We start from the raw sequence: 72,089 nt of genomic DNA on the forward strand, positions 1-72,089 counted from the left end.
AAAACTGCGCTTAGACGCAATCTGCGCTTAGACGCAAACTGCACTTAGATACAAACTGAGAATTTGCTTTTGCATCATAATAGTTCTTAAACAAACGCAGCTTTTGGTTTTAAATCGCTGTAAGATTTCCGCTGCACTAATTCACCCCCCCCCCTCTTAGTGCTCTCGATCCTAACAATTGGTATCAGAGCAAGGTTAACTCTCTAAAGGATTAAAACCCAAGAGAGATGGCATACGCCGGAAACCAAGAGGGGCATTCGATTACACGTCCACCCATGTTCAGTGGAACGGACTACACTTACTGGAAGACCCGAATGAGGATCTTTCTTATTTCTATGGATTTTGAACTGTGGAACCTTGTTGAAAATGGATTTTCAAAATCTTCTCTTCCAATGATCGATTGGAACGATTTGGAGAAGAAGGCTTTCGCTCTTAATGCAAAGGCTATGAATGCCTTATTTTGCGCTCTTGATAAAAACGAGTTTAATCGTGTTTCAACTTGCGAAACTGCTTTTGATATTTGGCACACACTTGAAGTGACCCACGAGGGCACAAGTAGAGTGAAAGAGTCAAAAATCAATCTGTTGCTGCATTCTTTTGAACTTTTCCGAATGAAACCGAGTGAAACCATTGGCGACATGTTTACCCGTTTCACGGATGTCGTCAACGGTCTAAAAGGACTCGGAAAGAGCTTTTCGGATTTTGAGCTTGTTAATAAGATACTAAGATCCCTTCCTAAGAGTTGGGATCCTAAAGTCACCGCCATTCAAGAGGCAAAAGATCTACGAAATTTCCCTCTTGAAGAACTAATCGGGTCATTAATGACCTACGAAATGACTTGCAAAGCTCATGAAGAGCAAGAAGACATCCTTCCAAAGAACAGGAAGGATATGGCACTTAAAACTTCTGAATGCCACTTGAGAGAAAACTCAAGTGATGAGGACTGTGATGATGACTTGGCACTTTTGACAAGAAAGTTTAAAAAATTCTTCAAAAGAAACAAGTTTAAAAACGATGTGAAAAATAAACTTGAACCTAAGAAGGACCAAGTGATCTGCTATGAATGTAAAAAGCCGGGACATTACAAAAGTGATTGTCCCCAAGTCAAGAAAAGAACAACAAAGAAGAAGGCGCTCCAAGCAACATGGGATGATTCGAGCGCATCCGAGGAAGAAGAATCCAACACCGAGCAAGTTGCTCATTACGCCTTTATGGCCATCGAAGAGGAGGTAACGGATTTATTAGATGCTGATTTATCTTTCGATGAATTATTAAATGCCTTCCATGATTTATTTGATGAATGCAAAGTTATAAATAGAAAATACAAGTTGCTAAAAAGGGTACATGATAATCTTACTTGTGAGTTTGATAAGTTAAAAGTCGAACATCATGATAGTTTAAACTCATGTATCAAATGTCATGATTTAGAAACTATACAAAAAGAAAACTTGCTGCTTAAGGACACCTTGAAGAAATTCGAGGTTGGTAGCAAGTCATTAAACATGATCCTTACAAACAAGGGTCATGCTCCCAAAAGAAGTGGGATTGGATTTGTGAGGAGTCCTCACCGAAATCCAACTACCTTTGTAAAAGGCCCCATCTTACACGTTCAACACCAAACCAAGTGCAACTTTTGTTGCAAATCTGGACACAAGACACATTGTTGTCCATTCAAGAAAATAAGTCCAAACAAATTAATTTGGGTTCCTAAAGGAACCATGATAAACTCTATGCAACATGATAGAAAATGTAGATCTATTTATGAGGCACCCAAAAGCAAATGGGTACCTAAACGTCATCCTTTCTTGTAGAAAACTAAACAATCGCAAGCTAGGAGCAAGAAATGGTACCTTGATAGTGGATGCTCAAGGCATATGACCGGAGATCCATCTCAATTCTCTAAGCTCTCTAGCATAGACGAAGGATATGTCACCTTCGGAGACAACAACAAGGGTAAAATCATTGGCAAAGGAACCATAGGTAACAAATCCAACCTCTCTATTAAAGATGTTTTACTAGTTGATGGTTTAAAACATAACCTCTTGAGCATTAGTCAATTATGTGATAAAGGATATATTATAAGATTTGAATCTAATGCCTGCATCATTGAAAAACCACACAAAAATATATCTATGATTGCATTAAAACAAAACAACGTATACACTATTGACATCAATGACTTATGTGATGAAATGTGCTTTGCCGTTATGAATGAGGATGCTTGGCTATGGCATAGAAGATTAGGTCATGCTAGCATGAAACTAATCAATCAAGTATCATCTAGAGAACTTGTAAGAGGAATTCCTCATATCAAGTTCATCAAAGATAATGTATGTGATGCTTGCCAATTAGGTAAGCAAATAAGAGGTAGCTTCAAAGCTAAGAATCAAATAAGCACCTCTAGGCCCTTACAATTGATCCATATGGACTTGTTCGGACCAATATCTACATCGAGTCTAGGAGGTAGCAAATACGCCTTTGTCATTATTGATGACTACAGCAGATATACATGGACCTACTTCTTAAAACAAAAAAATGAATGCTTTAGACATTTTACCAAGTTTTGTAAACTTGTTCAAAATGAGAAGGAATCTATGATTTCGTCAATTAGAAGTGATCACGGTGGAGAATTTCAAAACCATGACTTCCAAGAATTCTGTGAACTCAACGGATACAACCATAACTTCTCTACTCCAAGAAATCCTCAACAAAATGGGGTAGTAGAAAGAAAAAATCGAAATTTGCAAGAAATGGCAAGAACCATGTTGAATGAACATAGCCTACCCAAATATTTTTGGGCCGAAGCTGTAAACACTGCATGTTATATTTTAAATAGAGTCCTAGTAAGACCCTTACTCACCAAAACTCCTTATGAGTTATGGAATAACAAAAAACCCAATGTCTCATATTTTAAAGTCTTTGGGTGTAAGTGTTTTATCTTGAATGAAAAGGATAACTTAGGAAAATTCGATGCTAAATCTGATGAAGGAATCTTTCTTGGTTATTCTTCGGTTTCTAAAGCTTTTCGCATCTTCAATAAAAGAACCTTAATTATTGAAGAATCCATCCATGTTGTTTTCAATGAGATTTCAGAAATTAAGAAAAATGATCTTGATGATGATATTAATTTTGATTCCTTAAATTTAAACGAAACCCCGTCTCCAACTAGCAACTTGGTTGCATCCACTTCCAAAACATCCTTACCCAAGGATTGGAAGTATATAGATGCTCATCCTAAGGAGCTAATCCTAGGAGACACATCAAAGGGGGTTCAAACACGATCTTCTTTTAAAAACTTTTGTGCCAACGCCGCTTTTCTCTCCCAAATTGAACCCAAATGTGTTGATGAAGCCATGAAAGATGATTCATGGATTATCGCAATGCAAGATGAATTAAATCAATTTGAGAGAAATGAGGTGTGGACGCTTGTTCCTAGGCCAAATGACCATTTAGTAATTGGTACTAAATGGGTCTTTAGAAACAAGCAAGATGAAAATGGTATCGTGGTTAGAAACAAGGCTAGATTAGTGGCCAAAGGTTTCAACCAGGAAGAAGGTATCGATTACGAAGAAACCTTCGCACCTGTGGCTCGATTGGAAGCCATAAGGATGCTCCTTGCCTACGCTAGTTGCAATAATTTTAAGTTATTTCAAATGGATGTTAAAAGCGCTTTTCTAAATGGTTTCATTTCCGAAGAAGTTTATGTTGAACAACCTCCAGGATTTGAAAATAATGGCTACCCGAATCATGTGTTTAGATTAACTAAAGCTCTCTATGGTTTAAAACAAGCCCCAAGGGCTTGGTATGAGAGACTTAGCTCTTTTCTCATTAAAAATAATTTCATAAAAGGCAAGGTTGATACTACATTGTTTATCAAGAATTTTGAAAATAATTTTCTCATTGTTCAGATTTATGTTGATGACATTATCTTTGGTTCTACAAATGAATCTCTTTGTAAATCCTTTGCGAAAACTATGAGTCATGAATTCGAAATGAGTCTAATGGGAGAGTTAACATTCTTCTTAGGCCTACAAATCAAACAACTAAGCAATGGCATCTTTATCAGTCAAACCAAATATGCTGTGAGTTTGCTAAAGAAGTTCAAAATGAATAACTCAAAAGCCATTGACACCCCTATGAGCACCTCCACTAAGTTAGAAATTGATGAGAATGGAGAAAGCTTCGATCAAAAAACCTATAGGGGTATGATAGGAAGTTTACTTTACCTCACTGCCACCAGACCAGACATCATGTTCAGTGTAGGACTTTGTGCTAGATTTCAATCAGATCCTAAGATATCTCATCTCAAAGCAGTCAAAAGAATACTCAGATATCTTAATGGAACTACCAATCTAGGATTATGGTACCCAAAATCAGAAAATTTTGAATTAACAGCCTATGCTGATGCGGACTTCGCTGGCTGTAAACTAGACAGAAAAAGCACATCAGGATCATGTCAATTTTTAGGACATGCCCTTGTATCCTGGTCATCTAAGAAACAAAACTCGGTTGCCCTATCAACAACCGAAGCTGAATACATTGCAGCAAGTGCATGCTGTGCACAAGTTGTATGGATGAAAAACACTTTAGAAGATTACAAAGTGAATCTTAAAGATATTCCCATTAAATGTGATAACACGAGTGCAATATGCTTAACTAAAAATCCTATACAACACTCAAGAACAAAACACATTGATATTAGACATCACTTTATACGTGATCATGTCACTAATCATGACGTGACCATAGAGTTTATTGATACCAAACATCAACTGGCTGATATCTTCACAAAACCCCTATGTGAAGAACAATTTGATTACATAAGAAGAGAATTAGGAATGTTGATGTGTCCAAATACTTAAATTTATTTTTCAAATGTCATTACTATTACATGCCTTGACAACGCTTGATCAAATAACATGTTGCAAATTATGTGACAAATATTTTTAACCAAATGAATGTAAGAAGTTCATTTTTCGGGTTGTATGCTAAAAATGGGATGTTCCCGTACACTCTTATGAAAACTCTTTGGAAAATGACTTTCCTCCGTCAAGCAAAAAAGAGATATATGTGTCATAACTTCCTTTATATGCTTGATAATGCTATCTTGCTTTTTGTTGATGACAAAGGGGGAGAAAAATATGAATTGATAAACACTATGTCATAGCTGAACTGCCATAATCATATCTATGTCATAGTTGCAAATACTTGAGTGATGCTATAAAATAAACAATGTTATGCCATCCTTGCATCACCAAGAGATATGTGAACATGTGCTATAGAAAAATATGAATTGATAAACACTATGTCATAGCTAAACTGCCATAATCATATCTATGTCATAGTTGCAAATACTTGAGTGATGCTATAAACAATGTTATGCCATCCTTGCATCACCAAGAGATATGTGAACATGTACTATAGTTTGCATCATATCTTGATTTGATATTGTAAAGAAAATGCAAACTTACTAGAAAATCTCAAATGTGAGCATCATGTAAAAAGTCCTTCGTAGCTTTATATGATTACATGATGAATGGTTACAAACACAATCATACAAACTTGATGATGTATGTCATGCCTTGACATAATTCTTGAAGAGATACATCATGATAGGCATCATGATGGGAGCATTGATAAGTTTAACTGATCTAACTTATCAATACGTCACTTGAATTCTTAGGTCTTGAATTCAAGGTTGACTTATCTCAACTATGGCATATAGATAGGGGGAGTTAAGGATAACTCCTTTATCAATTGATTGTCATCATCAAAAAGGGGGAGATTGTTGAATCTCGGATTTTGATGATGAAGTCAATTGTCATTTGTTATCTAATCTATGTGTTGAGATAAGTGTGCAGGATTAACTACGATGAGAGTAAGACAAGCAGCAGGAGTTGCGCCGGAGTCAAGATCATGATCACGTTGGGAGTTCGAGAGTTCGACGGAAGTTCGGACGGTCGTCGGAGGTTCAGAGAGAACAGATCCGAGAAGTCCAGAAGCTTGCCAAGCGAAGCTCGTCGGAACTCGCCAAGTGGATCGTCGCAAAGTCCAGGAGTATGCCGGATGTCCGCAGAAGGATCACCGAGGGTTATCGGTTGATCGACGGAAGTTGGCAGGAAACTCGCCGGAAGAAGCGATTGACGCATCGGAGCAAGCTGCAGAAGTTGTCTTAGAGATAATCGTAGTTAGCACGATGATTAAGCATGAAAATGGGAGGTGATCCCATTAGCTTAATCTTGGGGCAATTGGGCCCCTGAAAAGATTCAAAGTGGGTCGAATGGAGTGAACCATTCGGACCCTGATTGCACCAGGAGGTGCAACCGCCCCAGCCAGGAGGTGCAACCGCCTGGGCTGTGGGGTTGAGAGGTGCAACCGCCCCAGCCAGGAGGTGCAACCGCCTGGGCTGTGGGGCTGGGAGGTGCAACCGCCCCAGCCAGGAGGTGCAACCGCCAGGGGTGCACGGCTGGGAGGTGCAACCGCCCCAGCCAAGAGGTTGCACTGCCAGAGCTCAAGTTCCGAGCTCTGCCAGGCGATGCAACCACCAAGCTCAGTCTTCGAGCTTTGGCAGAGAGGTGCATCAGCCTGAGCTCAGTCTCGAGCTCTGCCAGGTGATGCATTCACCAAGCTCAGTCTTCGAGCTCTGGCAGAGAGGTGGATCAGCCTGAGCTCAGCTTGGAGCTCTACCAGGTGATGCAACCACCGAGCTCTGTTTCGAGCTCTGCCAGGTGATGCAATCACCAAGCTCAGTCTTCGAGCTCTGCCAGGTGATGCAACCATCGAGCTCAGTCTTCGAGCTCTGGCAGAGAGGAGCAATCGGCAGAGCTCAGTCTTCGAGCTCTGCCAGGCGGTGCCACCTCTCCAGTCGAGAGGTGCAACCGCCTGATCCCAGAATTCTGGGATTTGATCGATTTGATCGTTTTGAGCTCGAATTTTGAATTGGGTTGGGGCCTATAAATACCCCACCCATTCAGCACTGAAAAGACACAGACCCATACCAAAATTGTGATCTTTTCTGTGATTCTAAAGAGCTCAAAAGTGTTGTAAAGCCTTTAAGTCTCCTCCTTCTGTTCTTCAAGTTTTCAATTGTAAAGTGAGGAGAGAAAGGTCTGTAAAGGTTGTCTCCTAAGCCTGCCAAAAGGAGAGAAATTGTAAGAGGGAAGTTTGGCCTTCGCCCATTGAAGGAAGGCACCTAGTTGACGTCGGCAACCTCATCGGTGGAGGAAGCCAAAAGTGGAGTAGGTCAAGGCTGACCGAACCACTCTAAATCTCTGGTTTGCGTTTACTTTCGAGCACTTTATCATTACTGCAAACCTCCCTCATCACTACTGCTCTCTGCGCTTTCACGAACAAGTTCTAAGTGCTGTTCTTCCAAATCTGCATTCAGACGTAAACTCGTATTTTCATACATTACAGTTTACGTTTACGTTTGATTCTGCAGAACTGTTTTCCGTGCTTTTACGAACGAGCTTCCTTGCAGTTTACGCTTACATTTTAATCCTATTGATAACTGCAATCTGTCCTCTACGATTTTACGAACGAGTTTCAACATTTAGACGTAAAACTGTATTCAGACGTAAATCGGCTTTCTTCGCTCAATTATCAGATTTCAGTTCACGTTTACGTCTTGGTTTCAACTGCATACTGCCTTCTGCGAGTATACAAACTAGTTTCAAGGTTTAGACGTAAATCTGCGTCTAACTGCGTTTAGACGTAAATCTGCGTTTAGACGTAAAACTGCGTTTAGACGTAAAACTGCGTTTAGACGTAAAACTGCGTTTAGACGTAAAACTGCGTTTAGACGTAAATCTACGTTTAGACGTAAAACTACGTTTAGACGTAAAACTGCGTTTAGACGTAAATCTGCGTTTAGACGTAAATCTGCATTTAGACGTAAATCTGAGTTTAGACGCAAAACTGCGCTTAGACGCAAAACTGCGCTTAGACGCAATCTGCGCTTAGACGCAAAACTGCGCTTAGACGCAATCTGCGCTTAGACGCAAACTGCACTTAGATACAAACTGAGAATTTGCTTTTGCATCATAATAGTTCTTAAACAAACGCAGCTTTTGGTTTTAAATCGCTGTAAGATTTCCGCTGCACTAATTCACCCCCCCCCCTCTTAGTGCTCTCGATCCTAACAGGTGGTACCTCCAATACCTAGGAAATCTAGTATGAGACCTTTTTAGGCTCCAAGTTTTAATCAACTTGAAGTCTATAAATACCTCTCTCATCCCTGGTTAACTTACACAAGTATTAAGAGTGAAAAAGGAAAGAAACGCTGCTGTAATCTTGTGTGGACTTCTCTCAAAAGATCTAAGTGTTAGTATAGTTTAAGAGAGGAGTAAGTGGGGGTTGTAAAAGTTATCTCCTAAACTTGATAAAAGGAGAGAGCTGTCAAAGGTGGTTGGTCTTCGCCTATTGATGGAAGACCAATAGTGGATGCCGGTGGCCTCGACGGAAGAGGAATAAGTCGAGTGGATATAGGTCACGACGACCGAACCACTATAAAAATCTGGTTTGCCTTTACTTTGAGCAATTTACTTTTGTAGCAAACTGCCTCTCCTCTTTACTGTGCTTTTACTATGCCTACACTCATATACGCTTTCAAGTTTTCGGGATCGATTTTCAATGTACAAAAGATTTTTCAGAACCCACATGATTTTACCACTGTACTAATTTACCCCCGCTCTTAGTGCCGACTCGTTCCTAATAGAGATACCAAGGATGTCCTATATGAGTGCTCTATTCTTTGATACCAGACTTATATGTTTGGATGTCCCAGATCTGGTATAACCAGTCATTAGGATTGACAATCAATCTTACGAAGGCTATTGAGTGTCGATAGAGGATCATCCACTCTTAGTGTCATGAGAGGAATATCCCATATGTTCTTGCTCAAACAAATCTCTGGCTAAGGTCATTCAGATTAAGAGAGAAAGAGTTCTTTGGGAGAATCCGATTAGAGCAAGACTCGAGTAGAAACCATATGGGTTTGATAGCACCATGCACAGTATACGATCTCTGGGATATTAGATGGATGAGGGACTATAGGTACATGGTAACTGAGGATAGATAGGTCCAATAGATTGGATTCTCCTGTATCATCTGGGGACTGCGGTGTAGTGGCCTAGTATGTCCACAATCGATGAGTCGAGTTAATTATTATGGAGATAATAATTCACTAAGCCAGAAGGAGTTTTGACAGGTATGACTCACGACCAGCTTGATATTAGGCCTAGAGGGTCACACACATATGGTAAGCGTTGCGATAAGTAGAGGTTCGAATATGAGATATCCGTCGGAGTCTCTATCTTATTGGAGATCCAATAAGCCATTGAATTATTGGATCCCATTGACGAGATCCATTAAAAGGCTATGAGAGATTATTGGATAGAGATCCACTAATCTAAGAGGCTTGGGTAGTTGGATGAAGATCTAATACCTAATAGGGGAGGATCCATTAGGGTTAAGATTGATAGGGGACCTCTATAAATAGGAGAGATTTAGTGGTTCATAGGCTAGAACCTTTTCTTTCCTCTCCTATTCTCCTCCCCCTCTCCACCTCAGAGTAGGCTTGGAGTTTTGAGGAGCATCATCGCAGCCCTGCTATGTGGATCACCGCTAGAGAGGAGGGTGCTTGACCTCCTTCATCCTCTCCTAGAAATCTACAACGATTCAGGGATATACGATCTCCCTAGGTAACATAATCTTTACTATATGCAGTTTTCTATTTTGTAGATTTTGCGCACCAATCTTCGTACGACGACTTTAAGAAATTTCAATTTATGAAAATACCCCTTAGAAGTTAGAAAATTCCATGCATGTCCTTGATTTTAGAAAATTTTAATTGATTATTATTTTTTTATTATCTAGTAGTCCTACTGTTAGGACCATTTTTCTGAGCTTTTGAATAACGTTTATTGAGTCTGTTTAGTCCATTTGTTTATTGAGTTAGTTTGGTTCAGTTAGAGTCAAGTAGAGGTTTATCTAATATTTATTTATTATTATAGTTCAAGTCCTGATGGACTCTGGGTGGAACTCTATAAATAGGGATGTAACTGCTTCTTTTCAGTAATCAATGAAAAATACTATTATGTCTTTTGACAAACCCTAGGAGGCCAATCCCCTCGAAGCGATCAAGGAGGGTCGATCCTCTCGAAGCGATCAAGGAGGGCTGATCCCTTCGAAGCGATCAAGGAGGGCTGATCCCTTCGAAGCGATCAAGGAGGCCAATCCCCTCGAAGTGATCATTATCATTCCCTTTTTTCCCATTTCTTCCATGATAAGACCTTAGGGTCTTATCAATTGGTATCAGAGCAATGATAAGACTTTAGGGTCTTATCATTTGGTATCAGAGCAACGATCCTTGGCGTAGCCCGCCGCAGCCTTGCTTCCCTTCTTCCCCACCACCACTACAAGGCAACTCTTTCTTCACCGTTGTCGTTGTTTCCTCAGCCAGCGACCTTCGACCACCGCTCGACCTCCTCGCTGCCCCATCTCGTTAAAAAAAAAAAAGAATGAAAAAAGAAAAGAAAAACACGAGAGGAAGAAGAAGCCGCAACCACCCCTGCGTCCCCTACTTTCGGCCAGCTCACCCGTCGCTGCTGCTCTCTGGCCAGTGCCCATCATCGCCCCACTTCCCGGCCGACGACCACCGTCGCCGTTGTTCCCCGGCCAGGAGATGACGCTGCCATCGTCCATCCCAGCCCTTGAAGTGATCATTATCATCCCCATTTCTCCCCTTTCTTCGATGATAAGGCTTTAGGGTCTTATCATTTGGTATCAGAGCGATGATAAGACTTTAGGGTCTTATCACCTACATGATGATGATTTATACATGTATGTATGATGTGTGGATGGATGATCATAGACCGTGTGATATGTACTTGTGATTATTATTATTGGAGCTTACGAGCCTCTATAATATTTCTCATTTATTGTCGGGCCTATGTGGCTATGATTAAGTTGTAATCATACTAGGAGGCACAGCGGAAGCGTGGAAGCGATAACGGGACACACGAGATAGACGATCGCGATGCATGGAGATGCTTCGAGATGTCGACAGAACTAACGAGGACGAGATGGACGATCATAGGGTATGAAGATGCACCGCTGCACACATAGATCTTGATATGAGTGATTACGCCCACTAGCTCGGGCCTGATCACATTAGGCTATGGTCCATGATTATCTGGTGTGATTGCTTATACACCTACTAGATATGTATATATATTTGCATGCGATGTAGATATATATCAAATATGTATATGTGTGACATGTCATATTAGGAGACCAAATCATAGAAACCCCACTCTTGATAATATTAAGTCAGTAAACGTGAGGCAATTAGATTGACCCACATGGCCTTCCATTATTATAGGTAGGGACCTATTCCCGGTGTAGGTTGAGTTGGTCAAGTCCTTCGAAGCTCACCTACATTGTGATTCGCTATCTTGCCTATGAAATAGAGATGTCACCGATGACCTGAGGACATGATATACTTGGTCGAGTCCCTTGAGGGTATATCATCAAATCAAACTATCTTATAATGATGGTGTTGACTTAACCAAACATCATGGTTGGTCAAGTCCCTCGAGACCATGGTGATTCGGAGATCGAACAGAATGGGAATCAGAAGCAATTGTGATCGGCAAGAGTTGCCTACCTTTTGGGCTTAGTATGATTGGTTGAGTCCCTTGAGGTTACACTAAGACGCTGATTGGATCCTGATCCCCACTAGAAGTCTGTCGGAGACTTTCGTTTCATGTGCTGAGGGTGTCGCATGACTCGCTAGTAAAATAGTGAGAGCATATTAAAATAGAAGTCCATATCTTGATTGTTTATTTTTTTATAAAATCTGTATGTTATTTATTTATGTTGCATCTTTATTTTCAGAAAATGTTACTTTCAAATCACTTATATGATATACTTGATGTCAACCGCCTCACTGGTCCAAATTATACGGATTGGCTCCGCAACTTGGAATTATTCTCATGGTGGAGAAAATCGTGTATGTCCTTGATATAGTGATGCCTACACCCAAAGAAGGGGCAAGCGAGGATGAGATCGCTCACTACGTGAAGTACATTGATGACTTCACTCTTGCTCGGTGTTACATGTTAGGCTCTACGACTCCTGAGTTACAGAGATAACATGAAAAGATGGATGCTAGATCCATTCTCCTATATGTCCGTAAACCGTTTAAGGAACAGGGAAAGACTCAGCGATATGAGATATCCAAGAGCCTCTTCCGAGCTAGGATGACTGAGGGGATACCGAGAACCATGTCCTAAAAATGATTGAGTGGATAAAGAAACTCACAGGTCTAGGAATGGTCCTAGAGGATAACTTATGTGTGGACATTATGCTTCAGTCCCTACCGGATTTTGTTTCACAGTTCATAATAAATTTTAATATAAACAAGCTTGAGGTGACTCTCCCAAAGCTCCTCAATATGTTGAGGGAGGCAAAGAGCACTATCAAGAAAGAGAAGCCAGTTCTCTACATTGGTGAGACCAAAAATAAAAAGGAAAGCAAAAAAATCCCTTAAGAAAGGTAAGGTCAAGGGCAAGGGCAGACCAGGTAAAGCAAAGTTTGCTAAGAAAGACCCGGCAAAGGACAAAGGCTAGTGCTTCCACAATGGCAAAGATGGGTATTGGAAGAGAAACTACAAAGAGTATCTTGCAGAGAGGGTGAAACAGAAGCTTGGAGAAGCCTCCGGTACATTCATGATCAGTCTCCATTGGTTAGAATCTTATGATAACACATAGGTATTATATATTGGTAGTGCTTATCATATATGCAATTTGTTGTAGGTTCTTACAAGGCCTAGGAGATTGGCGAGAGACGAGATGGACCTCAAGATGGGCAATGGAGCAAAAGTTGCTACAGTAGCTATTGGCGAGGTCGCCCTACATTTGCATGGTGGAGCTATTATTGCATTAGATGCATGTTATTTTGTTCCTTCTATTATCAAAAACATTATCTCCATTTCATGTTTGATAGTTAGTGAATATAAATTAGCTTTTGAGAACAATGGTTGTTCAATATTATTAGATAATAAGATTATCATGAAAGGAACATTGTATAATGGTTTATTTATGCTAAATACTACTCCACATATCATGAATGTAACTATGTCTAAGAAGAAACGAGATGAGGTGAACAATACATATTTATGGCATTGTAGGCTAGGTCACATCCATGTGAAAAGGATACAAAAATTGCTAAAGGATAGATATCTAGATCCATTCGACTATGAGTCATATGCAACTTGGAAGCCTTGCCTTCATGGAAAAATGACCAACTCTCTATTTAGTGGAATTGGAGAGAGAGCCATTGAGCTGCTGAAACTCATACATAGTGATGTATGTGGACCCATGTCAACTCATGTCGTGGTTACTCCTAATTCATTATCTTCATTGATGGTTTCTTAAGATATGGATATGTATACTTAATGAAGTACAAGTCCGAGGCCTTTGAGAAATTCAGAGAGCATAAGAATGAAGTGGAGAATCAAATTGGAAAGAGTATCAAGACTCTTCGATCAGATTGAGGAGGTGAGTACTTAAGTACAGAGTTTACCTAGTTCCTCAATGACTATGAGATTTTATCCCAATGGACACCTCCTTATATACCTCAGCTCAATGGTGTGTTTGAAAGGAGAAATCGTACACTGTTAGATATTGTACGATCCATAATGAGTTTCGCTGACCTACCCATCTTATTTTGGGGATATACCCTGAGACCACAACTTACCTTTTGAATAGAGTTCCAACTAAGTTGGTAGTGTCTACACTATATGAGATATGGAAAGGGAAGAAGCTCGATCTTAAGATTGTTAAAATTTGGGGCTGCCCTGCTCACGTTGAAATATACAACCCCGATAAGTTGGAATTAAGGACAGAGCGATACAAGTTCATGGGATACTCTAAGGAAACTTGTGGGTATTATTTCTATCATCTCGAGGACCAAAAGGTCTTTGTAGCCAAGAGAGCGATGTTCCTTGAGAATAAACACATTCTTTGCGGAGATAGTGGGAGCATGATAGAGTTGAGCGAGATTGGAGAACCTAGCTCAAGCACCAGTCTACAGCTCCAGTCTGTTTAGGTACCTAATACACAAGTTCCAACTTTACGTAGGTCTGGCAGAGTATCCCATCCTCCTGAGAAATATGTGGGACATATTAGAGGAGAGGATGTTGAGGACATTGATCCTCAGACCTACAAGGAGGCTATTATGAGTATAGACTCCAGGAAGTGGCAAGAAGCCATGAATTCTGAGATGGATTCTATGTACTCCAACATGGTTTGGAACCTAATTGATGCGCCCGAAGGTATTGTACCCATCAGTTGCAAGTGGATCTTTAAGAAAAAGATCGGAGTAGATGAAAATGTAGAGACTTATAAAGCAAGGCTAGTGGCTAAGGGGTATTGTCAAAGGTAAGGTGTTGACTATGATAAAACCTTCTCACATGTAACAATGCTAAAATCCATCCAAATTCTATTGGCTATTGTAGCACACTATGATTATGAAATATGGCAGATGGATGTGAAAACCATATTCCTCAATGGGAACCTCGAGGAGGAGGTGTATATGATATAACCCGAGGGATTCGTGTCCAAGGACTGCCCAGATAAGGTGTGCAGGTTGCTTAGATCCATTTATTGACTAAAGCAAGCTTCCCGAAGTTAGAACATAAGATTTGATGAGGCAATCAAATCTTCTGACTTTGTTAAAAACGAAGATGAGCCTTGTGTATATAAGAAGGTAAGTAGGAGCGCTATTACCCTTTTGGTGTTATATGTGGATGACATCTTGATCATTGGGAATGATGTAGGAATACTATCCACAGTAAATGCTTAGTTATCTTGATACTTCTCTATAAAGGACTCAGGGGAAGCATCCTATATCTTGGGGATTCAGATCTATAGAGATAGATCCAAGAGGATGCTTGGCTTATCACAATCCAGGTAAATAGAAACCATTGTCAAAAGGTTTGACATGAAAAATTTCATGAGAGGTCTCATACCGATGAGACATGGGATATCACTTTCTAGGAGTATATCCCCAAAGACTCCTGAAGAAAGGGTGAACATGGATAGGATACCCTATGTATCAGCAATAAGGTCTATCAGATATGCCATGCTATCTACCAGGCCTGATATAGCAAATGCTTTGAATGTCATGAGTAGGTATTAGCTGAATCCAGGGTTGAAACACTAGAAAGTAGTAAAGTATATCATTAAGTACTTGAGAAGAACTAAGGATCTTTTACTAGTATATGAAGGTAGTAGCCTCAGATTAAAGGCTACATGAACTCAAGTTTTTAGTCTGATGTCAATGGTAGCAAGTCGAATTCGAGGTATGTGTACACCTTGAATGGAGGAGCAGTGTGCTGAAAAAGTTCCTAGCAAGATACTACTACTGACTCGACCATAGAGGCAGAGTACATTGCTGTAGCAGAGGCAGCAAAGGAGGGAGTAGATCTGGGAGTCATGCCGGGTAGTGAGGAGCCAATTTCCTTATATTACGACAACAACGAGGCGATTACTTTGTTGAATCTCGAATTTTGATGATGAAGTCAATTGTAAATTGTTTGATCTAATCTATATGTTGAGAAAAGTATATAGGATTAACTATGATAGTAGTAAGACATAAAGCAGGTGTTGTGCTGGAGTCAAGGCCGAGATCTCGTTGGGAGTTCAAAGTTCGTCGGAAGTCCAGAAGTTCATCAGAAGTTCTACCGGAACCAACTGAGAAGTCCAGGAGCTTGCCAAAGAAGCTCATCGGAACTCACCAAGAAGATTGTTGTAAAGTCCAGGAGCTTACCGGAGTCCGTCAGAACATTGACGAGAGTTCGTTGGAAGTTCGCCGGAAGAGCAATTGACCCATCGGAATAAGAAGTGATATGATTATGTTTTAATTGTCATAGTTAGATCAAAATTAAGTTAGGATTAGGAGGTAATCCCACTAACTTAATTAGGGACCAACTGATTCCTTAATAGGGTTGAATTGGGCCGAATTGAGCACCTCATTCAGCCCCTGAATTCTTGGCCGGCGGTAGGACCGCTTGGAAAGCAGTGCCTCAGGTTATCTAGGCGATGGTACTGCCCAAACTAGGTGGTGGTACCACTAGCAGTTAATGCTGCCAGCAGTGGTACCGCTCTTGTTAGGCGGTGGTACCACTAGAGCTCGGTCTCCGAGCTCTGTCAAGCGGTGGTACCGCCTAGATTGGGCGATCATACCACCCAATGTCAGACTGTAGGCGGTAGTATTGCCCAGTAATGGTGGTGGTATTGCCAGTACCCCAAAAATCTGGGATGAGACACTTTTTGGCTCCATTTTTGAAAATCATTGGGGCCTATAAATATCTCACCCTTTTCTGCATGAAAGGGTACGAAAGCATTGGCATAATATTGAGTTCTTGAGTCTTAAAGTGTTGTAAAAGTGAGAAGAGTTCTCCTTCTTCATCTCTTAGCCTTATAACCATCTAAGAGGAGTGAGACTTGTAAGAGTTGTCTCCCAATCTTGGCATAATATCTCACCCTTTTCTGCATGAAAGGGTACGAAAGCATTGGCATAATATTGAGTTCTTGAGTCTTAAAGTGTTGTAAAAGTGAGAAGAGTTCTCCTTCTTCATCTCTTAGCCTTATAACCATCTAAGAAAGAGGAGTGAGACTTGTAAGAGTTGTCTCCCAATCTTGGCAAAAGGAGAAAGAGTTGTAAAAGGTTGTTGGCATTTGCCTATTGAAGGAAGGCCTCTAGTGGACGTCGGTGACCTCGACGGAGGAAGAATTCGAAAGTGGATGTAGGTCATTTCGATCGAACCACTGTAATTCTAGTTTGCCTTTCTATTTGTGCAATTTACATTACTACAAACTTACTTAACCTTCTCTTAGCACTTTTACGAAAGCTTTCAAGTTCAATCTATTTTCAAAACATATTGAATCGAAACGAACATTTTTCCAAAATCGAAGAAATTTTCACTGTACTAATTCACCCCCCTTCTTAGTGCTGCTCTTGATCCTAATAATTGGTATCAGAGCAAGGTTCACTCTCATTTGGTTTTAAACCCAAGAGAGACAGAGAAGGCTCTTAAAGCAACATGGGATGACTCAAGTGCATCTGAAGAAGAGGAGCCAACTAACACTGAGCAAGTTGCTCACTATGCACAATGGCCATTGGAGATGAGGTGAGCAGTTCATTTGATGAAAATTTATCCTTTGATGAACTTTTAAATGTCTTTCATGATTTATTTGATGAATGTAAATTAATTAGTAAAAAATATAAATTGTTGAAAAAAGAGCATGCTTCTCTTGTTAGTGATTTCGATAGATTAAAAGTTGAGCACAATGATAGTTTAGCTCCATGTATGAAATATGATGAACTAGAAACACTTAGAAAGGAAAACTTGCTACTCAAAGAAACCTTAGAAAAATTTGAGATTGGTAGCAAGTCCTTGAACATGATCCTTGCCAACAAGGGTCACGTTCATAAAAAAGGCGGAATCAGATTTGTGAGTAGCTCTCACCAAAATCCAACCACCTTTGTTAAAGGCCCTACTGTGCATGTTTCATCCCGAAACAAATGTAACTTTTGTTGTAAATTTGGGCATATAGCTTATTATTGTCCATTTAAGAAATGTAGTCCATATAAATTGATTTGAGTTCATAAAAGAACATCAAATGACTCAATGCAACATGATAAGCTATGTAGATCGATTTTTGAGGCACCCAAGGTTAAATGGGTACCTAAAAATCATCCTTTTTTGTTGAAAAATGTACCATCACAAGCTAGGAGCAAGAGATGATACTTTGATAGTGGATGCTTAAGGCATATGACCAGAGATCCATCTCAATTCTCTAAGCTCACTAGCATAGACGAAGGATATGTCATGAGATAACAACAAGGGTAAAATCATTGGCAAAGGAACCATATGTAACAAATCCAACTTCTTTATTGAAGATGTGTTATTGGTTGATGGCTTAAAGCATAATCTCTTAAGCATTAGTTAATTGTATAATAAAGGATACATCAGTAAATTTGAATCCAATGCTTGTATTATTGAAAAACCATATAAAAACACATCTATGATTATCTTAAAATAAAATAATATATATACTATTGACATTAATGATCTATGTAATGAAATGTACTTTTCGGTTTTGAATGATGATGCTTGGCTTTGGAATAGGAGATTAGGTCATGTAAGCATGAAACTAATCTCTCAAATTTCATCTAAAGAACTTGTAAGAGGAATTCCTCAAATATAATGTGTGTGATGCATGTCAACTAGAAAAACAAATAAAAGGTAGCTTCAAACCTAAGAACTAAATAAGTACCTCTAGACTTTTGCAATTGATCCATATGGACTTGTTCGGACTAATTTTACGTCAAGCCTAGGAGGTAGCAAATACACATTTGTCATTGTGGATGATTTTAGTAGATACACATGAACTTACTTTTTGGAACACAAAAGTGATTGCTTTAGGTATTTCTTTATGTTTTGTAAACTAGTTCAAAATGAAAAGGGTTTTGTGATTTCGTCAATATGAAGTGATCATGGTGGTGAATTTCAAAATAGTGATTTCTAAGAATTTTGTGAATATAATGGATACAACCATAACTTCTCTACTCCAAGATATCCTCAACAAAATGTAGTAGAAAGAAAGAATAGAAACTTATAAGAAATGACTAGAACCATGTTAAATAAACATAGTCTACCCAAATATTTTTGGGCCGAAGCCATAAATATGACATGCTATGTCATGAATAGGGTTCTATTAAGACTACTACTTTCTAAAACTCTTTATGAGTTGTGGAATAACAAAAAACTCAATGTTTCATATTTTAAAGTTTTCGGATGTAAATGCTTTATATTGAATGAAAAAGATACCTTAGGAATGTTTGATGCAAAATTCGATAAAGAAATTTTTCTTAGTTATTCTTTCATTTCTAAAGCTTTTCGTATATTTAAAAAAAGAACTTTGGTTATAGAAGAATCAATTCATGTGGTTTTTAATAAAGTTTCTGAAGTTAAGAAAAATGATTTCGATGATGACATTAATTTTGATATTTTGAATTTAAATGAATTCCCTTCTTCACCTAGCAACTTGGATGCATCTTTTTCCGAAACATCCTTACCTAAGGAATGAAAGTATGTAGATGCTCATCCCAAGGAGCTAATCATAGGAGACACATCTAAAGGGGTTCAAACTCGTTCTTCTCTTCAGAATTTTTGTGCCAACGTCGCTTTTCTCTCCCAAATTAAACCAAAATATATTGATGAGGCCTTGAAAGATGATTCATGGGTTATCACAATGCAAGAAGAGTTGAATCAATTTGAGAGAAATGAGGTGTGGAAGCTTATTTCTAGGCCAAATGACCATTTAGTTATTGATACTAAATGGGTCTTTAGAAATAAGCAAGATAAATTTAGTATCGTGGTTCAAAATAAGACTAGATTGGTAGCCAAGGGTTTCAACCAAGAAGAAGGTATTGATTATGAAGAAACCTTTGCTACTATGGCACGATTAAAAGCCATTAGGATGCTCCTTACCTATGCTAGTAGTAATAATTTTAAGTTATTTCAAATGGATGTTAAAAGTACTTTTCTTAATGGCTTTATTGTCAAAAAAGTTTATGTTGAACAACCTCCTGGATTTAAGAATGATAATCTCCCTAATCATGTGTTTAAATTGACTAAAGCTCTCTATGGTTTAAAATAACCCCCAAGGGCTTGGTACAAGAGACTTAGCTCTTTTCTTATTCTAAATAATTTCTCTAAAGGCAAGGTCGATATTACATTGTTTATTAAAAAATTTGAAAATAATTTTCTCATTGTTCAAATTTATGTTGATGACATTATTTTTGGCTCTACGAATGAATCTCTATGTGAATCATTTGCTAAATGTATGAGTCTTGAATTTGAAATGAGTTTGATGGGGGAATTAACTTTCTTTCTAGGCTTACAAATCAAACAACTAAGTAATGATATTTTTCTTAGTCAAACAAAATATGCTTTAGATTTAGTAAAAAGATTTAATATGGATAGCTCAAAGGCTATCAATACTCCCATGGGTACCTCCACTAAGTTAAACATTGATGAAAGTGGAGAAAGCTTTAATCAAAAAGCTTATAGGGGTATGATAGGAAGTTTACTATACCTCACCGTAACTAGGCCGGATATCATGTTTAGTATAGGACTTTGTACTAGGTTTCAATCTAATCCTAAGATATCTCATATTAAAGTAGTTAAGAGAATTCTTAGATATCTTAAAGGTACCATTAATATAGGATTATGGTATCCAAAATCTGAGAACTTTGAACTAATTACTTATCTTGATGCGGATTTTGCTGGATGTAGATTATATAGAAAAAGTACATCCGGAACATGTCAATTTTTAGGACACACACTTGTTTCTTGGTCTTCCAAGAAACAAAACTCGGTTGCACTATCTACAACCGAAGCTGAGTACATTGCAGCTAGTGCATGTTGTGCACAAGTTGTATGGATGAAATGTGATAACACAAGTGCAATATGTTTAACAAAAAATCCTATTCAACACTCTAGAACTAAACATATTGATATTAGGCATAACCTTATATGAGATCATGTCAATAATCATGATATTGTTAGGATCAAGGGTCGACACTAAGAGGGGGGAGAATTAGTGCAATGGTAAAATAACGTCGGTTTAAGAAAATCTTTCATACGATAAAAATCATTTCCGACAAAAATTGATCTCGAAAATATCTTAACTTGAAATACGTTCGTAAATGAATTAAAGGCAGTAAGCACTTAAAGAGGTTTGTAGTAAGGTAATAGCAAGAATAAAATGCAAACCAGAGAAGACGGTAGTTTTAGAGTGGTTCGGTCAACGTGACCTACATCCACTTTCGGCTTCCTCCTCCGATGAGATCACCGGCATCCACTAGAGGCCTTCCTTCAATAGGCGAAGGCCAATCACCTTTTACACCTCTCTTCTCATTTTAACGGGTTTAGGAGATAACCCTTACAAGCACTCATACTCCTCATACAGATTTCTAAACTTAGAGTGGAGGAGGAAATTTTTAAAGAGATTGCAGCGACGTTTTTCTACTTTTGAACTCTATGTGCTTGTGTGCTTTAACCAGGGATGAGAGGGGTATTTATAGGCTTTAAGTTGATTCAAACTTGGAGCCTAAAACTTTCCCATCCCGGGTTCCCCGGGCACGAGTGGTACCACCGCCTAGTGTCAGTCTAGTTGACATTGCCCTGGGTGGTACCACCACCTAGGGGGTAGTGCTGGGTGGTACCACCACCCAGACTGGAGATTTCACCGCCTGGCACCCTGCCAGGGGTGGTACAATCGCCCAGACTGGCGATACCACCTCCTGACATAGTCTCAAAGACTATGCCATGACAGTGAGACTTCTTGGGGCACTGTTTGGGCTTCTTATTAGGCCTAACACAATTCTTACATGGGCCTACTTGACCTCTAATTGGGTTGGCCCAAATCCAAACCTAATTATGTGCTAACTATGATTCCTAAGACATATTCTAAGCTAAACAAGTCCGTAAGTCTTGGTTCTTCCGGCGAGCTTTTGGCAAACTTCCGATGATCTCTCGACAATATTCCGGCAAACTCTCGCAAGCTCCTAAACTTCACGATGATCTTCTTGGTGAGTTCCTATGAGCTTCTCTGGCAAGCTCCGAGACTTCTCGGCTGGTTCCGACAGAACTTCTTACAAACGTCCAAACTTCCGATGAACTCTCGAACTCCCAACGAAGTCGCGTCCTTGACTCCGGGACTTCATTTCGCTTTATGTCTTGCTATCGTAGTTAATCCTATACATATAAAACATACTTCGATCTTGACAATTAATACTAAGCATTAATCAAGTTGTCCGGTATATCATTGGTCCCTCGACGCTTCGTCCGATTCTTCGGCGCATCGTCCTCTCTTGTGGCCTATTGCCCAATCGGCCAGTTGACTCCGCAACTCCAATATCCTTGTCATAATATCCGCTTTTCTTGGCCCGATACCTGAATCCATGGCCCAAAGCCTTCTATCGATATGTCGACCGATCCACCGGCACGACGTCCAATCTTTTGACATGTTCCTCCGGCCCAACATGATTTTTCCTACTTTAATAGTCTCATCATGATCGAAGCATCTTGCGTCACTCAAAATGCAAATTAAAACATAAACACATATAATTGGTTTCATCATCAAAATACGAGATTCAGTAGATGTAATCTTAGAGTTTATTGATACGAAACATCAATTAGCCAATATTTTTATAAAGCCTTTAAGTGAAGAACAATTTGATTTTTTTAGAAGAGAATTAGAAATGTTAATTTGTCCGAATGCATGAATTTGTTAAATTTTATTTTCGCACTTTCTTGATTCCTTGGATCACTCACTTAAATCATGATCTTATAGTATGCGCAATGAGCCATATGCATTTTCCCATACAAGTTTTATATGATGTTTGAGTATGAATCTTCTCCTCTTATGATGCGAATTTTATATAATGATGTAAGTAAGATGCTTACTTAGATGTTATACCTCTTACTTTGATGTCAAAACTAAAATTTTATGATGTGATATCTTTATCATACAAATGATGCATTATCGGATTCTTAATATTGTGGACTTTTGAATGCTACACTACAATAATAATGATATTTTATGTAAAGAGTAATAAAATGCTATGCGAAACATTTTATCATGCATAAAGTGATTGTGCATTTAAATATCTTGATGTTTGATATATGGAAGTCATTGACAAATGCATCTCTCATAGATTTCACTCTTATGAATTTTTAATAAGAAATGGATTTGATGTAATGCTCTTCTCACTATGAAGTTTTATTCATGAATTTCTCTTTCATGTGATACTCCTCATTCCTCTCCCATGAATTCTTCCTTATTCTTCTCATAAAAAATGAAGAAATTCCAATGGATATCTTAATCCTTGAAAGATGAATTTTTGTGTGTGATAATTATTTGCAAGATTGGGGATTTGATTTCATATGGATATCTCGATCCTTTTCATGAATCCCTGCCCTTTGTCAAAATGAAAGCATGTTTTAACGAAAACTTATTTATCGTTTTTGGCTTGATTCAAATCATTTCACAAATTTAGTTCCTAATGGATTCCTTACTTACCTTCTTTGAATTTTTTTTTACCACACTTGCATTGTTGAATTGTTCTCCTTTTTGTTGATGATAAAGGGAGAGAAATAATACCAAAATGTGGTAAATTGATGACAAATGTATGCAATGTATTTCATCATATATACTTGAAATATTTGCTTGATAACTTTCTTTCATTATGATAAGATATCTAGAGCTTAACTTGCTAATTTACAATTGATATCTTGCTATAGAATGATGAATTGCTATCTTTGTCATCTTTCATATTTGAAATATCATGCTTGAAAGTGGATGTCATGCCTTGACATCATTTTGATAAATACTTGGCATCGTATTTTGAAAATGTTAGATCATGATAGGAATCATGATGTACATGTTGATAAGCTTAATGAACTTAACTTATCGGTTTGATTCTTGAATTTAAAGGCCTTGAATTCAAGAATGACTTTTCTCAAGTAAGACATATAGATAGGGGGAGTTAAGGTTAACTTCGTCATCAATTGATTGTCATTATTAAAAAGGGAAAGATTATTGAATTATGGATTTTGATGATAAAGTCAATTGTAAATTGTTTGATCTAATCTATATGTTGAGAAAAGTATGTAGGATTAACTATGATAGTAGTAAGACATAAAGTAAGTGTTATGCTAGAGTTAAGATCGAGATCTCTATGGGAGTTCAAGAGTTCGTCGGAAGTTCGGACGCTCGTCGGAAGTTCTACCAGAACCAATTGAGAAGTCCAAGAGCTTGCCAAAGAAGGTCATTGGAACTCACAAAGAAGATCATAAAAAAGTCCAGGAGCTTGCTTGGAGTCCATCGGAGCATTGTCTAGAGTTCGTCGGATGTTCGCCGGAAGCTCGCTGGAAGAGCAATTGACGCACCGGAACAAGAAGTGCTATGATTATGTCTTAATTTTCATAGTTAGATCGTAAATTAAGTTAGGATTGGGATGTAATCCCACTAACTTAATTAGGGGCCAACTGGGCCCTTAATAGGGTTGAATTGGGCCGAATTGAGCAGCCCATTCAGCCCTTGAATTCTTGGCCGACGGTGGCACCGCTTGGAAAGCAGTGCCCCAGGTTATTTGGGTGGTGGTACCGCCCAGACTGGGTGGTGGTACCGCTAGAAATTAATGCTGCCAGTGGTGGTATTTGTTGGGAAATCATTGGGGACGACATCATATGCGTAGCAGAAGAACAAGAAAACAAAATCCCCGATTCCCAAAAAGATGTTCGTCGTCGTGCGAAGATTGGTGCGCAAAATCTGCGAAACTCAAACCTGCGTATATAATAGATTGTGTTACCTAGGGAGATCGTATATCCCTGTTTCCTTGCAGATCCTTAGGAGAGGGTGAAGGAGGTTAAGCGTCCTCCTCTTTAGCGGTGATCCACACAGCAGGGTTGCGACGACGCTCCTAAAAAACTCCAGGCCTGATCTGAGGTGGAGTGGAAGAGGAGAATAGGAAAGGCAAGCAAAGGCTCTAGCCTATGAGGCTCTGAATCCCTCCTATTTATAGAGGTCCCCTGTTAAACCCTAATGGGTCCTCCCCTAGTGGGTATTGGATCTGCATCCAATAAGACAAGGGCTCCGTCGGATATCTCATATCCGAACCTCTACTCATCGCAATGCCTACCATATGTGTGTGACCCTCTAGGCCCAATATCGAGCTGGCCGTGAGTCATACCTATCAGAACTTCTTCTAACTCAGTGAATTATTATCTCTGTAATAATTCACTTGACTCATCGACTACGGAAGTACTAGGCCACTATGCCGTAGTCCCCAGACGATACAGGGGAATCCAATCCATTGGACCTGTCTGTCCTCAGTTACCATGTACCTATAATCTCTCATCCATATAATATCCCAGAGACCGTATATCGAGCATGGTGTTGTCAGACCCATATGGTTACTACTCGAGTCTCGCTCTAATCGGATTCTCCCGGAGAACTCTTTCTCTCTCAACCCGAATGACCCTGGCCAGGGATTTGTCTGAGCAAGAACACATGAGATATTCCTCTCATGACGCCGAGAGTGGATGATCCTCTATCAACACTCAATAGCCCTCGTAAGGTTGACTACCACTCCCAATGACCAGCTATACTAGATCTGGGACAGCCAAACCTATAAGTCTGGTATCAAAGAGTGGAGCACTCATACAGGACATCCTTGGTTTCTCAAGTCTAAGGACCAGATACACCACTATGACTACGGAATCGCTGTCTGACAATAAGGCATCATCAACCATCCAGCATTCCGTAAGCGGATCAATCAGTGAACTCATTCTCTAATGAGCACCTGTACTGTATCCCTAGTGTCCCTACACGAGCTGCTATGAGACCAGTTGCATCCATCATATGGACGGGTATACAACACACCAGTCTATCCGGTTATCACGATGTCCCTCTCGAGTAACCTATGACCGGGATTATTTAGGATATGTGTTTAAAGGTGAATCAATCTCATTATCATGATCTCATCACGATCCGATTCCCACTGCACAAATCCCAGGACATCACAATATATGTATGCATTTATGCAATAGTTATAAAGTGATATATGCCAAAATATAATAAGCAAAAAGATTCTGTATCAAGTCACACGTGCCATCACTCACGTGATTGGCTTGTTGGGCACCTATGACTAGCAATCTCCCACTTGACCTAAAGCCAATCACCTATGTGTCTGATCCCCATCAGACTCCTGTGACGCTCAAAGCCAAAATAAGACAACGGCTTTGTCAGTGGATCTGCAATGTTATCTTCGGATGAAACTCTTGCCACTGCTACATCTCCTCGGGTTACGATCTCTCTGATAAGTTGGAACCTCCTCAGAACACTTCTGATGAGACCCGGGTTCCCTTATTTGAGTAATCGCCCTATAGTTGTCGCAATATAAGGAAGTCGACTTCTCGCTATCCGGAACGACTCCCAAATCTGTGATGAACATCTTCACCCAGACTCCCTCCTTTGCTACATCTAATGCAGCAATGTACTCCGCCTTTGTGGTCGAGTCTGCAGTAGTATCTTGCTTGGAATTCTTCCAGCACACTGCTCCTCCATTCAAGGTGTACACATACCCTAAATTCGACTTGCTATCATCGACATCAGACTGAAAACTTGAGTCTGTGTAGCCTTCAACCTTAAGGTTATTACCTCCATATACTAGTAAAAGATCCTTAGTCCTTCTCAAGTACTTAAGGATACACTTTACTGCTTTCCAGTGCTCCAAGCCTAGATCCGCCTGATACCTGCTCGTGACACTCAGAGCATGCGCTATATCAGGCCTAGTACATAGCATGACATACATGATAGACCCTATTGCTGAGGCATAAGGTATCATATCCATGTTTGCCCTTTCTTAGAATTTTCAATACCAAACATTTTGACAATGGTTTCTATGTACTTGGACTGGGACAAGCCAAGCATCCTTTTGGATCTATCTCTATAGATTCTAATCCCCAAGATATAGGATGCTTCCCCTAAGTCCTTCATGGAGAAGTGTCTAGATAACCAAGCCTTTACTGTGGATAGCATTCCTACGTCATTCCCAATGATCAGGATGTCATCCACATATAACACCAAAAAGGTGATAGCGCTCCCACTTACCTTTCTGTATATACAAGGCTCATCTTCGTTCTTAACGAAGTCATAAGATCTGATTGCCTCATCAAATCTTATGTTCCAACTTTGGGAAGCTTGCTTTAGTCCATAAATGGATTTAAGCAACCTACACACCTTATCTGGGCAGTTCTTGGACACGAATCCCTCAGGTTGCATCATATACACCTCCTCCTCGAGGTTCCCGTTGAGGAATGCGATTTTTACATCCATCTGCCAGATCTCATAATCATAGTGTGCTGCAATAGCCAATAGAATTCTGATGGATTTTAGCATTACTACGGGTGAGAAGGTTTCGTCGTAGTCAACACCTTGCCTTTGACGATACCCCTTAGCCACTAGCCTTGCTTTATAGGTCTCTACCTTTCCATCTACTCCGATCTTTTTCTTAAAGATCCACTTGCAACCGATGGGTACAATACCTTCGGGCGCATCAACTAGGTTCCAAACCTTATTGGAGTACATAGAATCCATCTCAGAATTCATGACTTCTTGCCACTTCCCGGAGTCTATACTCATAATAGCCTCCTTGTAGGTCTGAGGATCAATATCCTCAACATCCTCTCCTATAATATATCCCACATATCTCTCAGGAGGATGAGATACTCTATTAGACCTGCGTAAAGTTGAAAATTGTGTATTAGGTACCTGAACAGACTCGGGCTGTAGAGTGGTGCTTGAGCTTGGTTCTCCAACCTCGCTCAACTCTATCATTCTCCCACTGTCTCCGCCAAGAATGTGTTCCTTCTCAAAGAACACCGCTCTCTTAGCTACAAAGAACTTTTGGTCCTCGAGATGATAGAAATAATACCCACAAGTTTCCTTGGGGTGTTCCACAAATTTGCATCGCTCGATCCTTGATTCTAACTTATCGGGGTTGTGTCTTTTAATGTGGACAGGGTAGCCCCAAATCTTAACAACCTTAAGATCAGGCTTCTTCCCTTTCCATATCTCATATGGTGTAGACACTACACTACCGACTTAGTTGGAATTCTGTTCAGAAGGTAAGCTACGGTTTCTAGGGTATATCCCCAGAATGAGATGGGTAGGTCAGCGAAACTCATCATGGACCGTACCATATCTAATAACGTACGATTTCTCCTTTCAGAGACACCATTGAGCTGAGGTGTGTAAGGAGGTGTCCATTGGGATAATATCCCATGGTCCTTGAGGAACTGAGTAAACTCTATACTTAAGTACTCACCTCCTCGATCTGATCGAAGAGTTTTGATACTCTTTCCAGTCTGGTTCTCCACCTCATTCTTATACTCTTCGAATTTCTCAAAGGCCTCGGACTTGTACTTCATTAAGTACACATATCCATACCTTGAGAAATCATCAGTAAATGTAATGAAGTAGGAGTAACCTCCAATGGCATGAGTTGACATGGGTCCACATACATCACTATGTATGAGTTCCAACAACTCAGTGGCTCTCTCTCCAATTCCACTAAATGGAGAGTTGGTCAATTTTCCACGAATGCAAGGTTCACAAGTTGCATATGACACGTAGTCGAATGGATCTAGATATCCATCATTTAGTAACTTTTGAATCCTTCTTTCATGGATGTGACCTAGCCTACAATGCCACATGTATGCACTGTTCACTTCATCTCGTTTCCTCTTAGACACATTTACATTCATGATATGTGGAGTAGTGTCTAACATAAATAAACCATTATGCAATGTTCCTTTCGTGATGATCTTATCATCTAATAATATCGAACAACCATTGTTCTCAAAAACAAATTTATATCCACTAACTATTAAACATGAAATGGAGATAATATTTTTGATAATGGAAGGAACAAAATAACATGCATCTAATGCAATAAAAGCTCCACTAGGCAGATGTAGGGAGACCTCGCCAATAGCTAATACAGCAACTTTTGCTCCATTACCCATCTTGAGGTCCATCTCGCCTCTCTCTAGTCTCCTAGGCCTTGCCAAAACCTGCAACGAATTGCATATATGATAAGCACTACCGGTATCCAATACCCATGTGTTATTATAAGAGTCTGACAAATGGAGACTAGTCATGAATGTACCTGAAGCTTCATCAAGCTTTTGTTTCGCCCTTTCTGCAAGGTACTATTTGCAATTCCTCTTCCAGTGCCCATCTTTACCATAGTGGAAGCATTGGCCTTTGTCCTTTACTGGGTCTTTCTTAGCAACCTTTGCTTTACCTGGTTTGCCCTTGCTCTTTCCCTTCTTAAGGGACTTTTCTACTTTCCTTTTCTTTCTGGTCTCACCAGTGTAGAGAACTGGCTTCTCTTTCTTAATAGTACTCTCTACCTCCCTCAACATATTGAGGAGCTCTGGGAGAGTCACCTCAAGCTTGTTCATATTAAAATTTATTATGAACTGTGAAAAGGAATCTGGTAGAGACTGAAGCACAATGTTCACACACAAGTTATCCTCTAGGACCATTCCTAGACCTGTGAGTTTCTCTATCCACTCAATCATCTTTAGGACATGGTTCTGAACCGGTGTCCTCTCAGTCATCCTAGCGGGGAAAAGGCTCTTGGATATCTCATATCGTTGAGTCCTTCCCTGTTCCTCAAACAATTTACGGACATGTAGGAGAATGGATCTGGCATCCATCTTTTCATGTTGTCTCTGTAACTCAGGAGTCATAGAGCCCAACATATAGCACTGAGCAAGAGTGGAGTCATCAATGTACTTCACGTAGCGAGCGATCTCATCCTCGTTTGCCCCTTCTTCGGGCGTAGGTATCACTGTATCAAGGACGTACATGATTTTCTCCGCTGTGAGAACAATTCTCAAGTTACGGAGCCAATCCGTATAATTTGGACCAGTGAGGCGGTTGACATCAAGTATGCCACGTAAGGGATTTGAAAGCGACATTTTCTGAAAATAAAGATGCAGTAGAAATGAATAACATGCAGATTTTGCAAGAAATAAACTATCAAGATATGGACTTCTATCTTAATATGCTCCCACTATTTTACTAACGAGTCACGCGACACCCTCAGCACGTGAAACGGAAGTCTTCGGCAGACTTCCAGTGGGGATCAGGATCCAATCAACGTCTTAGTGTAACCTCAAGGGACTCGACCGATCACACTAAGCCTAAAAGGTAGGCAACTCTTACCAATGACAACTCCTTGTGATTCCCGTCCTATTCGGCCTCCGAATCACCATGGCCTCGAGGGACTCGACCAACCATGATGCTCGGTTAAGTCAACACCTTCGTTACAAGATGAGTCTGATTTGATGATATACCCTCGAGGGACTCGACCAAGTATACCATGCCCTCAGGTCACTGGTGACATCTCTATGTCGTAAGCAAGATAGCGAATCGCGATATAGGTGAGTCTCGAGGGACTCGACCAACTCAACCTACACTGGGAATCGGTTCCTACTTATAACGATGGAAGGCCATGTGGGTCAATCTAATTGCCTCACATTTACCGACTTAATATTATCGAGAGATGTTTCTAAGATTTGGTCTCCTAATATGACATGTCACACATATACATATTTAATATATATCTACATCGCTTGCAAATATATATACTTATCTAGTATGTGTATAAGCAATCACACCAGATGATCATGGACCACAACCTAATATGATTAGGCCCGAGCCAGTAGGCCTAATCACTCACATCAAGATCTATGTGTGCAACGGTGCATCTCCATGCCCTGTGATCGTCCATCTCGTCCTCGTCGGTTCCGTCAACATCTTGATGCATCTTAATGCATCACGATCGTCCGTCTCGTGGGTCCCGCTATCGCATCCACACTCCCGCTACGCCTCCTCATGTGATTACAACTTAATCATAGGCACGCAGACCCGACAATAAACGAGAAATATAATGGAGGCTCGCATACCTCAATAATAATAATCACAAGTACACACATCACACGGTCCATGATCATCCGTCCACACATCATACATCACATGTATAAATAATCATCATCATGTAGAACTACTAGATAATAATAAAAATAATAATCAACTAAACCTTTTAATTAATTAATATTTTCTAAAATCAGGGACATGTAGGGAATTTCTGAATTTATAGGGGTATTTTCATAATTTGGACAAAAGACAGAAACTAGAATTTCTCAAATTCCGAGGGACAAAATTATCTTTTGCCCAGAAAACCCTAATGCCCATTCCCCCTTTACGTTGGTGCCGCCACCGCCACCTTGCCGGCGACGGCCTGTGCAGCCAATGAGGGCACTGCCCTCGCCTGCAGGCGGCACGCCCGCTGGCGGCGCTGCCGCTGCGGGTGGGCTCCCCCTTCGGGCACCGCTGCCTCCGCAGGGGGTGCTGTCCCGCCGGGCGACCGCCCCTGTGGGGGGGGTTTCGCCCGCGGGAGCAGCGGCGGCGCCTCTGCCCGTGGGCTACCAGTCCCGCCGGCAGCAAGCTTGCTGCAAGCAGGCTGCCGGCCGGCTACTGTAGACGCAGCCCCTGTGCTGCCCGCCTTCGGCTGCGCTTCACGCATGCAGATCGAGGGCAGCAACTGTTGCTGCCCTTTCTCGCTTTTGCGTCAATGATTTTGACGTCAAAATTCTTCCTAAACACAACACATGCAATTCAAAACCAATCATTCGCACGAACAACCTGGCTCTGATACCACTGTTGGGAAATCATTGGGGGCGACATCATATGCGCAGCGGAAGAACAAGAAAATAAAATCCCGGATTCCCAAAAAAATGTTTGTCATCGTGCGAAGATTGGTGCGCAAAATCCGTGAAACTCAAAACTGCGTATAGAATAGATTGTGTTACCTAGGGAGATCGTATATCCCCGTTTCCTTGCAGATCATTAGGAGAGGGTGAAGGAGGTCAAGCGTCCACCTCTCTAGCGGTGATCCACACAACAGGGTTGCGACGACGCTCCTCAAAAACTCCAGGCCTGATCTGAGGTGGAGAGGAAGAGGAGAATAGGAAAGGCAAGCAAAGGCTCTAGCCTATGAGGCTCTGAATCCCTCCTATTTATAGAGGTCCCCTGTTAAACCCTAATGGGTCCTCCCCTAGTGGGTATTGGATCTGCATCCAATAAGACAAGGGCTCCGTCGGATATCTCATATCCGAACCTCTACTCATCGTAATGCCTACCATATGTGTGTGACCCTCTAGGCCCAATATCGAGCTGGCCGTGAGTCATACCTGTTAGAACTCCTTCTAACTCAGTGAATTATTATCTCTGTAATAATTCACTTGACTCATCGACTACGGAAGTACTAGGCCACTACGCCGTAGTCCCCAGACGATACAAGGGAATCCAATCCATTGGACCTGTCTGTCCTCAGTTACCGTGTACCTATAATCCCTCATCCATCTAATATCCCAGAGACTGTATATCGAGCATGGTGTTGTCAGACCCATACGGTTTCTACTCGAGTCTCGCTCTAATCGGATTCTCCCGGAGAACTCTTTCTCTCTCAACTCGAATGACCCTAGCTAGGGATTTGTCTGAGCAATAACACATGGGATATTCCTCTCATGATGCCGAGAGTGGATGATCCTCTATCGACACTCAATAGCCCTCGTAAGGTCGACTACCACTCCCAATGACTAGCTGTACTAGATCTGGGACAACCAAACCTATAAGTCTGGTATCAAAGAGTGGAGCAGTCATACAGGACATCCTTGGTGTCTCAAGTCTAAGGACCAGATACACCACTAGGATTACGGAATCGCTGTCTGACAATAAGGCATTATCAACCATCCAGCATTCTGTAAGCGGATCAATCAGTGAACTCATTCTCTAATGAGCACCTGTACTGTATCCCTAGTGTCCCTACACGAGCAGCTATGAGACCGGCTGCATCCATCATATGGACGGGTATACAGCACACCAGTCTATCTGGTTATCACGATGTCCCTCTCGAGTAACCTATGACCGGGATTATTTAGGATATATGTTTAAAGGTGAATCGATCTCATTATCGTGATCTCATCACGATCCGATTCCCATTGCACAAATCCAATGATATCACAATATATGTATGCATTTATGCAATAGTTATAAAGTGATATACGCCAAAATATAATAAGCAAAAAGATTCTATATCAAGTCACACGTGCCATCACTCACGTGATTGGCTTGCTGGGCACCGATGACTAGTAGTATTGCCCCTGTTAGGCAGTGGTACCGCTAGAGGTCGATCTCCGAGCTCTGTCAAGCGGTGGTACCGTCTTGATTGGGTAGTGATACCACTTAGTGTCAGACTACAAGCGATAGTACCACTAGTACCCCAGAAATTTGGGATAAGACACTTTTTGGCTATATTTTTTAAAGCCATTGGGGCCTATAAATACCCCACCATGTTCTACATGAAAGGGTACGAAAGCATTGGCATAATCTTGAGTTCTTGAGTTTTAAAGTGTTGTAAAAGTGAGAAGAGTTCTTCTCCTTCATCTCTTAGCCTTATAACCATTCAAGAAAGAGGAGTGAGACTTGTAAGGGTTGTTTCCTAATCCCGACAAAAGGAGAAAGAGCTGAAAAAGTGGTTGGCCTTTGCCTATTGAAGGAAGGCCTCTAGTGGACGCTGATGACCTCGACGGAGGAGGAATCCGAAAGTGGATGTAGATCATTTTGACCGAACCACTCTAAATTCCGGTTTGCCTTTCTATTTGTGTAATTTACATTACTACAAACTTCCTTAATATTCTCTTAGCACTTTTACGAAAGCTTTCAAGTTCAATATATTTTCGAAATGGATTGAATTGAAATGAACATTTTTTTCGAAATCGAAGAATTTTTCGCTGCATTAATTCACCCCCCCTCTTAGTGTCGCTTTTGATCCTAACATGCTCAAATGAAGGAACCCACGTCTCATTAGAAGTGTTCTGAGAAGGTTCCTCATAATTAGAGAGATTGTGACCCGAGGAGATGTAGCAGTGGAAAGAGTTCCATCCGAAAATAACATTGCAGATCCATTAACAAAGCCATTGTCTCAAATTATCTTTGAATATTACAGGGGTCTAATAGGGATCAGACACATAGGTGATTGGCTTTAGGTTAAGTGCAAGATTACTAGTCATAAGTGCCCAGCAAGCCAATCACATGAGTGATAACATGTGTGACTTGACACGTAGTCATTTTGCCTATTATATTTTGGCATCTATCACTTTATATTGACTATTGCATATATGCATGTATATATTGTGATGTCCTTGGTTCTGTGCAATAGGAATTAGATCATGATAAGATCATGATAATAAGATCGATTCACCTTTAAACATAGATCCTAAATAATCCTAGTCATAGGTTACTCGAGAGGGATATTGAGATAACCGAACAGACTAGTGTGCTATATATTTATCCATATGATGGATGCAGCTGGTCTCATAGCTGCTTATGTGGAGACACTAGGGATATAGTACTGGTGCTCATTGAAGAATAAGTTCACTAATTGATCCACTTACGGAATGCTGGATGGTTGATGATACCTTATTGTCAGACAGCAATTCTGTAGTCCTAGTGGTGTATCTGGTCCTTAGACTTGAGACACCAAGGATGTCCTATATGTGTGCTCCATTCTTTGATACCAGACTTATAGATTTGGATGTCCCAGATCTAGTACAACCGGTCATTGAGAGTGGCAGTCAATCTTACGAGGGCTATTGAGTGTCGAAAGAGGATCATCCACTCTTAGTGTCATAAGAGGAATATCCCATGTGTTCTTGCTCAAACAAATCCCTAGCCAAGGTTATTCAGATTGAGAGAGAAAGAGTTCTCTAGGAGAATCCATATAGGTTTGATAACACCATACCCAATATACCGTCTTTGGGATATCAGATGGATGCGAGACTATAGGTACATAGTAACTGAGGATAGACATGTGCAATGGATTGGATTCCCTTGTATCGTTTGGGGACTGTGGTGTAGTGGCCTAGTACGTCCACAATCGATGAGTCGAGTGAATTATTATGGAGATAATAATTTACTGAGCTAGAAGGAGTTCTGACAAGTATGACTCAAGGCCAGCTCGATATTGGGCCTAGAGGGTCACACACATATGGTAGGCATTGCGATGAGTAGAGGTTCGGATATGAGATATCCGCCGGAGCCCCTATCTTATTAGATATCCAATAAACCCCTGAATTATTGGATCCCATGGACGAGATCCAATAAAAGTCCATAAGTGATTATTGGATAGAGATCCACTAATCTAAGAGGCTTGGGTAGTTAGATGAAGATCCAATACCGAATAAGGGAGTATCCATTAGGGTTAAGATTCATAGGGGACCTCTATAAATAGAAGGGATTTAGTGGTTCATAAACTAGAGCTTTTGCTTGCCTCTCCTATTCTCCTCCCCCTCTCTACCTCAAAACAGGCCTGGAGTTTTAAGGAGCGTCGTCGCAGTCCTGCTGTGTGGATCACCGATAGAGAAGAGGGTGCTTGATCTCCTTCACCCTCTTCTAAAGATCTGTAAGGATTCAGGGTTATACAATCTCCCTAGGTAACATAATCTTTACTATACGCAATTTTTTATTTCGCGGATTTTGCACACCAATCTTCGCACGACGACGAACATCTTTTTGGGAATAGGGGATTTTGTTTTCTGTTCTTCTACTACGCATATGATGTCGCCCCCAAAGATTTCCTAACACATCACACGATCCATGATTATCCGTCCATATATCATATATCACTTGTACACATTATCATTATATAGGACTATTGGATAATAATAAAAATAATAATCAATTAAAATTTTAATTAATTAATATTTTTTGAAATCAAGGACATGTAAAAATTTTTCTAAATTATGAGGGGTATTTTCATAATTTGGATAAAGGACATAATTTATAATTTCTAAAATTCCAAGGGGCAAAACTATCTTTTACCTAAAAAATCCCCTAAACCCTCCTCCCATTGCTTGCTGCGGCCATTACCACCTTATCGGCGATGGCCCTCTGTGGCGAGGGGCGGGGGCGCCGCCCTTGTAGGAGTGCCCACGTGGTCCTAGAGGATAACTTGTGGATGGATCTTGTGCTTCAGTCTCTACTAGATTCCTTTTCATAATTCATAATAAATTTTAATATGAATAAGCTTGAGGTGACTCTCCCTAAGCTCCTCAATATGTTGAGGAAGGCAAAGGGAACTATCAAGAAAGAGAAGCCAGTTCTCTACACTAGTGAGATTAGAAGGAAAAAGAAAGCATGAAAGTCACTTAAGAAGGGCAAGGGCAAGGACAGACTGGGTAAAGCAAAGGTTGCTAAGAAAGACCTAACAAAGGAAAAAGGCTAATGCTTCTACTATGGCAAAGATGAACACTGGAAGAGGAATTGCAAAGAGTACCTTGCAGAGTGGGCGAAACAAAAGCTTAGAGAAGCTTTAGGTACATTCAAAATCAGCCTTCATTTGTCAAACTCTTATGATAACACATGGATATTGGATACCGGTAGTGTTTATCATATTTGTAATTCATTGCAGGTTCTAACAAGACCTAAGAGATTGACGAGAGACAAGATGGACCTCAAGATGGGCAATTGAGCAAAAGTTGCTATAGTAGCTATTGGCGAGGTCGCCCTATATCTGTCTCGTGGAGCTATTATTGCATTGGATGCATGCTATTTTATTCCTTCTATTATCAAAATCATTATTTCTATTTAATGTTTGATAGCTAGTGGATATAAATTAGTTTTTGAGAACAATGGTTATTCAATATTATTAGATGATGAGATCATCACGAGAGGAACATTACATAATGGTTTGTTTATGCTAGATACTGCTTCACATATCATGAATGTAAGTATGTCTAAGAGGAGACGAGATGAGGCGAACAGTACATATCTATGGCATTGTAGGCTAGGTCACATTCAGGAGAGAAGGATTTAAAAGTTGCTAAAGGATGGATATCTAGATTCATTCGACTATGAGTCATATGCAACTTGCGAGCTTTGCCTTCATCATCAACTTTTTATTTAGTGGAACTGTAGATAGAGCCATTGAGCTGTTGGAACTCATACATAGTGATGTATATGGACCCATGTTAACTCATGCCATTGATGGTTACTCCTACTTCATTACCTTTACTAATGATTTCTCAAGGTATGGACATGTGTACTTAATGAAGTACAAGTCCGAGGCATTTGAGAAATCCAGAGAGTATAAGAATGAAGTGGAGAACCAGATTAGAAAGAGTATCAAGACTCTTCATTCAGATCGAGGAGGTGAGTACTTGAGTACAGAGTTTACCTAATTCCTCAAGGACCATGAGATTCTATCTCAATAGATACCTTCTTATACACCTCAGCTCAATGGTGTATCTGAAAAGAGGAATCACACATTGTTAGACATGGTGCGGTCTATGATGAGATTCGCTGACCTCCACGTCTCATTATAGGGATATACCTTAGAGACCACAACTTACCTATGAGATATGAAAATGGAAGAAGCTCGATCTTAAGGTTGTTAAGATTTGGAGCTACCTTGCCCATGTCAAACGACACAACCCCGACAAATTAGAATATAGGACGTAACGGTGCATATTCGTGGGAAACCCTAAGGAAACTAATGAGTATTATTTCTATCATCCCAAAAACCAAAAGGTTTTGTAGCCAAGAGAGTGGTGTTCCTTAAGAAGGAACATATTCTTGGTGGAGACAGTGGGAGTATGAAAGAGTTGAACGAGGTTGGAGAACCTAGCTCAAGCACCATTCCACAGCTCGAGTCTATTTGGGTACTTAGTACACAAGTTCTGACTTTACGTAGGTCTGGCAGAGTATCCCATCCTCTTGAGAGATATGTGAGACAAATTAAAGGAGATGATATTGAGGATATTGATTCTCAGACCTATGAGGATGCTATTATGAGTATAGATTCCGGGAAGTGATAAGAAGCCATGAATTCTTAGATAGATTCCATGTACTCAAACAAGGTTTGAAACCTAGTTGATGCACCCGAGGGTATTGTACCCATCGATTGTAAGTGGATCTTCAAGAAGAAGATCAGAGTAGATAAAAAGGTAGAGACCTATAAAGCAAGGCTAATGGTTAAGGGGTAGCGTCAAAGACTAGGTGTTGATTATGATGAAACCTTCTCACCCGTATCCATACTAAAATCCATCTGAATTCTTTTGGCTATTGCAGCACACTATGATTATGAGATCTGGCAGATGGATGTGAAAACTATATTCCTTAATGACAACCTCGAGAAGGAGGTGTATATAATACAACTTGAGGGATTTGTGTCCAAGGACTACCCAGATAAGATGTGTAGGTTACTTAGGTCCATTTATAGACTAAAACAAGCTTCCTAAAGTTGGAACATAAGATTTGATGTGGCAATCAGATCTTATAACTTCGTTAAGAACGAAAATGAACCTTGTGTGTACAGGAAGGTAAGTGAGAGCGCTATCACCTTCTTGGTGTTATATGTGGATGATATTCTGATCATTAGGAATAATGTAGGAATGTTATCCAAAGTAAAAGCTTGGTTATCTAGTCACTTCTTCATGAACGACTTAGGGGAAGCATCTGTTAGGACTCTAGCTTGGAGAGTCCTAATTGAGAGGGACATTCATGTAAAACTGTAAGGACTCTAGCTAGGAGAGTCCTAATTGAGAGGGACATTCTGTTAGGACTATAGCTAGGAGAGTCCTAATTGAGAGGGGCATTCATGTAGGAGGTGTTTTCTTAGAGAAGAATTAGGAGTTGTAAGGGAATATGAGTCTTGACTAGGAGTCATATTAGGAGTTGGTTAGAAGTAAGAGTCTTAAGTAGGAGTCCTATTAGGAGTTAGGGTTTAGAAGCCCTATAAATAGCCATGTATTCCTTCTCTTTTGATAAGCAATAGATGAATCTTTTCTGCAGCCTTTGAGCAGCAACTTGGAGGGAGGAACCCCTATAGAGTTCCAAGGAGGCCGATCCCCTAAAGAGATCAACCCCAAGTTTAGAATCTGCAAGGGTTCTAACACCTGGTATTAGAGCAGCGTTCTTGGCGTCTCGCTGCCCTTCCACAGCCATCCATCAACCCTCCACAACCGTCCAAAGCAATTCCCACAATTGCTTAAAAGATCATCGCCGAATTCCGCCATCATCTCTAACACCACGGATCATCCTTTGATCTCCCCGTGAATTGCAACAGGTTCTGGTTTTCTACCTTACTGCTACTGCAATTTAGTTATCTTTATTTGAAAATCCCAAAAAAATTATTCCTATATTGCTGCATAAACTTTTCGTCATAAAGTTTTCATCTCTACGACGAAAGATACATTGCAGAATTCCAACCGTATAGTACTGTCTGTTTGATCTTGCTACTATGTTTTTTCTATCCAAATCTCCACGAAATTTGATGACATCTTTGACACTTCCTAACAGCAGATTTCCCTTTAGTTTTGTCAAAAAATTCTCAATATAAACCATTGATATTTTACATCTAATCTGCTATACTTGAAAATCTGCACCGTAAAATTTCAGCCGCATAGCACTGATTGTTTGATCCTGATACTACGTTGTTTCTATCCAAATCTCTACGAATTTTTTATGATAGCTTTGACACTTCCTAATAGTGGATTTCCCTTTGGTTTCATAAAAAAATTCTCAATATAAACTTCTAATCTTTTACGTCCAATCTACTATACTTAAAAATCTATGCTGTAGAAAATTTCAGCTGCATATTGTTGCCTTAACCCATCTATTTGCAATCTTTTTTGAATGAAATTTCTTATACACTTTATAGATCATCTTGGCTTCCATCTAAGATTCATCTATTGAGGAATTCATCTCTAAAACTGATTTTTGTGTTGCTATAAATTTTCATCGTAAACTGCTGAAATTTTTCGACGAGAATTCTGCTATCACAACTTGCACCAATTTCCTTGCTGTTATACTGCCGAAATTTTCTTGATTAAATTAGTCATCCTTGCTGTCATATAAACTGTGATTTTTCTATCAATTCCCTCCTCAATTCTCTCAAGGTTTTGGTGGAAATTACGTCGAGAAACCGCTGTTTCTTCGACGACAATTCTGCTCTTACAAGATAGCACATACTTGCTGCAACTTCCACTGATTTCTCTCAAACCTTTGCTGCCATCTACCACAGATCCAAAACTTTCATCCACAGCCCTAAAACTCCACCAAACCACACCCTCAAACTACACCCAAAACAGCCACAAAACAAGCCTAAATCGTTGCCTACATCAACCGATCCACCAACCCTTTCGACCATCACTTCTCTCAACCTATACATGCCTTTAACCTGACAACAAAAGAGAGATCTTAACAACATATATTTGGAGGCATATACTATGGCATCTAAGGAGGCAATCGATGCTAAATTCGAAGCCTTGGAGGCGCGAATGGAGGATAAGATTCGGACTCTCTTTACCGAACTCAGATTGGGCCGACTACTAAGCCCGAAAAAATCATATCACGGAGAGAGCTTTGCCCAATCGCACCAGGCCCGAAGAGATGAGTTCCAAGGGAGGGGAGGCTCTATGACTGACCCTAACTATCCATGCATGAGAGTGGACTTCCCTAGATGGGAAGAAGGAGACCCGATTGGTTGGATCTCACGCGCGGAGCGATATTTTCGGTACCACAAAATCGCAGATGCATCTATGGTGAAAATTGCAGCTATACATCTTGAAGGGGATGCTATACAATGGTTTAAACAGTTTGAACATACTTATGGAGTCCTTTCATGGCAACAATTCAAAGAAGGATTGCTGATCCGCTTTAGACCAACCGATTACGAGAATATTGACGAACAACTAGCAAAGATCCGACAAACCTCCACCATTCAGGAGTACCAAACAAGGTTTGAAAGGTTATCTAATCAAAATCATGATTGGTCTCAAAAACAGCTATTGAGGACCTTCATTGAGGGCTTGAAGCCGGAGATCCGAGGAGAAGTTAAAGCGCGACAACCGTACACGCTTATGGCAACCATCTCTTTCGCACGACATCAAGAGGAGCAATTGAACCATGAAGCTCGGAGGACTAGGGTCGCTCCTCAACTAGTAATATAGAAGTCCTCAGCCCCCCCTACTGTCGACCAAGTCCCTGCACCAAAGAGGTTAACAGGAGAAGAGCTTCGGGAGCGATATGCGAAGGGGTTATGTTGGCATTGTGACGAGCCGTGGAGCCGTGAGCATCGCTGTAGTAAAGGAGGACTTCTTATGATTGAACCGATAGAAGAAGAGGTCATTGAACATTCAGAAGAGAGCCTTGAACATGAAGAAAAAGATGCACAAGAAGAGCCACAACCGACCGAAGTTACGGTACAAACACTAGCTGGCTACTCAAACCCGCAAACGATGAAAGTTGGAGGCCTTCTCAAACAACAACCGATCACTGTTCTCATCGAGACGGGCAGCACTAATAACTTCCTAAACAGTAAGGTTGCTATCCATATGAACTTACCTATTGAGAATTGCAGTAGGTTTGTCGTTACGGTCGCCAACGGACGGATTTTGAAGTGTGATCATAGGTGCCCGCAGGTGAAACTGTTGCTGCAGGACCAAGAGATAATTGCAGATTTCTTCCTCCTCCCTCTTGATGATCATGAGGCCATACTCAGAATTAAATGGTTGATGACATTAGGTGATATTTCTTGGAATTTTATACAACTATTTATAAAATTTTACAGTAAGGAGAAATAGGTGATACTGCATGGTAAACGTGAGGGCGACGTAACGACGATTTAACACACAACAAATGGAGAAGGTTTTGCATAAAGCATGCAGCGGCTTTTTGGTATAACTTGAGCAGCAAACTAAGGGAGAGCCAACAAAATTTGAAGATCCAAATCTACTTCCTTTGCTTGCTGAATTTTCAGATATATTTGACGAACCGCGCAACCTACCTCTTACCCGTCGGCATGATCATTATATAACGATTCTTCCAAGCAAATCTCCAGCAAATGCTCAGCCATATCAGTATTCACATCTCCAGAAGGATGAAATAGAAAGGATTGTAAACGAGATGCTCGAAACAGGAGTTATTCGGCCATGTTGCAGCCCCTACTCTTCACCGGTGCTCCCCATACGAAAGAAGGACGGAACATGGCGATTATGTGTTGACTACCGAGCTCTCAATGGCATAACCATCAAGGATAAATACCCTATTCTAATAGTAGATGAATTGCTTGATGAAAGGGAGCACAAATCTTCACAAAGCTGGACCTTCGATCCGGGTATCATCAAATACAAGTATGCGAAGAAGACATACCGAAAACCACCTTTTGAACACACAACAACCACTATGAATTTTTGCTTTCTTCAAAAGAAGGTGGAATATCTTGGGCATATCATATCAGAGAAAGGTGTGGCAGAAGACCCCTTCAAAATTGAAGCAATACAAAACTGGCCTACCCCGAGAAACGTAAAATTGCTACATGGCTTTTTGGGTTTAATAGGCTACTACTGCAAGTTCGTGAAAAACTATGGCAACATTAGTGCACCACTTACTTCCTTACTGAAAAAAGATGTCTTCCAATGGTCGGATAGAGCCTCCATTGCCTTCGACAAACTTAAGGCAGCCATGACGACGACGCCGGTGCTAACACTACCAGATTTCAACCGACCCTTCATTATTGAGGCCGACACATCTGGAGTCAGAATTGGAGTCTTTCTCATGCAAGATGGTCGACCACTCGCATACACTAGCAAGGCATTATCTCCCTCCCATCAAAATAAGTCAACATATGATAAGGAGATGCTCGCCATTGTGCGTGCAGCAACGAGGTGGAGACCCTACTTGATTGGTCGACGATTTCAAAATAAAACCGACCATAAAAGCCTCTAAGTACTTTTTGGAGCGAAAGATACCATCCCTTGAGCAACAAAAATGGGTAACAAAACTTCTTGGATTTGATTTTGAAATAACTTACAAAAAAGGGAAAGAGAATGTTCTTGCAGATGCGCTTGTGCTTATGATAAATTCTACTTGCATCTTCACGAGTAGATTTTGGACCAAGTTATTCTATATGCAAGGTACTAAATTGAAAAAGAGTATGGCATATCACCCACAAATCGACGGTGAGACAGTTGTAAATAGGTGCTTGGAGATAGCCCAAGGCCACCGACCAAATATGACTACCCAAAGAGAACTCCAAACCCAGCGAAGTGCCATTATTGATCGACGGATCGTGACTCGATGACAACGACCCACTAATGAAGTTCTAATACAATGGGCGAACCTACCAATAGAAGATGCCACTTGGGAGAACTATGACGACTTGAAGATCAAATTCCCAGAATTCATGAATCATCAGCCTCGAGGACAAGGCTGATTTGAAGAGGGCGGGTCTGTTAGGACTCTAGCTTGGAGAGTCCTAATTGAGAGGGACATTCATGTAAAACTGTAAGGACTCTAGCTAGGAGAGTCCTAATTGAGAGGGACATTCTGTTAGGACTATAGCTAGGAGAGTCCTAATTGAGAGGGGCATTCATGTAGGAGGTGTTTTCTTAGAGAAGAATTAGGAGTTGTAAGGGAATATGAGTCTTGACTAGGAGTCATATTAGGAGTTGGTTAGAAGTAAGAGTCTTAAGTAGGAGTCCTATTAGGAGTTAGGGTTTAGAAGCCCTATAAATAGCCATGTATTCCTTCTCTTTTGATAAGCAATAGATGAATCTTTTCTGCAGCCTTTGAGCAGCAACTTGGAGGGAGGAACCCCTATAGAGTTCCAAGGAGGCTGATCCCCTAAAGAGATCAACCCCAAGTTTAGAATCTGCAAGGGTTCTAACAGCATCCTATATCTTAGGGATTCAGATCTATAGAGATAGATATAAGAGGATGCTTGGCTTGTCCCAGTCTAGGTACATAGACTCCATTGTCAAAATGTTTGACATGAAAATTTCTAAGAGATGTCTCATACCGATAAGACATGGGATATCGCTTTCTAGGAGTATGTCCCTAAAGACTCCTGAAGAAAGGGCAAACAGGGATAGGATACCCAATGGCTTAGTGATAGGGTCTATTATGTATGTTATGCTATATACCAAGCCTGATATAGCACATTCTCCGAGTGTCATGAGCAAGTATCATGGCTTGAAGCACATTCTCCGAGGGTCTATTATGGCTTGAAGCACTGGAAAGCAATAAAGTGTATCCTTAAGTACTTGAGGACTAAGGATCTTTTACTAGTATATGGAGGTAGTAGCCTCAGGGTTGAAGGCTACACCCTGAATGGAGGAGTAGTGTGCTGGAAGAGTTCTATACAAGATAGTACTACTGACTCGACCGTAGAGGCGGAGTGCATTGCTACAGTAGAGGTAGCAAAGGAGAGAGTTTGGATGAAAAAGTTCATCACAGATCTGGGAGTTGTGCCAAGTAGCAAGGAGCTGATTCCCTTACGTTACAACAACAACAAGGAAATTGCTTAAGCGAAGGAACCCAGGTCTCATCAGAAGTGTTCCAAGAAGGTTCCACTTGATTAGAGAGATCGTGACCCGAGGAGATGTAGGAGTGAAAAGAGTTCCGTTTGAAGATAACATTGCATATCCACTAACAAAGTCATTATCTCATATTGTCTTTGAGCGTCCTAGGGGTCTAATGGGGGATCAAATACATAGGTGATTAGTTTTAGGTCAAGTAGGAGATTGTTAGTCATAGGTGTCCTGCAAGCTAATCACGTGAGTGATGACACATGTGACTTGATACACAGTATTTTTGCTTATTATTATTATCTAACATTTTATCACTTTATATTGCCTATTGCTTGAATATATTGTGATGTCCATGAATCTGCACAACGGGAATTAGATCGTGATGAGATTACAATAATGAGACCAATTCACCTTTTAAACATAGACCCTAAATAATCTTGGTCATAGGTTACTCGAGAGGGACATCGAGATGATCGGACAGACTTGTGTACTATATATCCATCCATATGATGGATATAGCTAGTCTCATAGCTGCTCATGTGGGAATGCTAGGGATACAGTACAAGTGCTCATTGGAGAATGTGTTCATCGATTGTTCGCTTATAGAATGTTGGATGGTTGATGATGCCTTATTATCAGACAACGATTTCGTAGTCATAATATGTATCTGGTCCTTAGACTTGAGATACTAGGGATGCCTTGTATAAGTACTCCACTTTTTGATATCGGACTTATAAGTCTGGAGGGTCCAGATCTAGTATAACCGATCATCGGGAATGGTAGCCAACCTTATGAGGACTATTGAGTGTCGATAGAGGATCATCCACTTTCGATATCATAAAAGGAATATCCCATATATCCTTGCTCAAACAAATCTTTGGTCAGGGTCATTCGGATTGAGAAAGAGTTCTTTGGGATAATCCGATTAAAGCGAGACTCGATTAGAAACCATATGGATCTGACAGCACCATGCCCAATATACGATCTTTAGGATATTAGATGGATGAGAAACTATAGGTACATGGTAACTAAGGATAGACATGTCAAATGGATTGGATTCCCCTATGTCATTTGGGGACTATAGCACAGTGGCCTAATAAGTCCGTAGTCGATGAGTCGAGTGAATTATTATAGAGATAATAAATCACTAAGTTAGGAGTTCTAACATGTATGACTTACGACCAGCTCGATATTAGGCCTAGTGGGTCACATATATATAGTAGGCATTTCCATGAGTAGAGGTTCAGATATGAGATATCCACCGGAGCCCCTATCTTATTAGATATCTAATAAGCCCCTAAATTATTGGATCCTATGGATGAGATCAAATAAGAGCCAATGAAATATTATTAGATAGAGATCCACTAATCTAAGAGGCTTGGGTTATTGGATAGAGATCCAATACCCAATAGGGCAAGATCCATTAGGGTTAAGTTGATAGGGGACCTCTATAAATAGGAGGGATTCAATAGTTCGTAGGCTAGAGCTTTTTTGGTTTGCCTCTCCTATTCTCCTCCCCTTCTCCTCCTCAAAGCAGGCCTGGAGATTTAAGGAGCATCCTCACAGCCCTATTGTGTGGATCACTACTAGAGAGGACACTTGGCCTCCTTCACCCTCTTCTAGAGATCTGTAGGGATTTAGAGATATACGATCTCCCTAGGTAACACAATCTATCTTATACGCAGTTTTAAGTTTCGTGAATTTTTGTGTACCAATCTTCGCACGATGATGAACATATATTTGAGAATTTAGGGATTTTGTTTTTCTATTCTTCCGCTACCCATGTGATGTTGCCCCCTAAGATTTCCCAACAGAGGCTATTACAAGTATAGACTTTGGGAAGTAACAAGAAGCCATAAATTCCAATATAGTTTCTATGTACTCCAATAATTATTGAAACCTAATTGATATACTTGAGGGTATTGTACCCATTGGTTACAAGTAGATTTTCAAGAAAATCAGAGTAAATGAAAAGGTAGAGATCTATAAAGCAAGGTTAGTATCTAAGGGGTATTATCAAAGGTAAGGTGTTGACTATGACGTAACCTTCTCACTTGTAGCTATGATAAAATCTATCTGAATTCTATTGGCTATTGTAGCACACTATGACTATGAGATCTAGCAAATAAATGTAAAAATCGTATTCCTTAATGGCAACCTCGAGGAGGAGGTGTATTTGATATGACCTATGAGATTTATGTCCAAGGAGAGTCCATATACGGTATGCAAATTACTTAGGTCTATCTATGGACTAAAGCAATCTTATCAAAGTTGGAACATAAGATTTGATGAGACGATAAGATCTTATGACTTCATTAAGAACAAAGATGAGCCTTATATGTACAAAAATGTAAGTGAGAGCGCAATCACCTTCTCGGTGTTATATGTGCATGACATCCTGATCATTGGGAATGATATAGGAATGCTCTCCATAGTAAAGGCTTGACTATCTAGATATTTCTCCATTAAGGACTTAGGGAAAGTATCCTATATCTTGGGGATTCAGATCTATAGAGATGATTCTAAAAGGATGCTTGGTTTATCCCAATCCAGGTACATAAATACCATTGTCAAAATATTTGGCATGAAAATTTTCAAGAGAGATCTCATACCGATGAGACATGGAATATCACTTTCTAGGAGTATGCCTCCAAATACTCTTGAAGAAAGAGTAGATATTGATAGGATACCCTATGCTTTAGTGATAGAATCAATCATATATGCTATACTATGTATCATACTTGATATAACACATGCTCTAAGTGTTACGAGTAGATATTAGACAGATTGAAGTTTGAAATACTGAAAGGCCACAATATATCCTTAAATATTAGAGAAGAACTAAGTATCTTTTAGGAGGAAGTAACATCAGGTTTAAGGGCTACATGAACAAAATTTTTTAGTCCGATGTTGTGTTAGGAAAAGAGTCAGTACTAAGAGGGGGGGGTGAATTAGTGTAGTGATAAAAATTACGTATGTTCAAAACTTCGTTGTGATTAAATCTGTTTCCGACGAAAAATCATTTCATAATAGTATTAACTTTGAAAGTATATGGAAGAGCGTAGTGGATGTAAAGCAAGTAAAGTGGTTTGCAGTAAAGTAAATTACATAAGAGAAATGCAAACCAGATTTTTATAGTGGTTTGGACATTGTGACCTATATCCACTTCGTCGATTCCTCTTCCGTCGAGGCCACCGGCATCCACTATCGGTCTTCTTTCAATGGATGAAGACCAACTACCCTTTTACACCCTCTTTTCCTTTTCATAGGTTTAGGAGATAACCTTTTACAACCCTCTTTTATAAGGTATCCCTCTTACACCTCCCTTAGAACTCTAAACTTTGGGAGGAGGGAACTAAGCTTTCTAAGGTTTAAAATTTTAGAATCATAGAGTTTTGCTCAAAATTTCTTACTTATCCATGTAGGAATAGCTAGGGTATTTATAGTCCCCAAATAGATTCAAATTTGGAGCCCAAAATTCAAACTCCCGAAATTTCAGGCTACGGGCGATACCACCACCTGCATTGGGCGGTACCACCACCTGTAGCCTGACACTGGGTGGTACCACCACCCAGACTAGTGGTATCACCACCTGACACAGTCTTGGAGATTGTGCCATGACGGTTTCACCTGTTTGGTCACTTTCTCTCGGCCCAACATAGCCTAAACTTGGCCCAACTATCCCCTAATTGGGTTGGCCTAATTCTAATCCATATTATGTGCTAATTATGGATTTTAAGACATTTACTAAGCTAAACAAAGTCCGTAAGTCTAGGTTTCCTCCGATAAGCTTCTGGTGATCTTCCGGCGAACTTCCAACAATCTCTCGGCAATGTTCCAGCGGACTCCCGGCAAGCTCCTAGACTTCATGATGATCTTCTTGGTGAGCTTCGATGAGCTTTTTTGGTAAGCTCTGGGACTTCTCGGTCAATTCCGACAGAACTTTCGACGAACGTTCGGACTTCCGATGAGCTCTCGAACTCTTAACGAAATCGCATTCTTGAATCTGGGACTTCTCGATCAATTTCGACAGAACTTCCGACGAATGTCCGGACTTCCAACGAGTTCTCGAACTCCCAATGAAATCACATTCTTGACTCCGGGAATTCAGTTTTCTTTGTGCCTTACTATCGTAGTTAATCCTACACATGTAAAAACACTCTTTATTCTAGATAATTATTACTAAGCATGAATCATGTTGTCCAACATGTTATTGGTCCATCGACGCTTCATCCGATTCTTTGACGCATCATCCTCTCTTGCGGCCTATTGCCCAATCGGTCAGTTGACCTCCGCAACTCCGATATCCTTGACACAATTTTCGGCTTTCTTAGCCCGATGCCCAAATCCATGGCCTGAACCCTTTTGTCAATACGTCATCCGATCCTCCAGCTAGACGTCTAATCTTCTAACATGTTCCACCGGTCCAACATGATTCTTCCTGCTTTAATTGTCTCATCCTAATCGAAGTATCCCGTGTCACTCAAAACGCAGATCAATTCATAAACACTTATCAATTGGTTTCATCATCAAAATTCGAGATTCAACAATCTCCTCCTTTTTGACGATGACAACCAATTGATGACGGAGTTTAAACAAACTCCCACTATCAATATGCCATATTAATAGAGACTCTTGGATTAAAAAATCTAAGCCATATGTTATCATAAACTTATACATAACATCATCATACTTCTCCTCCTTTGTCATCAACAAAAAGAAGAAGTGCTACTATCAAGTGTTTAAGATATTAGTTCAAATCATTGCATAATAAATATAATCTTTAGTTTTATGCAAGCTAGCAAAAATTTGGTAAATTCTACATCATATTATAACATGCAAGCTATTATGTTTTAGATATCCAAGGTAGTAAGATAGCAAGTTTACAACAAACAAGCTAGCAAAAATTTTGAAAGCAAATGCAAGATAGCTTTCTTGTTGAAGTGTATAAGCTAGCGGTTCTTGCTTTCTATTGAAATGTGCAAGTTGCAAGTTTTGCTTCTTGAGATAGCCAAGATAGTGATGTTCAATATAGCAAGCTCTTTCTTCTCTTTTGAGAAGTGTCATTTTTTGTTCCTTTGTAAAGTGCAAGCTAGCAAAATTTTACATTATTTTACAACATGCAAGCTAGCAATTTGACAAGTGTTACTTCTCTTTGAAGTATGAAAGCTAGCAAGTTTTTTGAAAAATAATGCAAGATAATAAGCTAGCAAGATACAATGTTTTACATAAAGTAAGCTAATAAGTTTTGCACTATGGAAGCTAGTGAGTATTTTGTAAACTTTTTATACCTTTTGATATATGCAAGATAGCGTATTTTTGCATCTACTTGACTTGTGCAAGCTAGCTATCTCCCCCTTTGTCATTATAAAAAAGAATGAAAGAATACAATATTATAATTTTTTTCCCTTTACATAAATTTTCAAATCATGACAATGTTGAAGTATCAATCCTTTTTCAATATGTTTGTTCATCATAATAGTTTCAAATTAAAACATGCATAATTTTAAAAATCTTACATTTCATCCTTACTTTATGCATGATACTAACAATATATCAATCATCATATCATATAAGATACTCAAGCATTCATAATATATCAATTTAGCAACAAATCATAGCATTTTAAATCATGATGGTATTTAAATATCAAATTACATTGCATCCTATCATGCATGATTATAATTTCTCATTTGTATTTTATGCAAATTTTTATCTCATCACAATCATTTCATCTCATCAAGAAAAATTAATTGGGTGATGAATACAAGAAATTATATAAAAATCATATCATGAAAGATAAGATCATGTGAATACCAAAAGACATGATTTGTTTTAAAAAACCTTCTCTTAAATAATCAAAAGAAAATCTTAAGAGATCAAATAATAAAAGATATTCAAAAAAAAATTTAAGTCATGAATTTCGAAAAAGATATTCTCTTTAGTAAATCGTAAAAGAAACTTAGGAGAAAAATATTTCAATTCATGCATATAAAATCTTGATTTAAGAATAAGAAATCTCAAGTTATAAATCTCGAAAAATCAAGATAAAACCCATTCATATTCAAATTGTCAAATCAAAAGCATTTTCAAGAGATTCAAAAAAAAAAAAAGATAGATTCATTAATCTCTCTTTTTAGATAAATGGTAAGAAGAAACATAGGAGTTCAAAATTAAGATGATGATTCAAAAAAAAAAATTACAAGTTATAATCAAGAGAAAAATCATCATTTATCTTCAAATCATTCAACTTGTTAAATCAACAAAGTTACTTTTAAGAGATTCATAAAAATGATAAAAATAGATTCATCAAAATCAATTTCATGGTTCACAAAATTCATAACATAAATTGATTCATTATTTTAATTCCAATGATAATATATTTTCCTTTTTATGTGTTTCATTTTAAGTGATTGATTTCATATTATCATGCCTTTTTCATTTATGTCAAATAAAAAACATGCATCATTTTTAAAATAAAAAAAGTTACTTTCATTATAGTAAAAATCGATAATCCATAAATCACCCAAAACTCATCATTACTTCAAATCATCATGCATAATTTTGAAAAATAAATTTATTAGGCATGATATCATTAAACATGATTTCATAAGGTATTTTTAATCAAAATCATTTTGTTTATCATAAACATGTAATTTTCATGATTATTTTTAAAATTACTAGAATGATAAGCATTATTCCTATTTTTTTATATTTTTATTATTAAACATGTAATTTAAAAAAAAATAATTAAAAATAAATCATGAAAAGTATTATATAATTTTAAAATAAATTAAGAGCATTTTGATTATCTCATCGTCGAAAGCTATTAAAGCGTAGTTTGCCACCTCGCCTTTGTTGATTTTCTCCTTGTCTTCGGAGGAGCTCGATTTGTCCCAAGTTGACTTCTTCTTCTTTTTAAGTTCATTTTAAATTTTTGTTTCTTGTTTTAAAAATTTCATGAGGAGTTCAAGTTTACCATCACTTGAGCTTATGCTCGAGTGGTCTTCAATTGTTCTAAGTCTGAAGTCCTTCCTATTCTTTGGAAAGTGGTTCTCAAGTTCTTTACGTGCATTGCACGTCATTTCATAGGTCATCAAGGACCCTATAAGTTCTTCAATTGGAAAATGATTCAAGTTCTTTGATTCTTGTATTACCATTATTTTCGAATCCCAATTTTTAGAAAGCAATCGTAAAATCTTGTTAACGAGTTCAAAATCTGAAAAACTTCTACCAAGTACTTTTAAACCATTGACGACATCCGTAAAACGGGTGTACATGTCTCTAATGGTTTCGTTTGGTTTCATATGAAATAGTTCAAAATCATGCATTAAAAGATTGAGTTTAGAATCTTATACTTTATTCGTGCCTTCATGTGTGATTTCGAGAGTGTGCCATATTTCAAAAGTTGTTTCGCAAGTAGAAACTCGATTAAACTTTGTTTTATCTAAAACGCAAAATAGAGCGTTCATAGCTCTAGCATTTAAGGAAAAAGTCTTCTTCTCCAAATCATTCCAATGGTTCATTGGAAGAGAAGACCTTCGAAAATTGCTTTCGACAATATTTCATAAATTCAAATCCAACAAAAGCAAGAAAACTCTCATTCAAGTTTTCCAATATGTATAGTCCGTCCCATTAAACAAGGGAGGACAAATGAGAGAGTGACTATCTTGAAAGCCGAAAAGAGTCATTTTTATTTGGGTGTTAAAAATATGAAAAATAAGGCTCTGATACCAATTATTAGGAAAAGAGTCAACACTAAGAGAGGGGGGTAAATTAGTGCAGCGGTAAAAATTACGCCGGTTCAAAACTTTGTTGCGATTAAATCTATTTCCAACAAAAAACCATTTCATAAAGGTATTAACTTTGAAATCATATGGAAGAGCGTAGTGGATGTAAAGCAAGTAAAGTGGTTGATAAGACCCTAAGGTCTTATCGTGGAAGAAATGGGAGAAATGAGGATGATAATGATCACTTTGAGGGGTTCGGCCTCCTTGATCGCTTCGAGGGGATCGGCCCTCCTTGATCACTTCGAGGGGATCGACCCTCCTTGATCGCTTCGAGGGGATCGACCTCCTAGGGTTTGTCAAAAGACATAATAGTATTTTTCATAGATTACTGAAAAGAAGCAGTTACATTCCTATTTATAGAGTTTCACCCAAAGTCTATCAGGACTTGAACTCTAATAATAAATAAATATTAAATAAACCTCTACTTGAATCTAACTGAACCAAACCGACTCAATAAACAATTGGACTAAACAGACTCAATAAACATTATTCAAAAGCTCAGAAAAAGGGTCATAACAGTTCCTCCCTCTTCAAATCAGCCTTGTCCTCAAGGCTGAGCAGCATCAATCTCAAGGAGCTTCTCTTTCAGCACTTTAGCCATAGACTATCTGCAACGCATCACAACCCATTGATCAAGTAAGTATGGTCTCCACTTTTTGATAATGTAAGCAACAGGTCGGTCTTTCAGTGTAGTAATCGTTGCATGAAACTTCTAGCCCTGTATAATCAATTTTATCTTTGAACCTTTGCTATCACAAGTGAAAATTCATCCATCAACGATCTTTACTTTGAATTTGTCATAGTCTTCAATATGGTGGGCCAATCAGTCAACAGTCTCACTGTTCATAAAATTGTTAGTACTACCGGTATCAATCAAAACTATAACAGGCTGATGTTCCAAAGTTTTGCCAACTTCCATAGTTTGCGGGTTAGAGTAGTCGGCTAATGCATGCATTGTATGCATGGTGGGTCCAACATCTTCATTAGAATTTATACCTTCATGATCGGAGTCCACATTCTTAGCTTTCGGTTCCTCTCTAATTGGTTCAATCATCAGAAGTTGCCCTTGTTTACATCGGTGCTTCATACTCCATTTTTCATCATAATACAAACCCCTTGCTGATCTTTCCTTGCTAATTTTTTTCTCATGTAGATTTACAAATGAGATCGCTGCTATCATAGTACGGGGTTGACGAGCCTTAACTTCACACCGGTTCTTTGGAAGAAGCCCTTCAATAAATGTATCCAGAAGTTGTCGGTCCGACCAATCTCTAGCTTGATTTGACAATCTTTCAAACCTACTCTGATATTCTAACACTGTAGAAGTTTGATGAATTTTGGCGAGCTGGCAATCAACATTCTCATATTCGGATAGGCCAAAGCGAACAAGAAGCCCTCTTTTAAACTACTCCCATGAAGGAACTCTATGGAAAGTTTCATACCAATCGTACCACTAGAGTGCATCTCTCTTGAGCTGGATTGAGGCCACTTCTACCTTGGATTCTTCAGGGGTTCTGTGAAAATGGAAAAAATTTCTGCCTTAGAGATCCAATTGGTCGGATCTCCATCTTTCTATCTCGGAAATTCCATCTTCATGTGTGAGTAATTTGTGTCACAATCTTGGAGCCTTTTTCCTGTATTTTCAGATCTATGCAACGTAGAACTTGAGCCCCCATTTTGTTGAAATTTGCTGAGGCTCTTTTTGAAATCATTAATTGTTTCTTGCAGTCGGTTCTCAATTCTGATTTCCAATGCTTCCATTTGTGCTTTCACCGAGTTATCAGTGGCCATTGCGTAAGATTGCAAATCTGTAATCTCAACTCCTGTTTTTGGTGTCGGTCAAGGACATCAACACTGTCGATGCGAAGTTGCCGAGGAGGTGGATGGCAAAGGCAATGCTATGGTCGCTGCGTTGGAGGAAGAGTAGCTGCCCTATTTCTATCGTTGCGTGGGGTGAGAGCACTGGGGTTGGAAGGCGACTACGTTGATGTGGCTGCAGTTGGGGGCAGCGTCGCCAAGAGCCTGTCGCTATGATGGTTGTGACGGTGCGGATTGGAAGGCAGCATTGCTCTGTCTCTACCGCACTATAGAAGGAGGCGTTGGTGACATCGAGGGATCACGTTCGATTGAAGACACAACGGTGCCGTTGAAGCGGCCGAGGTTGAGAAGAGGAGTCGGTGCGTGAGTTGTCGAGGTTGAAGCGGCCGCACAAGAGCTTGCTGCGTGTGCTGTTAGAGGGCGGCTGTGGTGGTGTTGCCGAGGTTGAGGCTGCAGTGGAAAATGGAATCGACGGTGGTAGGCTGGGCGGCGAGCGGCGTCGTCGCTTGTTGGGCAACAGCAGCGATGGTGGTGGCAACCGTTCGCAGCAACAAGAGGATTGCCCTGTTTCGATCACCAAGGGGGCAGAGCAAGGGGGAGTGGCAGCGGTCATTCTCGCCCGAGCCAGGGTGAGTGGCGGTTGGGAGGCGAGCAGCAAAGAAACTCATTCGTAAAAGCGTAGAAGACAGTTTGCAGTTATAAATAGAATCAAAACGTAAATGTAAACTGCAATGTAAAGATCGTACAAAAACACCGATTTACGTCTGAATGCAGATTCGGAAAGATCAGAACTTAGAAACTTGTTTGTAAAAGCGCAAAGAGCAGTAGCTATGTAGGAGGTTTGCAGTAATGATTGTTAGGATCGAGAGCACTAAGAGGGGGGGGGTGAATTAGTGCAGCGGAAATCTTATAATAATTTAAAAACCAAAAGCTGCGTTCGTTCAAAAACTATTATGATGCAAAAGCAAATTCTCAGTTTGTATCTAAGTGCAGTTTGCGTCTAAGCGCAGATTGCGTTTAAGCGCAGTTTTGCGTCTAAGCGCAGTTTTGCATCTAAGCGCAGTTTTGCGTCTAAACTCAGATTTACGTCTAAACGCAGATTTACGTCTAAACGCAGTTTTACGTCTAAACGCAGATTTACGTCTAAACGTAGTTTTACGTCTAAACGCAGATTTACGTCTAAACGCAGTTTTACGTCTAGACGCAGATTTACGTCTAAACTTTGAAACTCGTTTGTATACTCGCAGAAGGCAGTATGTAGTTGAAATCAAGACGTAAACGTGAACTGAAATCTGATGATTGAGCGAGGAAAGCCGATTTACGTCTGAATGCAGTTTTACGTCTAATTGTTGAAACTCGTTCGTAAAATCATAGAGGACAGATTGCAGTTATTAATAGGATTAAAATGTAAGCGTAAACTGCAAAGAAGCTCGTTCGTAAAAGCACGGAAAACAGTTCTGCAGAATCAAACGTAAACGTAAACTGTAATGTATGAAAATACGAATTTACGTCTGAATGCAGATTTGGAAGAACAGCACTTAGAACTTGTTCGTGAAAGCGCAGAGAGCAGTAGTGATGAGGGAGGTTTGCAGTAATGATAAAGTGCTCGAAAATAAACGCAAACCAGAGATTTAGAGTGGTTCGGTCAGCCTTGACCTACTCCACTTTTGGCTTCCTCCACCGATGAGGTTGCCGACGTCAACTAGGTGCCTTCCTTCAAATGGGCGAAGGCCAAACTTCCCTCTTACAATTTCTCTCCTTTTGACAGGCTTAGGAGACAACCTTTACAGACCTTTCTCTCCTCACTTTACAATTGAAAACTTGAAGAACAGAAGGAGGAGACTTAAAGGCTTTACAACACTTTTGAGCGCTTAGAATCACAGAAAAGATCAAGATTTCGGTATAGGTCTGTATCTTTTCAGTGCTGAATGGGTGGGGTATTTATAGGCCCCAACCCAATTCAAAATTCGAGCTCAAAACGATCAAATCGATCAAATCCCAGAATTCTGGGATCAGGCGGTTGCACCTCTTGACTGGAGAGGTGGCACCGCCTGGCAGAGCTCGAAGACTGAGCTCAGCCGATTGCTCTTCTCTGCCAGAGCTCGAAGACTGAGCTCGATGGTTGCATCACCTGGCAGAGCTCGAAGACTGAGCTTGGTGGTTGCATCACCTGGCAGAGCTCGAAATCTGAGCTCGGTGGTTGCATCACCTGGCAGAGCTCGAAACTGAGCTCAGGCTGATGCACCTCTCTGCCAGAGCTCGAAGACTGAGCTTGGTGAATGCATCACCTGGCAGAGCTCGAGACTTAGCTCAGGCTGATGCACCTCTCTGCCAGAGCTCGAAGACTGAGCTCGGTGGTTGCATCGCCTGGCAGAGCTCGGAACTTGAGCTCTGGCGGTGCAACCTCTTGGCTGGGGCGGTTGCACCTCCCAACCCCACAGCCCAGGCGGTTGCACCTCCTGACTGGGGCGGTTGCACCTCCCAACCCCACAGCCCAGGCGGTTGCACCTCCTGGCTGGGGCGGTTGCACCTCCTGGTGCAATCAGGGTCCGAATGGTTCACTCCATTCGGCCCACTTTGAATCTTTTCAGGGGCCCAATTGCCCCAAGATTAAGCTAATGGGGTCACCTCCCATTTTCATGCTTAATCATCATGCTAACTACGATTAACTCTAAGACAACTTCTGCAGCTTTGCTCCGATGCGTCAATCGCTTCTTCCGGCGAGTTTCCGGCCAACTTCCGTCGATCAACCGATAACCCTCGGTGATCCTTCTGCGGACATCCGGCATACTCCTGGACTTTGCGACGATCCACTTGGCGAGTTCCGACGAGCTTCGCTTGGCAAGCTTCTGGACTTCTCGGATCTGTTCTCGCTGAACCTCCGACGACCGTCCGAACTTCCGTCGAACTCTCGAACTCCCAACGTGATCATGATCTTGACTCCGGCGCAACACCTGCTGCTTGTCTTACTCTTATCGTAGTTAATCCTGCACACTTATCTCAACACATAGATTAGATAACAAATGACAATTGACTTCATCATCAAAATCCGAGATTCAACAATCTCCCCCTTTTTGATGATGACAATCAATTGATAAAGGAGTTATCCTTAACTCCCCCTATCTATATGCCATAGTTGAGATAAGTCAACCTTGAATTCAAGACCTAAGAATTCAAGTGACGTATTGATAAGTTAGATCAGTTAAACTTATCAATGCTCCCATCATGATGCCCATCATGATGTATCTCTTCAAGAATTATGTCAAGGCATGACATATATCATCAAGTTTGTATGATAGTGTTTGTAACCATTCATCATGTAATCATATAAAGCTACGAAGGACTTTTTACATGATGCTCACATTTGAGATTTTCTAGCAAGTTTGCATTTTCTATAGAATATCAAATCAAGATATGATGCAAACTATAGCACATGTTCACATATCTCTTGGTGATGCAAGGATGGCATAACATTGTTTATAGCATCACTCAAGTATTTGCAACTATGACATAGATATGATTATGGCAGTTCAGCTATGACATAGTGTTTATCAATTCATATGTTTATCAATTCATATGTTTCTCCCCCTTTGTCATCAACAAAAAGCATGATAGCATTATCAAGCATATAAAGGAAGTCATGACACATATATCTCTTTATTGTTTTTGCTTGACGAAGGAAAGTTATTTTACAAAGAGTTTTTTTTGTAAGAGTGTACAGGAACATCCCATTTTTAGCATACAAACCGAAAAATGAACTTCTTACATGCATTTGGTTAAAAATATTTGTCACATAATTTGCAACATGTTATTTGATCAAGCGTTTGTCAAGGCATGTAATAGTAATAACATCCGAAAGATAATTTTAACTAGTTTAAGTATTCGGACACATCAACATTCCTAATTCTCTTCTTATGTAATCAAATTGTTCTTCACATAGGGGTTTTGTGAAGATATCAGCCAGTTGATGTTTGGTATCAATAAACTCTATGGTTACGTCATGATTAGTGACATGATCACGTATAAAGTGATGTCTAATATCAATGTGTTTTGTTCTTGAGTGTTGTATAGGATTTTTAGTTAAGCATATTGCACTCGTGTTATCACATTTAATGGGAATATCGTTAAGATTCACTTTGTAATCTTCTAAAGTGTTTTTCATCCATACAACTTATGCACAGCATGCACTTGCTGCAATGTATTCAGCTTCGGTTGTTGATAGGGCAACCGAGTTTTGTTTCTTAGATGACCAGGATACAAGGGCATGTCCTAAAAATTGACATGATCCTGATGTGCTTTTTCTGTCTAGTTTACAGCCAGCGAAGTCCGCATCAGCATAAGCTGTTAATTCAAAATTTTCTGATTTTGGGTACCATAATCCTAGATTGGTAGTTCCATTAAGATATCTGAGTATTCTTTTGACTGCTTTGAGATGAGATATCTTAGGGTCTGATTGAAATCTAGCACAAAGTCCTACACTGAACATGATGTCTGGTCTGGTGGCAGTGAGGTAAAGTAAACTTCCTATCATACCCCTATAGGTTTTTTGATCGAAGCTTTCTCCATTCTCATCAATTTCTAACTTAGTGGAGGTGCTCATAGGAGTGTCAATGGCTTTTGAATTATTCATTTTGAACTTCTTTAGCAAACTCACAGCATATTTGGTTTGACTAATAAAGATGCCATTGCTTAGTTGTTTGATTTGTAGGCCTAAGAAGAATGTTAACTCTCCCATTAGACTCATTTCGAATTCATGACTCATAGTTTTCGAAAAGGATTCACAAAGAGATTCATTTGTAGAACCAAAGATAATATCATCAACATAAATCTGAACAATGAGAAAATCATTTTCAAAATTCTTGATAAATAATGTAGTATCAACCTTGCCTTTTATGAAATTATTTTCAATGAGAAAAGAGCTAAGTCTCTCATACCAAGCCCTTGGGGCTTGTTTTAAACCATAGAGAGCTTTAGTTAATCTAAACACATGATTAGGTTAGCCATTGTTTTCAAATCCAGGAGGTTGTTCAACATAAACTTCTTCGGAAATGAAACCATTTAGAAAAGCGCTTTTAACATCCATTTGAAATAACTTAAAATTATTGCAACTAGCGTAGGCAAGGAGCATCCTTATGGCTTCCAATCGAGCCACAGGTGCGAAGGTTTCTTCGTAATCGATACCTTCTTCTTGGTTGAAACCTTTGGCCACTAATCTAGCCTTGTTTCTAACCACGATACCATTTTCATCTTGCTTGTTTCTAAAGACCCATTTAGTACCAATTACTAAATGGTCATTTGGCCTAAGAACAAGCGTCCACACCTCATTTCTCTCAAATTGATTTAATTCATCTTGCATTGCGATAATCCATGAATCATCTTTCATGGCTTCATCAATACATTTGGGTTCAATTTGGGAGAGAAAAGCGGCGTTGGCACAAAAGTTTTTAAAAGAAGATCGTGTTTGAACCCCCTTTGATGTGTCTCCTAGGATTAGCTCCTTAGGATGAGCATCAATATACTTCCAATCCTTGGGTAAGGATGTTTTGGAAGTGGATGCAACCAAGTTGCTAGTTGGAGACGGGGTTTCGTTTAAATTCAAGGAATCAAAATTAACATCATCATCAAGATAATTTTTCTTAATTTCTGAAATCTCATTGAAAACAACATGGATGGATTCTTCAATAATTAAGGTTCTTTTATTGAAGATGCGAAAAGCTTTAGAAACCGAAAAATAACCAAGAAAGATTCCTTCATCAGATTTAGCATCGAATTTTCCTAAGTTATCCTTTTCATTCAAGATAAAACACTTACACCCAAAGACTTTAAAATATGAGACATTGGGTTTTTTGTTATTCCATAACTCATAGGGAGTTTTGGTGAGTAAGGGTCTTACTAGGACTCTATTTAAAATATAACATGCAGTGTTTACAGCTTCGGCCCAAAAATATTTGGGTAGGCTATGTTCATTCAACATGGTTCTTGCCATTTCTTGCAAATTTCGATTTTTTCTTTCTACTACCCCATTTTGTTGAGGATTTCTTGGAGTAGAGAAGTTATGGTTGTATCCGTTGAGTTCACAGAATTCTTGGAAGTCATGGTTTTGAAATTCTCCACCGTGATCACTTCTAATTGACGAAATCATAGATTCCTTGTCATTTTGAACAAGTTTACAAAACTTGGTAAAATATCTAAAGCATTCATTTTTTTGTTTTAAGAAGTAGGTCCATGTATATCTGCTGTAGTCATCAATAATGACAAAGGCGTATTTGCTACCTCCTAGACTCGATGTAGAGATTGGTCCGAACAAGTCCATATGGATCAATTGTAAGGGTCTAGAGGTGCTTATTTGATTCTTAGCTTTGAAGCTACCCTTAATTTGCTTACCTAATTGGCAAGCATCACATACATTATCTTTGATGAACTTGATATGAGGAATTCCTCTTACAAGTTCTTTAGATGATACTTGATTGATTAGTTTCATGCTAGCATGACCTAATCTTCTATGCCATGGCCAAGCATCCTCATTCATAACGGCAAAGCACATTTCATCACATAAGTCATTGATGTCAATAGTGTATACGTTGTTTTGTTTTAATGCAATCATAGATATATTTTTGTGTGGTTTTTCAATGATGCAGGCATTAGATTCAAATCTTATAATATATCCTTTATCACATAATTGACTAATGCTCAAGAGGTTATGTTTTAGACCATCAACTAGTAAAACATCTTCAATAGAGAGGTTGGATTTGTTACCTATGGTTCCTTTGCCAATGATTTTACCCTTGTTGTTGTCTCCGAAGGTGACATATCCTTCGTCTATGCTAGAGAGCTTAGAGAATTGAGATGGATCTCCGGTCATATGCCTTGAGCATCCACTATCAAGGTACCATTTCTTGCTCCTAGCTTGCGATTGTTTAGTTTTCTACAAGAAAGAATGATGTTTAGGTACCCATTTGCTTTTGGGTGCCTCATAAATAGATCTACATTTTCTATCATGTTGCATAGAGTTTATCATGGTTCCTTTAGGAACCCAAATTAATTTGTTTGGACTTATTTTCTTGAATGGACAACAATGTGTCTTGTGTCCAGATTTGCAACAAAAGTTGCACTTGGTTTGGTGTTGAACATGTAAGATGGGGCCTTTTACAAAGGTAGTTGGATTTCGGTGAGGACTCCTCACAAATCCAATCCCACTTCTTTTGGGAGCATGACCCTTGTTTGTAAGGATCATGTTTAATGACTTGCTACCAACCTCGAATTTCTTCAAGGTGTCCTTAAGTAGCAAGTTTTCTTTTTGTATAGTTTCTAAATCATGACATTTGATACATGAGTTTAGACTATCATGATGTTCGACTTTTAACTTATCAAACTCACAAGTAAGATTATCATGTACCTTTTTTAGCAACTTGTATTTTCTATTTATAACTTTGCATTCATCAAATAAATCATGGAAGGCATTTAATAATTCATCGAAAGATAAATCAGCATCTAATAAATCCGTTACCTCCTCTTCGATGGCCATAAAGGCGTAATGAGCAACTTGCTCGGTGTTGGATTCCTCTTCCTCAGATGCGCTCGAGTCATCCCATGTTGCTTGGAGCGCCTTCTTCTTTGTTGTTCTTTTCTTGACTTGGGGACAATCACTTTTGTAATGTCCCGGCTTTTTACATTCATAGCAGATCACTTGGTCCTTCTTAGGTTCAAGTTTATTTTTCACATCGTTTTTAAACTTGTTTCTTTTGAAGAATTTTTTAAACTTTCTTGTCAAAAGTGCCAAGTCATCATCACAGTCCTCATCACTTGAGTTTTCTCTCAAGTGGCATTCAGAAGTTTTAAGTGCCATATCCTTCCTGTTCTTTGGAAGGATGTCTTCTTGCTCTTCATGAGCTTTGCAAGTCATTTCGTAGGTCATTAATGACCCGATTAGTTCTTCAAGAGGGAAATTTCGTAGATCTTTTGCCTCTTGAATGGCGGTGACTTTAGGATCCCAACTCTTAGGAAGGGATCTTAGTATCTTATTAACAAGCTCAAAATCCGAAAAGCTCTTTCCGAGTCCTTTTAGACCGTTGACGACATCCGTGAAACGGGTAAACATGTCGCCAATGGTTTCACTCGGTTTCATTCGAAAAAGTTCAAAAGAATGCAGCAACAGATTGATTTTTGACTCTTTCACTCTACTTGTGCCCTCGTGGGTCACTTCAAGTGTGTGCCAAATATCAAAAGCAGTTTCGCAAGTTGAAACACGATTAAACTCGTTTTTATCAAGTGCGCAAAATAAGGCATTCATAGCCTTTGCATTAAGAGCGAAAGCCTTCTTCTCCAAATCGTTCCAATCGATCATTGGAAGAGAAGATTTTGAAAATCCATTTTCAACAAGGTTCCATAGTTCAAAATCCATAGAAATAAGAAAGATCCTCATTCGGGTCTTCCAGTAAGTGTAGTCCGTTCCACTGAACATGGGTGGACGTGTAATCGAATGCCCCTCTTGGTTTCCGGCGTATGCCATCTCTCTTGGGTTTTAATCCTTTAGAGAGTTAACCTCGCTCTGATACCAATTGTTAGGATCGAGAGCACTAAGAGGGGGGGGGTGAATTAGTGCAGCGGAAATCTTATAATAATTTAAAAACCAAAAGCTGCGTTCGTTCAAAAACTATTATGATGCAAAAGCAAATTCTCAGTTTGTATCTAAGTGCAGTTTGCGTCTAAGCGTAGATTACGTTTAAGCGCAGTTTTGCGTCTAAGCGCAGTTTTGCGTCTAAGCGCAGTTTTGCGTCTAAACTCAGATTTACGTCTAAACGCAGATTTACGTCTAAACGCAGATTTACGTCTAAACGCAGTTTTACGTCTAAACGCAGATTTACGTCTAAACGCAGTTTTACGTCTAAACGCAGATTTACGTCTAAACGCAGTTTTATGTCTAGACGCAGATTTACGTCTAAACTTTGAAACTCGTTTGTATACTCGCAGAAGGCAGTATGCAGTTGAAATCAAGACGTAAACGTGAACTGAAATCTGATGATTGAGCGAGGAAAGCCGATTTACGTCTGAATGCAGTTTTACGTCAAATTGTTGAAACTCGTTCGTAAAATCATAGAGGACAGATTGCAGTTATTAATAGGATTAAAATGTAAGCGTAAACTGCAAAGAAGCTCGTTCGTAAAAGCACGGAAAACAGTTCTGCAGAATCAAACGTAAACGTAAACTGTAATGTATGAAAATATGAATTTACGTCTGAATGCAGATTTGGAAGAACAGCACTTAGAACTTGTTCGTGAAAGCGCAGAGAGCAGTAGTGATGAGGGAGGTTTGCAGTAATGATAAAGTGCTCGAAAATAAACGCAAACCAGAGATTTAGAGTGGTTCGGTCAGCCTTGACCTACTCCACTTTTGGCTTCCTCCACCGATGAGGTTGCCGACGTCAACTAGGTGCCTTCCTTCAATGGGCGAAGGCCAAACTTCCCTCTTACAATTTCTCTCCTTTTGACAGGCTTAGGAGACAACCTTTACAGACCTTTCTCTCCTCACTTTACAATTGAAAACTTGAAGAACAGAAGGAGGAGACTTAAAGGCTTTACAACACTTTTGAGCTCTTAGAATCACATAAAAGATCAAGATTTCGGTATAGGTCTGTATCTTTTCAGTGCTGAATGGGTGGGGTATTTATAGGCCCCAACCCAATTCAAAATTCGAGCTCAAAACGATCAAATCGATCAAATCCCAGAATTCTGGGATCAGGCGGTTGCACCTCTTGACTGGAGAGGTGGCACCGCCTGGCAGAGCTCGAAGACTGAGCTCAGCCGATTGCTCTTCTCTGCCAGAGCTCGAAGACTGAGCTCGATGGTTGCATCACCTGGCAGAGCTCGAAGACTGAGCTTGGTGGTTGCATCACCTGGCAGAGCTCGAAATCTGAGCTCGGTGGTTGCATCACCTGGCAGAGCTCGAAACTGAGCTCAGGCTGATGCACCTCTCTGCCAGAGCTCGAAGACTGAGCTTGGTGAATGCATCACCTGGCAGAGCTCGAGACTTAGCTCAGGCTGATGCACCTCTCTGCCAGAGCTCGAAGACTGAGCTTGGTGGTTGCATCGCCTGGCAGAGCTCGGAACTTGAGCTCTGGCGGTGCAACCTCTTGGCTGGGGCGGTTGCACCTCCCAACCCCACAGCCCAGGCGGTTGCACCTCCTGGCTGGGGCGGTTGCACCTCCCAACCCCACAGCCCAGGCGGTTGCACCTCCTGGCTGGGGCGGTTGCACCTCCCAACCCCACAGCCCAGGCGGTTGCACCTCCTGGCTGGGGCGGTTGCACCTCCTGGTGCAATCAGGGTCCGAATGATTCACTCCATTCGGCCCACTTTGAATCTTTTCAGGGGCCCAATTGCCCCAAGATTAAGCTAATGGGGTCACCTCCCATTTTCATGCTTAATCATCATGCTAACTACGATTAACTCTAAGACAACTTCTGCAGCTTTGCTCCGATGCGTCAATCGCTTCTTCCGGCCAACTTCCGTCGATCAACCGATAACCCTCGGTGATCCTTCTGCGGACATCCGGCATACTCCTGGACTTTGCGACGATCCACTTGGCGAGTTCCGACGAGCTTCGCTTGGCAAGCTTCTGGACTTCTCGGATCTGTTCTCGCTGAACCTCCGACGACCGTCCGAACTTCCGTCGAACTCTCGAACTCCCAACGTGATCATGATCTTGACTCCGGCGCAACACCTGCTGCTTGTCTTACTCTTATCGTAGTTAATCCTGCACACTTATCTCAACACATAGATTAAATAACAAATGACAATTGACTTCATCATCAAAATCCGAGATTCAACAATGATAAAGTGCTCAAAATAAAAGCAAACCAGAGATTTAGAGTGGTTCGGTCAGTCTTGACCTACTCCACTTTTGGCTTCCTCCACCGAGGAGGTCACCGACGTCAATTAGAGGCCTTCCTTCAATAGGCGAAGGACAACTGCCCTTTTACAGTTTCACTCCTTTTAACGGGCTCAGGAGACAACCCTTACAAAACCTTTCTCTCCTCTCTTTACAACTCAAGACTTGAAGAACAGAAAGAGGAGAACTTTTGGACTTTACACAAATTTGAGCTCTTAGAATCACAGAAAAGATCAAGAATTCGGTGTAGGTCTGTATCTCTTCAGTGCTGAATGGGTGGGGTATTTATAGGCCCCAACCCAGTTCAAATTTGGAGCTCAAAACGATCAAATCCCGGAATTCCGGGATCAGGCGGTTGCACCTCCTGACTAGGGCGGTTGCACCGCCTGGCAGAGCTCGAAGACTTAGCCTCTAGGCGATGCCACCTCTGTCAGGGGCGGTTGCACCTCTTTGCCAGAGCTCGATGACCGAGCTCAGGCGGTTGCACCGCCTGACTGGAGAGGTTGCACCGCTTGGCAGAGCTCGAAACTTAAGCTCTGGCGGTGCTACCTCCTGACAGAGGAGGTTGCACCGCCCAGTCTCGCTCGGAGACTGAGCCCGGGGCGGTGCCACCTCTTGGTTGGAGCGGTTGCACCTCCCAGTCTCGCTGGGAGACATAGCCTGGGCGGTGCTACCTCCCTGCCTGGGCGGTTGCACCTCCCACAGCAACCTGGGTCCGAATGGGCTGAACCATTCGACCCAATTTGAGTTTTTTTAGGGGCCCAATTGCCCCAGGATTAAGCTAATGGGATCACCTCCCATTTCTAACTTAATCAAAGTGATAACTACGATTATTTCCTAAGACATATTCTGCAGCTTGCTTCGGTGCGTCACTCGCTTCTTCCGGCGAGTTTCCGGCGAACTTCCGTCGATCATCCGATGAACCCTCGGTGATGCTCCTGCAGACTTCCGGCAAACTCCTGGACTGCGACAATCCACTTGGCAAGTTCCGACGAGCTCCTTTGGCAAGCTTCTGGACTTCTCGGATTTGTTCCCGTAGAACCTCCGACGACTGTCCGAACTTCCGTCGAGCTCTCGAACTCCCAACGTGATCATTGTCATGACTCCGGCGCAACTCCTACTGCATGTCTTACCTTCATCGGAGTTAATCCTGCACACTTATCTCAACACATACATTAGACAACAAATGACAATTGACTTCATCATCAAAATCCGAGATTCAACAATCTCCCCCTTTTTGATGATGATAATCAATTGATAATGGAGTTAACCTTAACTCCCCCTGTCTATATGCCATACTTCTCGAATTTAAAAACTTTATAAATTCAAGAGACATATTCCCATCATGATTCCTATCATAATGTATCTCTTTGAAGATGATGTCAAGGCTTGACATACATTTTCAAATTTAACAAATTTGAATGATGGTTTTTGTAGCAATTCATCATATTGTAAGATATCGACATGTAAAGCTGTGAAGCAAGATTTTGATATCATATGATGTACACATGTCGAATATTTTAACAAGTGTAGCATTGCATCACATGGTAAGATATCAGTTCGTACGATGCAAATTTTTGTTTGATATCTTGATACAAGGCATATGGCAATCATATATTTCTTGGTGATGCAAGTATGGCCTAATCATAGTATCAGTGATAGCAACCATATCAACATCAGTAATAGCAACCATATCATTATCAGTGATAGCAGGTATGGCCTAATCATAACATTAGTAATAGCAACCATATCAATTCATATTTTTCTCCCCCTTTGTCATCAACAAAAAGTATGGTAGAATTATCAAAAAGCATGGTAGATGTGATTCCAGCAGGTTATCAAGCACATAAAGGAAGGCATGACACATATAATACTTTGAATATCTCTTCTCCTTGTTATGTTATAGTTCGTTGCTTGAAGGAGGAAACTCATTTTTCAAAAAGTTTTCATAAGAGTGTACAGGAAAATCCTATTTTTAGCATTCAAACCGAAAATAAGATGAACTTCTTACATGCATTCGGATATGAGTAAGCTACTGATTTTTAAAAACATTTGTCACATAATTTCCGACATGTTATTTGATCAAGTGATACTAAGGCATGTAATAGTAATCAATAACGTCCGAAAAATAATTTTAACTAGTTTAAGTATTCGGACACATCAACATTCCTAATTCTCGTCTTATGAAATCAAATTGTTCTTCACTTAGAGGTTTTGTAAAGATATCAGCTAGTTGATGTTTCGTATCAATGAATTCTATGATTACATCATGATTCGTAACATGATCTCGTATAAAGTGATGTCTGATGTCAATATGTTTTGTTCTTGAGTGTTGTATAGGATTTTTTGTTAGGCATATTGCACTTGTGTTATCACATTTAATGGGAATATTTTTAAGATGAACTTTATAATCTTCTAAGGTATTTTTCATCCAAACAACTTGTGCACAGCATGCACTTGCTGCAATATATTCAGCTTCGGTTGTTGATAGTGCAACCGAGTTTTGTTTCTTAGATGACCAGGAAACAAGGGCATGTCCTAAGAATTGACATGTTCCTGATGTGCTTTTTCTATCTAATCTACAACCAGCGAAGTCCGCATCAGCATAAGCAATTAACTCAAGCTTCTCTGATTTTGGGTACCATAATCCTAGATTTGTGGTACCATTAAGATATCTGAGTATTCTTTTAACTGCTTTGAGATGAGATATCTTAGGGTTTGATTGAAATCTAGCACAAAGTCCTACACTGAACATTATGTCTGGTCTAGTTGCAGTGAGGTAAAGTAAACTTCCTATCATACCCCTATAGGTTTTTCGATCGAAGCTTTCTCCACTTTCATCAATTTCTAACTTAGTGGAGGTGCTTATAGGAGTGTTAATAGCTTTTGAGTTATTCATATTAAACTTCTTTAGTAAACTCATAGCATATTTAGTTTGACTAATAAAGATGCCATTGCTTAGTTGTTTGATTTGTAGACCTAAGAAGAATGTTAACTCTCCCATTAGACTCATTTCGAATTCAAGACTCATAGTTTTAGCAAAGGATTCACAAAGAGATTCATTCGTAGAACCAAAGATAATATCATCAACATAAATTTGAACAATGAGAAAATTATTTTTAAAGTTCTTGATGAATAATGTAGTATCTGTTGAATCTCGGATTTTGATGATGAAGTCAATTGTCATTTGTTATCTAATCTATGTGTTGAGATAAGTGTGCAGGATTAACTACGATAAGAGTAAGACAAGCAGCAGGTGTTGCGCCGGAGTCAAGATCATGATCACGTTGGGAGTTCGAGAGTTCGACGGAAGTTCGGACGGTCGTCGGAGGTTCAGAGAGAACAGATCCGAGAAGTCCAGAAGCTTGCCAAGCGAAGCTCGTCGGAACTCGCCAAGTGGATCGTCGCAAAGTCCAGGAGTATGCCGGATGTCCGCAGAAGGATCACCGAGGGTTATCGGTTGATCGATGGAAGTTGGCCGGAAACTCGCCGGAAGAAGCGATTGACGCATCGGAGCAAAGCTGCAGAAGTTGTCTTAGAGTTAATCGTAGTTAGCATGATGATTAAGCATGAAAATGGGAGGTGATCCCATTAGCTTAATCTTGGGGCAATTGGGCCCCTGAAAAGATTCAAAGTGGGCCGAATGGAGTGAACCATTCGGACCCTGATTGCACCAGGAGGTGCAACCGCCCCAGCCAGGAGGTGCAACCGCCTGGGCTGTGGGGTTGGGAGGTGCAACCGCCCCAACCAGGAGGTGCAACCGCTTGGGCTGTGGGGTTGGGAGGTGCAACCGCCCCAGCCAGGAGGTGCAACTGCCTGGGCTGTGGGGTTGGGAGGTGCAACCGCCCCAGCCAAGAGGTTGCACCGCCAGAGCTCAAGTTCCGAGCTCTGCCAGGCGATGCAACCACCGAGCTCAGTCTTCAAGCTCTGGCAGAGAGGTGCATCAGCCTGAGCTAAGTCTCGAGCTCTGCCAGGTGATGCATTCACCAAGCTTAGTCTTCGAGCTCTGGCAGAGAGGTGCATCAGCCTGAGCTCAGTTTCGAGCTCTCCCAGGTGATGCAACCACCGAGCTCAGATTTCGAGCTCTGCCAGGTGATGCAACCACCAAGCTCAGTCTTCGAGCTCTGCCAGGTGATGCAACCATCGAGCTCAGTCTTCGAGCTCTGGCAGAGAAGAGCAATCGGCTGAGCTCAGTCTTCGAGCTCTGCCAGGCGGTGCCACCTCTCCAGTCAAGAGGTGCAACCGCCTGATCCCAGAATTCTGGGATTTGATCGATTTGAGCTCGAATTTTGAATTGGGTTGGGGCCTATAAATACCCCACCCATTCAGCACTGAAAAGATACAGACCCATACCGAAATCTTGATCTTTTCTGTGATTCTAAGAGCTCAAAAGTGTTGTAAAGCCTTTAAGTCTCCTCCTTCTGTTCTTCAAGTTTTCAATTGTAAAGTGAGGAGAGAAAGGTCTGTAAAGGTTGTCTCCTAAGCCTGTCAAAAGGAGAGAAATTGTAAGAGGGAAGTTTGGCCTTCGCCCATTGAAGGAAGGCACCTAGTTGACGTCGGCAACCTCATCGGTGGAGGAAGCCAAAAGTGGAGTAGGTCAAGGCTGACCGAACCACTCTAAATCTCTGGTTTGCGTTTATTTTCGAGCACTTTATCATTACTGCAAACCTCCCTCATCACTACTGCTCTTTGCACTTTCACGAACAAGTTCTAAGTGCTGTTCTTCCAAATCTGCATTCAGACGTAAATTCGTATTTTCATACATTACAGTTTACGTTTACGTTTGATTCTGCAGAACTGTTTTCCGTGCTTTTACGAACGAGCTTCTTTGCAGTTTACGCTTACATTTTAATCCTATTAATAACTGCAATCTGTCCTCTATGATTTTACGAACGAGTTTCAACATTTAGACGCAAAACTGCATTCAGACGTAAATCGGCTTTCCTCGCTCAATCATCAGATTTCAGTTCACGTTTACGTCTTGATTTCAACTGCATACTGCCTTCTGCGAGTATACAAACGAGTTTCAAAGTTTAGACGTAAATCTGCATTTAGACGTAAATCTGCGTTTAGACGTAAAACTGCGTTTAGACGTAAATCTGCGTTTAGACGTAAAACTGCGTTTAGACGTAAATCTGCGTTTAGACGTAAAACTGCGTTTAGACGTAAATCTGCGTTTAGACGTAAATCTGCGTTTAGACGTAAATCTGCATTTAGACGTAAATCTGAGTTTAGATGCAAAACTGCGCTTAGACGCAAAACTGCGCTTAAACGCAATCTGCGCTTAGACGCAAACTGCACTTAGATACAAACTGAGAATTTGCTTTTGCATCATAATAGTTTTTGAACGAACGCAGCTTTTGGTTTTTAAATTAACATAAGATTTCCACTGCACTAATTCACCCCCCCCCCCCTCTTAGTGCTCTCGATCCTAACAATTGGTATCAGAGCAAGGTTAACTCTCTAAAGGATTAAAACCCAAGAGAGATGGCATACGCCGGAAACCAAGAGGGGCATTCGATTACACGTCCACCCATGTTCAGTGGAACGGACTACACTTACTGGAAGACCCGAATGAGGATCTTTCTTATTTCTATGGATTTTGAACTGTGGAACCTTGTTGAAAATGGATTTTCAAAATCTTCTCTTCCAATGATCGATTGGAACGATTTGGAGAAGAAGGCTTTCGCTCTTAATGCAAAGGCTATGAATGCCTTATTTTGCGCACTTGATAAAAACGAGTTTAATCGTGTTTCAACTTGCGAAACTGCTTTTGATATTTGGCACACACTTGAAGTGACCCACGAGGGCACAAGTAGAGTGAAAGAGTCAAAAATCAATCTGTTGCTGCATTCTTTTGAACTTTTCCGAATGAAACCGAGTGAAACCATTGGCGACATGTTTACCCGTTTCACGGATGTCGTCAACGGTCTAAAAGGACTCGGAAAGAGCTTTTCGGATTTTGAGCTTGTTAATAAGATACTAAGATCCCTTCCTAAGAGTTGGGATCCTAAAGTCACCGCCATTCAAGAGGCAAAAGATCTGCGAAATTTCCCTCTTGAAGAACTAATCGGGTCATTAATGACCTACGAAATGACTTGCAAAGCTCATGAAGAGCAAGAAGACATCCTTCCAAAGAACAGGAAGGATATGGCACTTAAAACTTCTGAATGCCACTTGAGAGAAAACTCAAGTGATGAGGACTGTGATGATGACTTGGCACTTTTGACAAGAAAGTTTAAAAAATTCTTCAAAAGAAACAAGTTTAAAAACGATGTGAAAAATAAACTTGAACCTAAGAAGGACCAAGTGATCTGCTATGAATGTAAAAAGCCGGGACATTACAAAAGTGATTGTCCCCAAGTCAAGAAAAGAACAACAAAGAAGAAGGCGCTCCAAGCAACATGGGATGATTCGAGCGCATCTGAGGAAGAGGAATCCAACACCGAGCAAGTTGCTCATTACGCCTTTATGGCCATCGAAGAGGAGGTAACGGATTTATTAGATGCTGATTTATCTTTCGATGAATTATTAAATGCCTTCCATGATTTATTTGATGAATGCAAAGTTATAAATAGAAAATACAAGTTGCTAAAAAAGGTACATGATAATCTTACTTGTGAGTTTGATAAATTAAAAGTCGAACATCATGATAGTTTAAAGTCATGTATCAAATGTCATGATTTAGAAACTATACAAAAAGAAAACTTACTACTTAAGGACACCTTGAAGAAATTCGAGGTTGGTAGCAAGTCATTAAACATGATCCTTACAAACAAGGGTCATGCTCCCAAAAGAAGTGGGATTGGATTTGTGAGGAGTCCTCACCGAAATCCAACTACCTTTGTAAAAGGCCCCATCTTACATGTTCAACACCAAACCAAGTGCAACTTTTGTTGCAAATCTGGACACAAGACACATTATTGTCCATTCAAGAAAATAAGTCCAAACAAATTAATTTGGGTTCCTAAAGGAACCATGATAAACTCTATGCAACATGATAGAAAATGTAGATCTATTTATGAGGCACCCAAAAGCAAATGGGTACCTAAACATCATTCTTTCTTGTAGAAAACTAAACAATCGCAAGCTAGGAGCAAGAAATGGTACCTTGATAGTGGATGCTCAAGGCATATGACCGGAGATCCATCTCAATTCTCTAAGCTCTCTAGCATAGACGAAGGATATGTCACCTTCGGAGACAACAACAAGGGTAAAATCATTGGCAAAGGAACCATAGGTAACAAATCCAACCTCTCTATTGAAGATGTTTTACTAGTTGATGGTCTAAAACATAACCTCTTGAGCATTAGTCAATTATGTGATAAAGGATATATTATAAGATTTGAATCTAGTGCCTGCATCATTGGAAAACCACACAAAAATATATCTATGATTGCATTAAAACAAAACAACGTATACACTATTGACATCAATGACTTATGTGATGAAATGTGCTTTGCCGTTATGAATGAGGATGCTTGGCTATGGCATAGAAGATTAG

This window comes from Musa acuminata, chromosome BXJ3-4, assembly GCF_036884655.1.
Source record: "Musa acuminata AAA Group cultivar baxijiao chromosome BXJ3-4, Cavendish_Baxijiao_AAA, whole genome shotgun sequence".
Taxonomy (NCBI): Eukaryota; Viridiplantae; Streptophyta; class Magnoliopsida; order Zingiberales; family Musaceae; genus Musa; species Musa acuminata.